Raw genomic sequence first — 70,687 nt, 5'->3', positions numbered from 1 at the left:
TTTCAAGGAAAAAACACTTATTTTATTGTAAAAAGAAACAAGCACTTACTTACATGGTGAAAACCTTATCCTCATCCATTTATTTTTCATAACACTATTTTTTACCAAAATTAAGTATCTAGTTACCAAATGGTTTAACGCTTAAATACTATTTTGGTCCTTTAATTCATTTTATTTTAAAAGTTCAGTTTGGTCTCTTGACTTTAAAATTGGTTAATTTGGTCTCTCAGTTTATTTTAAAAGTTCAATTGGTCCCTTAACTTTAAATCAGTCAATTTGATCCTTTAATTTATGTAAATTAACACAACTTGGTAACTTAACTTTGTATTAGATAAGGCAACTTGGTCCTTTAACTTATGTAAGTTAATGCAATTTTGTCCCTCAATATATGAATATAATAGTATATTTTCATAATTTAAGGGATTAAGTTGCATTAAACTTTCTAAATTAACGGATCAAATTAATCGATTTTAAAGTTAAGAGTGAAAGTTGTACTTTCAAAATAAGTGAAAGGACAAAGAGATATTTAAGGTTTTTTTTTTTTTTACAAATTTAAGCCTTGTTTCAATGTATGGTTCAACTTATTAAGTAAAATCTGAAATAAAGTAAATATTATGAAATTAAAGGTGTTTAATATTCCCATTTCCTTTGTAAAAAAAATAAAATAATTCCCATTTCCATCAAAAGGAAAATAATATTTCTATTGAATTTTTGTAAGCTTAATTATACTATTGATCTGTTTGTCCTCGTGCCGTGAGCTTAGCTCAGTTGGTATGGACAAATGATGAGTCATAAATTAGTCTATTTTAATGCTTTATTTAGTTTAGTTTTATTTAGATTTGATTTTATTTTATTGCATATTTATTTCCTTTTTGAATATTTTACTTTAAATTGCTTTTTATTTTATTTTAGGAACGAATATATGGTGAAAGGTGTCTTGGAGCAAAAGAAAGAGGACTGGAGCAAATACAGTACAAGAATACGAAGATACGAGACAAAAATATGTCTCTACCAAGTCAGAAGCTTGGCACGGCCCGTGCCAACATATGGCACGGCCGTGCCACCCTCCAGGATACTCTTTTGCTGCTTTTCTTCAAGCCCAAGTTACTCTGTTGTAGTTTTACTGCTTTGCCCTTATAGTTGCTTAGATTTTAAGTCAATTGTAAAGCTATAAATAGAGTAGCACTCCATCATAAACATTCATCTTTTGTTCTTGGAATAAAAGTTCACTTTTATATTATTGTTCTTTTACTTTATTGCTTTCTCTCTTCTTCCCCCATGTCTACAATAAACGTTAGTGAGTAGACTCTTATTTGTCTTGGGATTGTTGGATAAGTCTAATGACGTAATCCTAAACAAACCAAGCTTAAACCCTAATTTTATGTAACCCTAATTTCTAATCTAGATTCACCGTATTAACGTGGATTAACAATTATCAAACTGTGGAAGCGAAAGCGGAGGGTTTGATAATCGTTAATCCATCATCCCAAACATCAATTCATAAAGCGAGAGCGGAGTTTTGATGTTGGAACAAGTGAATCTAGACAATAATTGCAAAACAGTGAAATAGTCTTTGCAATTATTGAGACAAGAGTAGTTTTAATCCTCTATGCATCCTCTAGTAATCAAGTCAGCGAAATAGGCTTGGTTGCTAGAAGTAAACTCTCACCGGACTTTCATCGGAAAGGTGAGGGGCTAAGGGAAACCGGTCTTTAGAAATTAAGGTGTAAACCATGAAATTAGATGTTTAAGTCTTGTCTAGTGAAGGGTTTGTTGTTATGATGGACCAATGATCCCAAGGCTCTTTTATATTATTGTTATTTACTTTCAGCAATTAAACCCCCTTTTTATAAACTTTTCTCTCTTCTAATCATTCTCTAAAAGTTAATTGAATTCACAACTCCCTAGCGGAACGATACTCTTCTTACTACCATTACTTCGATAGGTCGTGCACTTGCGGTTTGGCCCTATCAACAATGCATTAAAATATACAAGGTCTGGGGTTCGAACACCGGCCACCACAAAAAAAATACTATTGATCCGTTTATTTATCACGCTCATGAAATAATCTCACTATTGATCCGTTTATTTATCACGCTCATGAAATAATCTCATTTTTTAAAATTTAACTCTTTGATTTAAAATTTAACTCTTTGATCTCTCAAGTATCACAATTGTTGCAATCTTTATCCAAACTCATATTTTTGTCACCAAAGCGGTGGTGTGTAATGATTTTTGGTCAAATACCAGCTTTATCGACTTCTACTAGACCATTGACCCTTTGCTTCACACAGGTCTTATTGAATAAAAGGACACCAATTCGTCTGTCTATAATACTTGTCAAGAAAAATGTATCATTCCAAACTAAAAGATAGTTCACATATAAGTTGTACCATTTTTTTAAGTTTAAAAATCTAAAAGAACGACTAAAACTGAGTGTTTTTGAAATGGGGGATCAATTACGCGTTTGAGTAAACATAGAGGGACAAAACGCCTATACTGATTAACCTTGACTCTCATTGAGAGTCATTACTCATTACAAATGAAACAACTAAGCATTCATACCATTATAGCTTTTAGAAATATCCATTTCAACAAATAAATAAAATAACTAACATTGTTACCGAAACAAAATAGAATTCATCTTAAATGCTTGTTAGCTTTTAATTTTTTTTATTGGTGCTACATAAGTGTGATGAAATCAAACATAGTTTTTTTTTGACACAGAAATCAAACATTTTGTTTAAATTAAATAGAGTTAATATAGTAAAATTAAACAGAGAAATTAAGGTAAATCTAGGGCAAAATATTGCTTACGGGTTAACTTTAAGTAACAAGAGATGCTTTGCATAACAATAGGAGATTTCCATAACAATTAACATTTTGTTTAAATTAAATAGGGTTAATATAGTAAAATTAAGCAGAGAAATTAGGGTAATTCTAGAGCAAAATATTGCTTACGGGTTAACTTTAAGTAATAAGAGAAGAGATGATTTGCATAACAATAGGAGATTTCCATAACAATTAACATTTTGTTTAAATTAAATAGGGTTAATATAGTAAAATTAAGCAGAGAAATTAGGATAAATCTAGGGCCAAATATTGCTTAACTTTAAGTAATAAGAGAAGAGATAGGGTAATTCTAGGGCAAAATATTGCTTACGGGTTAACTTTAAGTAATAAGAGAAGAGATGCTTTGCATAACAATAAGAGATTTCCATAACAATTAACATTTTGTTTAAATTAAATAGGGTTAATATAGTAAAATTAAGGAGAGAAATTAGGGTAAATATAAGGCAAAATATTGTTTACCGGGTTAACTTTAAGTAATAAGAGATGTTTTGCATAACAATAGGAGATTTCCATAACAATTAACATTTTGTTTAAATTAAATAAGGTTAATATAGTAAAATTAAGCAGAGAAATTAGGGTAAATCTAGGGCAAAATATTGCTTACGGGTTAACTTTAAGTAATAAGAGATGCTTTGCATAACTATAGGAGATTTCCATAACAATTAACATTTTGTTTAAATTAAATAGGGTTAATATAGTAAAATTAAACAGACAAATTAGGGTAAATCTAGAGCAAAATATTGCTTACGGGTTAACTTTAAGTAATAAGAGATTTGCAAATTTTCAAAGCACTCTATTTGTCCCCGATTCTTCTTCTTCTTTGTTTATGTTTAGAGGCCCTTAGGATTTTCATGTTCAAGAGATTCGGAAATAGTGTTCATAACTTGTAGTGTTCATAACTTCTTTTTCTCTTTTCTTTATTCCACGTGTTTAATTTCATGCCATTTGATAATGTATCACATAACCACCTTTGGGTAAAAAAAAAATGAGATCAAAATTTTAACAATGTGATATTTTTTAGAAATCGTGGTTAGGTCTAACCCAACCCCACAAAACCGGCTAGTAAGGTGAGGATTGCCCTCACTTATAAACATTGTCAGACCATTTCCTATCCGATGTAGGACTCTTAACACACCCCTCACGATCAATACTATTGGGCTTCGTTCGTGGTCATAAATGGCGGGTGGTCTGATAGCGGAATCCTGATAACAGGTGGCCAAAATGGATCTTGAAGAGGCTCTGATGCTATCTTAAAAATTATGGTTAGGCCTAACACAACCTCACAAACCGGCTTATAAGGTGAGAATTGCCCCGACTTATAAACACATTGTCAGACCATCTCATATCCAATGTGAGACTCTTAACAATATTTGAGAAATGAAAAAGGTGATATCATGAAATGACTTAATTGAATGCATGTGTAAAAATGTTTTAAAGTATCTATGATACTAGGTAAACACTAACAAACACCTCAAAAACGTTTGTTAAAACGTCTAAAAAGTTATGAATGTGTATTCAATACATTAAATTAAAACTTTCAAAGTTATATTTTTATATAAAACCTATTAATTATTTCATGTTTTGAATTCTTAATAAATGTGTTTTAAGACAACTGTTAGCACGTCCAAAGTAAACAAATCTTTGTGACCTTAGCCGGACATTCTATAATCTATGTAAAAGCCGAATTTCAAACCGAACACCTAGCTTATTCTCCTTATAAAAGAGAATTTAAAATAAAATAAATAAAAAAAAAAGAAGAGAGAAACGGGTCCCGTGAAGCTAACAAGGAAAGAAGAAAGACGTCGGGCGTAAAAGGACGGGTGTGCAAAGTCAAGCCATACACAAGGATACCTTTACACGAGTTCTTTCCCCCAAAGTAAAAAAATCATTTCAAAAAGTTATAATCCAAAACATTTGTTACTTTTTTAATGCTAAAAGATAGCTACTATCATTTTAAAAGGAATAATTTAGTCGATACATGTAGAATTATCAATTAATGACTATCAACAATGTATTAGTCTGATTGTTAATATTCGATCTCAATTCTTGACCCTTGCATATAGGAAAAAATTGATTGGGAGGGGAGAATTTATCGACCGATTTTTCGACGGTAAAAATTAAATTTTTTTTGAAGGAGTAAAAATTAATTATTATTAAAAGACGGTAAAAACTTCGTATTTGTAACATAATAACTAAAAAAAAAAAAATACTATTGAGCTTATATATTTAAAAGATAAATTATCTCGTTCGTTACCAAATATTTGGTCTAAGTTGATACTACCTATTAATAATTTGATATGTAAAAATAAGAGAACCGACTATATTTTAGATGTTGTACCAACCGAACGAACATCTAACCACTTCGCCATATGGCCAAAAAACATAAAAACCATGACAATAACTCTTTTGCTATCCAAAAAATGGTATAAGTGCTACTTATACATGACCAAAAAAAAAAAGTAGCACTTATACTCTTCACTCCTTAACTATATTATACTTATACCGACTTTGACATCGAAGCACCTTTGCACGTACTCCCCTCAAATAACCACGATCATATAAAACATCTACCACCTTCAACTGCACCACCTTCAACCTCCCCAAGGTTGATATACAAGTTTGAATAAAATGGTCCCAAATAATAATCATCCACATATCGTAAATTTAAATTGAAGTTGTCAACCACACCTTTGGAATCTAACTAAAAAATTATAAGATTAATCAAACTTTAAGATCCAAAGAATAACATGTCAAAGTCTCAAAAAGCTTATCCTTCCCTAATAGAAACTTACAACCTACATCTAAATAGCTTTTGCCTACACCTAAATAGTTTTTGCCAAAAAAAGATGACAAAGCCCAAGACCCATAAACTTATATAAAATCCAAAATATCATAATCATAATTAATAATAAATTTCAGTCAAAATCACAATAATACCAAAAATAACAATAACAAATTACCAAATTAATTTAATAAAGTAAAATAAAATTGCAACAATTAACACGGCTTATTATCTTTGTAGTAGAAGATAGATTGAAAATCGAAGACTGCGAAGAAAATGGGTAAACACAAAGAAGAAGCTTAGTACTCATCATTAAGTGCTTTTTTTCTTTAGTTGTTCGAATAATCGATTTTGAAAATTGAGTTTTGTGCTTGTTATATATAAAATTGACTTGAGTCAACAAACAGAAACCAAACACATCACTAAATGGGTTCAGGAAGCAGAAGCTACTCAGCGAATCCTCAAGATTACAAGCTTCTAGAAGAAGTTGGTTACGGTGCAAGCGCAACGGTTTATCATGCAGTTTATCTTCCATACAACGAAGAAGTAGCGGTGAAATCTCTCGATCTAGATCGATGCAATTCAAATTTCGATGATATTCGTAAAGAAGCACAGATCATGAGCTTAATCGATCATCGAAACGTTGTGAAATCGTATTGTTCCTTCGTTGTGGATCGTAAACTTTGGGTGATTATGCCTTTTATGGCGCAAGGTTCTTGTTTGCATTTGATGAAATCAGCTTATCCTGATGGATTTGAAGAAGATGCTATTGGATCCATTTTGAAAGAGACGTTGAAAGCTTTGGATTATCTTCATCAACATGGACACATTCATCGTGATGTTAAAGCTGGTAATATTTTACTTGATTCTAATGGTGAAGTCAAACTTTCGGATTTTGGTGTTTCTGCTTCTATGTTTGATACTGGTGATCGTCAGCGTTCTAGAAATACTTTCGTCGGTACTCCTTGCTGGTAATTTTTAGTTTTATACTTTGTTTTCGTGCTTAATTTTTTATTCGTTATGCATGTTTTATGAAGCACTGACACAAACACGAATATATAGGTGGTGTAATAATTTTAGAAAATGGAATGATTGAATGTAAATATCAGTGTTGTGTTTGTGTCAGATTAATATGTATTTTCAGTGCTGGATAGTGTATATGAAGTGAAATGAAGCGCTGACACAACACTGATACATTGATATTGTAATGATTTGAGAAACTGGAATGATTGCATGTAAGTATTACGTGTTGTGTCCGTATCAGACTCAATGATTTGAATGTTGTTTTTGTGGTTTTGAAGGATGGCGCCGGAGGTGTTGCAACCTGGTACTGGTTATAATTTCAAGGCTGATATTTGGTCTTTTGGAATTACGGCGCTTGAGTTGGCTCATGGTCATGCGCCTTTTTCGAAGTATCCTCCAATGAAGGTATTTGTCTATCTATGAAGGGATAAATGTGGTTGTTGTTCTATTCGGCTTTTTGTCGTTATGAGTTAATTTAAAGAACAGAGAATGTTATTGGTGAGGTGAGGGTGATAGTGATTTGCTACTATAAATTGTTTGTTTTGTATATATATAGGTTTTACTCATGACCATACAGAATGCACCTCCTGGCCTTGATTACGATCGTGATAGAAAGTTCTCGAAGGTATGCCTTTTCTTTCTGCCTACACGTTGCATTGTTAGTTGATACTTACCTGAGACACTTCTTTATTAATATATGTGGTTTTATTCTGCTTTTTCATTAATTATGGCTAATAAATGACGGGAGTGAAAAAGTATTTGGATTTCGACAACATTTTGTAAAATATTATGTGGCCGCGGTTGGGGGATGCATCTGTCATATTCGATTGCGATTTTCTCGCAATATTAAAGATGATGATGCAATCTCTATTGAGACCGCAATTGGGGTTGCTTACACTCATACTATTATTTAGCAAATATTAACGATAAAAATGTAATCTCTACTGTGACTGCGGTTGGGGACTTACCATTCATATTTGATTTGTGATTATCTACTAATTAAGGATAATGATGCAATCTCTAATACGAGTGCGATCGGGGACACATCAGTCATATTTGATTCTGATCATTTGCAGTATCTACAATATTAAGGATAATGATACAATCTCTCACACAACTGCGATTAGGGACGCATCAGTCATATTTGATTGTGATTATCTGCATTATCAAGGATAACAATGCAATCTCTAACACAATTATGCCTGCATCGGTCATATTTGATTGGGACCATCTGTAGTATTAAGGATAAAGATGCAATCTCTATTGCGGCCGCGGTTGGGGTTGCATCTGTCATATTTGATTGTGATTATCTATAATATTAAGGACTGATGCAATCTCTACTGCAACTGCGATTGGGGTTGCATCACTCATATTTGATTGTGATTATCTGCAATATTAACGACTCTGAAGCACGGGTACTCCAATTTGCAAAACGTACCCGTACCGGGTACTCGTACAGTACGCACCCATGATGTACCAAATTTTTTTTTTTGTTCTTAAACCTTGGTACGGTTACGGTACAGCGGTGGTACTCTCAGGGTACGCATAACTCTTTTTTTCTTGAGAAATGAGGCTTTTCATGAGAATTAATAGCAATTATAGTTTGTTTTTTTATGAACTCAAACGGTTCAAGAGCCACAACAACATTTACTAAACAAGAATGTGGGATATTGGTGGAGATGAATGGAATCTATCTGACAGATTGAAGTTGCTAGTCTTTCTCTGGATGAACCTGCCACGGAAGCTAGTCTTTTTACTGAAGATGAGGAAGGAAATAGTGATATTGACACTGTTGGAGTGTGATTTTTCCTATTGATGCATAGACATTAAGTTTTATCCCGTACTTTAGTTTTTCAATTTGGATGTTTTAGCGTCGTAATTTTTTTTGGTTGAATTTTTGTCGTCATTTGAGCAATATAATTTCCTCATGCTATGTTATTTTGAATTAAAAAAAAAAATATCCTAACGTACCCGTACCTTTGTTTTTTGAGAAATCCCGTATCCCGTACCCGTACTGGGTGCCGTACCCGTGCAACACAGATTAACGATAATGATGCAGTCTCTACTGCAGCCACAATTGGGGACTTATCATTCATATTTGATTTGTGATTATCTGCAATATTAACAATAATGATGCAATCTCTACTGCAACTGCAATTTAACATGTTGGATATTGTTTGTATATTGAAATTACGATGTGCTGAACTAATAATTATAGTAAATTAATAAGTATTAGTACTTTAAAAGTATTCCTCAAAAACAAAAGGAGTACTTTAATAGTGGTAGTCTAATTAACGTACTTCCAGTTGTGATCAGTCTTTTAAGGAAATGGTTGCTATGTGCCTGGTAAAAGATCAAACGAAGAGGCCGTCTGTGGACAAGTTACTGAAACACTCATTCTTCAAACAAGCTAAGCCTCCGGAGCTTTCTGTGAAGAAATTATTTGCAGATTTACCGCCTCTTTGGACTCGTGTAAAAGCCCTCCAGGTTTGATTTCATGCATTCTTCAGTGCCTGTTCTGTAATTTCTCTTGTTATGTTACATTTGCATGACTTTAGTACAATCTTGCAGCTTAAAGATGCAGCTCAACTAGCGCTGAAGAGAATGCCTTCTGCAGAACAAGAAGCAATATCTCAGGTAAAAAGCTGATATCCAATTTTTATTTGTCATAAACTGTGGTGCATTGTTTTCAGGATCCAGTGGATCCTGCTAGCATTTTTATATATGGGTCAATACAGGCTAAGTTTGTCATTTTACTTTTCTTTCTCTTGATACTAGTTTTTTTCATTACTTGAAAACTTTATTGTATAGCTTATTGCAGTCTTGTTGTTAGATACAGTGCATTACTTGGAATGGTAGACCTTTGGTTGATTTTCGTAGAATTAATTGTAAAAGGAAAGAACTGGCAATTTCTGGACTTCTTTTTTTAATTTATAAATCATAGTAATAACCAAGATTGCACACTTATTTGACCTTGCTATGAAAGTTTGCTAGTTTGTTAAATGCTTTCGCAAAGAGCATTTCTACAAAATGCTATGTTATAAAGAAAAAGATATGTGAAAAACTTATTTTTCTTGCTTCTTTGTTTCCTTGGAGAATGTCCTTGTTTTTGCTTATCTTGAATACAAGTTTTTTTTTCTCTCTCTACTTTCACTTAAAAGCCCTATAATGGTTTGGCCAAATGCCTCAAAAAGAATTAACAAACAAATAAATGAAGTACTTTCCATAGTCTATAGTCTATATATACAAAGGGGAGGTCTTTTTGGTTATTGGTCCCAATTCTAAGAATGTTTTTGGTTTTCAAGTGAGATAATGAGATAACCTATCTTTTGAAAGCTTGACATTTTAAAGGTTCAGTTAACATCTATTGAAGCGTATGTTTTCTTCCAGAAAAGAGAAAACAACATTGTTGATTTTACAACCATTGAAGTCTAATCCATCTATATATTTCCCTTTCTAGAGTGAATATAAGCGAGGAGTTAGTGCGTGGAACTTCGACGTTGATGATTTGAAAGCTCAAGCTTCATTGGTATGAATTATCGTGTTTTCAGATTATACTTGGCCAGTGTTTTTCTCTGTTTAGTCAGAACTAATATTTTATGATCTTACTAGGTACAAGAGGAGGAGGATGATATTGCAGAGATAAAGGAAGAAGATGAAAACAAGTTCTTCAACTCTAATAAGGTTGGTTGAACTGTTCTGAACTATTTTTATCATAAGAATGCAACCGTTATACCTTTTCCCACTAGGTGGAGTCCCCAAGTTAGCTACATAGGTGCCACAATATCTTATAACAAATCACGTCTTTTGATTTCTTACTGTAAAAATAATCTATGAAATTCTCTGTTAATTGAAATGACAGGATACAAGTGATTCCCAGTTTGGTGTGGACAAGAGGAATTCGGATAATTCACAGCAAGATGAGTTCACATTACAAGTTGGTGGTAATGATGTGCCCGTGTTACATGTTGGTGGTAATGACGTACTGCAGAGTGATCAAAGAAATGGATCAATTGCTGAGGCAACAACATCTACTTCAGAGAAGGACATGGGAACAAGCAAGATTAAAACTCAGGCAGTGAAAGTTGGCAAAACCCAAAGTGGGCCGCTGGTGCCTGGAACAGTGCTTGGTCATTATTTACCCGAAAGAGGGCGTCTATTTGAAAGGTATGTTGCATATTTCATATTATATCATTGTTTTTTGCTCTTATATTGGGTTATAATTGGAAGTTTTAGAGATTGGAATGAAAAGAAAAGGGACAGAATAAAATGGAAGGATGAAAAGTAAAAAACCGTCTTCCCCATGTTTGAACGGTAAATGAGGAAAAAAACAGTAAGATTATGTTAGGAATCTAGGGAAGAGAATAGAAAATCGGTATAAACAAAAATAAGTACAATTTTTTGGATGATTTAAAATAAACTAAAAAAAAATTTCTCCTCTAAGGGTTTCCTCTCCCGGCAAAGCCTTTTCTCAATTCACTCATTGCGACCAAATCTGACTGATACTGATACCTGAACCCTTGTACCTTCTTTCCATTTATTTATCGAATTCGTTGCTGATTGCACTAACTGTCTCTAACTGATTTTCCGTTCTGTTATGTCCTAACAATGCTACCCCTTAAAATTCAACCTTGCCCACGGAGTTGCAATTTGGAAACTGGAAATCTAGGAACTATACCCATTCTTGTCTGTCCATTTTGATCTACATTGGTCCAGGAACAGTAAGAGGCTATTTTATTCTATCAGCTTGCGCTTGGCCCTTGCATTAATGTCCAAATATCAGCGTGGTTGGCAGATGCATTAGCTCACCTTAACAAGTTTCATTACTAAAACCAATTTGGACTTGGTCAAGAATCAAACCCTCTCTGCAGAATGTCAATTCTGTCTCTACTCCTTTCTTTTCCTCCATGTTTCTTTTCCTCCTCCTCCAGAGCCCACTTCTTTGCACCAGCGTGATGGATCTCTTAGGTGCACACACCTGGCCATGTAGGCTGACGTCTGTCAGCTTCAGTTGTGCTGGCCAGTGGGGGCATAGCCGAACTCCTAAAATTTTCTTGCCACGAAGCGGTACTTCCACCCGTGCTTCACCACAGTAAACATACCTATCTCCTTCTTGACCCTTATCTTTACACCAAGACACAACTGTGACTGGTGATTTCCTTTTTATCGTAACAAACTTACGATGGATTTCGTCCGTCACCATCTCTATGAAATCCGTTAGTGTGTACTATAAACACTTTAGCCATGTCGGTATCTCCTCCTTTAACTTTTGCCTTGACCACATCAGCCACTGGTTCATCATTTGTTTCTGTTACCTTGTCAGGTTCTGGTTTTGTTTCTTGATTTTCCTGTTTCTTCTCCAATGACCGAGCTTGTTCTGGTCTTGCGTCTTCTTTTCTCATATCCAACCAAATGAGTCACTATCATTAAACTAAGAACTGTTGACATCATTTCCCGAGAATGAGATCCGACATTGCAAAATTCTAAACTACTCCATCCATGTTTTCTATGTGCTAAATGTTTGATTGTGGAGGACCCAGCCCTTGCTGCCACTTTTGCACCATTTACTTCTTCATTTCTTCCCTGACAAGAAATCCTATCCTACAGGTTGCACTATCGTTTTAGGAACCCAGAGTTGAGAAGTGAAAAATTGATCAAAACAGGCAAAAATAAGGAACATTTTTCTTAAATGTTTTAGAACAGGGAAAAGGATTCTCCTCCAAGGGGTTTCCCCTTACAACAAAGCCTTTGCCTTGTTTAGTCAATTCTAACACATCTGAACGATACCTCGACCTGTACTCCCCCTATTATCTTACTACTCCATCCATGTTTTCTATGTGCTATGCATTTGATTGTGGAGAAGCCAGCCCTTACCTCCACATTTGCTACATTCTCCTTTTGGACTTGCAGCTGACAATGTGGAACCGGAAAATAATTAAGTTTTAAGTTATTGTATAATTTATTTTAATGATGATTATTGCAGACATTAAGTTAGAAAATACATTTAATAACCCATAGGCAATCAATTTCTTACTTTATTTTGTATGGAATTCTAGAAAAGTTTTCAGTCCATCTTTCTAGAGGATGTGTTTTCGGTAGAATCCTCTTATTCACTTTTATCTTTATTGAGGGGCTTATAACTATACTATGTAACTAGTTTAATTTGAATTTAAAATAAATAGAGCCAGCGTTTATTGTACGCAGCTTTCCAATTTGTCACTTTATGCTTATAGGTGATTGAGGTGTCCTTTTCCAATTTAATTTGCAATGCTTTGCTGCTTGTAGGTTTGAGAATGAAAATCAGTTACCTGGTGAGAAAAGTAATCGTGATATGCGAAGAGCTCCAAGCTTTAGTGGTCCATTGATGCTTCCTAATCGAGCTTCGGCAAATAGTTTATCAGCCCCAATAAAATCCTCTGGAGGTATTTCAATTATCATTTGTATTGTAAGCTATTTTGCAAGTTCTGGTACTTTTTGAACCAATCCTGTTGAGCACTTGGTTTTGATTTTTGTTCCATCAACTCTTGTTAGGATTCAGAGATTCCCCAGATGATAAATCAAAGGCTAATCTAGTGCAAATTAAAGGGCGGTTCTCAGTGACATCAGAAAATTTAGATCTAGTGAAGGTATAAGTTTATTCCAAAAATTGATTTGTTCCTGTCTACAACTTCAACTGACTTCATTTGTTGCTCAGGATATTCCTGCAAGTTCAGTTTCACGTCGATCTTCACAGGTTGGTTGATGGTCTAATTGATTATTGTCAATTATTTATGTTCTTTACCTGTCTTATTTGATATTCTCTCCCTGTTACATTTACATATAGGATTCTTCACCACTGAGGAAATCTGCCAGTGTTGGTGATTGGATGTTGGATTTCAAACAACAAATGGTTTGTAACTTACCATTTATTCTAAAGCCAGCTTTCTTATTTATCATAGTTTTTGTGATATTGACATCTTTGGTTGGTTAAAGAGTATCTATGATGTTTCATTGATTATTGCAATTGTTTGATATATAATGTTTTTCTGTCTTTGTTGGATGTATTTCTCTTTAGCCAATTGGACAGTCTTCCAATGATTCTGCCAATTTGAATGTTCCCGCATCAGTTATCGTGCCTCACCTTCACAATCTTTACCAGCAGACGTCTATTCAACAGGTGAGAAACTGAAGTTTTAGAAATGACATATAATTTGCTTGTGTTTCCGTTGGAAAACTGATAATGTAACTTTAGCAACTTATAATCTTATTGGTGAGTTCTGTTTCATTCCAGGATCTTATAATGAGTCTGTTGAGTAGCTTGCAAACTGCTGAGCCAAATGATGGTGAGTGGAAGATTTTCCAATTATGTTTGAGGACATTCTTTTTCCTGTATAGCGTTGGTTACATGACAAGTGCATTTAATATTTTCAGCTTCTCAGAATGGAAAGTTGCCACCAATGCCTCGCAGTTTAGAGAATAATGGCAGTGTAAGCAAATTTTCATTCCATTTATCCCGTCACTTGGATGCTTAATTATTTGTAACTATTGCGTATTTCAATATCTGGCTAAGCATTTGTCAACTCTGTTGTGGTGACATAATTCACACATAGTAAAACATGATTTTTCACGAGCTTGGTTTTTCTCTCGAACGTTTTATAGGTTGATACAGCAACTTCAGAAAGAGAACAACTTCTACTGGCCAGAATTTCAGAACTTCAGTCTCGGTTAGTTACTATAAGTTGTAAAATACTTTTTGACTAACCCTTTCTCTTTGACTTCAAAAATCTCACCTGGTCCTTCTATCTTATGTTATCAGGATGGTCAGTTTGACAGATGAACTTACTTCTGAGAAGTTAAAACACATGCATGTAAGTTATTGTACTTTCATTGTCATGCTTGGTTGTTCTTTAGCCTTTTTTGGTTTTTGCTTACACTACATATATGCGACGTCCAACTTGGAGAATTTAGGTTGAAACCTTAAGGGCTCATCTTGAAGATATGATAGGATAAACTATTATTATATACAATATTATAAACCATTGTTTGGTATACTAATATACTAATGTGACAAGTCAAGTAATTCCATTACCTTATTAGCTAAAACTTTTCCTCAAGGCTAAGGCTGAGTTAAAAACTAACAATAATATACTAATGTGACAAGTCAATTAATTCCATTACCTTATTGGCTAAAACTTTTCTTCAAGGCTAAGGCTGAGTTAAAAACTAACAAATAGGATAAGGTTATATGAAAATGTAGTTTTATAATTCAATACATCTTTATTACATTTATATATTTTAGTGTTGAATACTTTATTAAAAACTATATAAAGTTACGATTATTATACAATTTATGATAATTTTCATGTTAATATCATAAAAAAAAATTAAATGTTGATTTTTGAAAAAGAATTATAGAAAATTATGTTACATATAATTTATCATTTTTGTCATTTTTTTTATATATCATTTAATGTGATTTATATTATAACACTATTTTGCATCTCTCAAATATATATATTAAGATAGTGCAATAGTTAGTATAGTTTGTCATCAAACACAAGACATGAAAAAAGGTATACTCTTATTTATCATATATACTCTTAGTAAAGTTTCAGCCATACTAATGAATAATTTGGTTATCCCTTTTAACAGTTGCAACAACAGGTAGCAGCTTTCTACAGCCAGCAACAAAACGGGGAAAGAGAGGAAGGTGCATGAATGCGGATAATAACTATTAAGTGTTTAGTGAAGTAAGCGTACACCCAGCAAATGATGATAAATTATAAGTTGCACTCCATTCTCTCCCCCCCTCTCTCTCTCTCCCTATCTCTCTGCCAAAGAGGTTCAGCTTTTTGCATGTCGATGGTCGATAAGAGTCATGTATCTTCTCCTGTCCAGCTTGCCTTGTTTTCGACAAACCTTTGTAACGATCTGAAAGCCAGGCAAGTGAAAATGAGCAAAATGATCTCATTATTTATTTCATTCAAGATTCAGATGTACATAAGCTTTTCTGTTGTTGTATCATACTGCAATCTGCTATGCTTGCAGATTAATTAGGAGTTTAAGTTATGGGGACAAAACCCCGTTGGGATAGTAATATCCCTACATATTATGTTGTTTATAATCATAAATTATTATTCCTATATCGGATTTGAGCTTGTATAGGTTTATTATATTCTACATGCTGAATAAGAATAGATTTTTGTACCAAATGAATCAACACAGTTAACTGTTTTTCAACTATTCAAACTTAGTGCGTTTGGCTTCATGTTGATTTGTATTAGAATTGATTTTGCTCGTTAAACGTGATTTTTTATTTGCGACAAGGATAACTGATTTTGCTTTCCAACATCGGTTTGAATATCTTGTGTTGGATCAAAAAGTTTAGAGCAAAAATATACCACTGTAAATCACCTCAGTCAGCCATAGTCAAATTAACTTTTTTTTTTTACAAAATAAAATAATTTAATTATTGTTTTCCAGCATCAATAAATAAAATGCATTATGCACGTCTGCTCCCTTTATTTTTTTTAAATGGTTTTTTCCCTAAAATAAATGAAGTTTTTTGTCCCCTATTTTAAAAATTGACTTTTTTTTATTCATCTAATTTACTTTACTTTTTGAAATTTTGGTCTCATCTCATTTTTGAGTATTTTTGTGATGTGGCCTATTCATTATGATAAGGTAGTGTTAATAGATACTCCCTCCGTCCCGGAATATCTGATCCATTTTCTAAAAAAAAGTGTTCCAAAATAACTGAGTCATTTCAATTTTCAATACAACTTTCATCATTCCCAATACAATATAACTCTAATTAATACTACTTTCATCATTCTCAATATAATATATTCCACTTTCCCCTTTATTTATACATTTTTCTTAATCTGTATGAAAAACTAAACTGCTCAGATAAAACGGGACGGAGGGAGTATGCTTTTGCTAACATGAATATTCAAAATGAGTTGTATCTTTGTCCATCCCTCTCTCTCCCCCTCTCAGACACATACAGAAACGCTCTGGTGAAACTCCTTTTGCCAACAAAAACACTGCTTACCCACAATCGAAATAGAGATGCATCATGAAACTTACATTTAGGTTCCTTGTGATGTGGCTTCAAAATGGACAAGTCTAGGTGTCACTTAACGACACACATCATCAACTATTTGACCGAATAAGTATTATGACTAATGTTACAATTTAGGGGAGCAATTTGATTTCATATATTTGTGATCCCAAATTTCAAGACCAAAAATGTAGGTGATTTACTCGGAATTTATCATACTTCAACAGTTAAACTAATCCAATGAGGTAATGACAGCACCTTGGCCAAGTCTGTAACCAACACAATTCTAGAAGACTGGTGTAAACCCTTCCTTGTGATTGTGAGTACTATTGGAAGGTTGTTTGCTATGAGTTGAGATTCTCTCCATTGAGGATCCTAACTCGTTTGTTAAAGGCATGTATGTCAATGTCATCAGTGAGATTGAGTTCTTGTTCCACAATTGTAAATAAATCACGTGATTCCATTTTGTTGAATGTTAACCATGTGATGTGCCTTCGCTGTTGGTATTAATTTTGGCCGCACCGCACATGAGAGATGACAAGAACAGACCATTCCCACTTCATATTCCAAACTATTATATAAACTGCCAACTGGCCATGTGCAAATTATTAACCATATACATGAACTTGTCTCCTTTACCCTCTTTTTCCTATCTTATAATCTTTGATTTGATTAGTCTTACCTTTATTATATTGTGTTGTGTGTCAACATAACATTCTATTAAAAAACAAATGTAAAATTTATCAACATGTACAATCATAAAATTTACAACAAAATCTAAAGTTATGCTAAACATTACCTTTAAAACAACAACAACACTAGGATCAAAATGTTCCCTCTTGACATTATTATATGACAAAAAGATAGATCGGATAGTCAAGTAAATTGACACAAGTGCCCCTTTCAATTTCAAGTACTATATCAATGTTCCAATTCCAGCCAATCGCCAGATTTGCAAGCCAATAAAAAGTCCTCGTTGAGGGGGGTCCTAAATCTAAGAAAATAATAGAAACCAAAATGGCCAGTCATAACAACTGGTTCTTGGTTTCTTCTCTCTTGCTTACATTTCTCCAAATCCAAACCAAAGTGTTTTGCTACCAATTCAAAGTTGGAGATCTAAATGCTTGGGGTATACCCACCTCAGCAAATCCACAAGTCTATGCTAAATGGTCCAAATTTCACAACTTCACCCTTGGAGACTCACTTTGTAAGTCCATATATACAATATATTCCAACTTCCTTAATTTCATTTTAGTGTTACAAAACTCAAAAAGGGTGTGCATTATTAATTTCTAAGTTTATTATATTTTTGTGTATTCATATATGTAGTGTTTCTATATCCACCAAGTCAAGATTCATTGATTCAAGTAACACAAGAATCTTACAAGAGCTGCAACACTAAAGATCCAATATTGTTTATGAACAATGGTAACTCTTTGTTTAACATAACATCACATGGTGATTTCTATTTCACAAGTGGAGAAAATGGTCATTGCCAAAAGAATCAAAAGATTCATATATCTGTTGGAGGAATTGGAAATGTTGATGCTGAAGCTAATGGTCCAAGTTCTTCATTGCCTGCATCTGCACCCTCTTCACAAACAGTGTTTGGAAACATTCCAGTAGCTCCTTCTTCATCAAATTCACCTCACCTAATTTCAAATTTTCATGTGTTCATTATTGGATCTCTCATATATGCACTGTTTTTGGCTTTAATGTAAAAGCAAAGGAGTATGTTGAGAGTCATAAATTATATTGTAATATATATTATTTTTTCTTTAATTTAGATTCTTTTTGTCAATGATCTCAATCTGTAATTCTTTATGTGGTTTCATTTTTTTAAAGTTACTTGTTCCTTGATTATGCAATACTTTGTTTTTATATAAGAATTGAAATGTACTTCCCCTACTGTTTTTATTTTGTTTTTTACCCCAAAAATTTGAAATGAAATACTACTTTGTATTGGAGAATTTTGGATGTGCATATCTTAGACGCCTGTTTAATTTGTGAAAATATTTACTATTTTTATTTTTTAAAATATGTGTTAGTTTTTTTTTTTTGAGGGTAAACAAGAGCTTAACATTTCATAAAATAGAGAATATTACAATCAGCTAATGTTAACATTGATGGGGTATTCCCCAACAATTTTGGAGAAGCAATACAAGAGAAATAGTCTACTGGAACATGTTTTGCAATACACAGAAACTTTGCAGTCAAATTTGAGGAATTAAACCACATTTCACAACCTAACAATCCATCCATCAACAACTTCCATCTTCTAATACTGACAAAGGAAATGTGAGAAGCCAGAGTCTTTCTTTCTATCCAGTTACGGATCATTTCTTCAACCACATCACGCCCATTTCGACTACACATGGTCTCGGATTTGTTCACTTTATCAAGTTGGACAAAGATCCATTGACGACGGACAGAGGTAGTGATACTGGTTTCACCCTCATAAAGGGCAACAAAGCTTAAGTTATACCTACAATCCAAGCTCAGTTGAGGCGCAAGATGAAATCCAACAAAACTTAAAACCAAAATACAGAACACATAACAATACATAAAACATCCTGAACAAACAACAGACCCACAAAAAATAAAACAGAAATCAATTGGAGATAAACAAACCAAACCAAGAATCACCCATGGTGGTTTTGGCAACGGACGACACAAAGCAAGATCTGGAAGAAGGCTACCCTTCACAGATGTTCGAACACCATCTGGTGGCTTTCGCGGAGGCCTTTCCGGGTCGAGATCGAGAGGTGAGAGGCTAACCAGAGATTTTTGCAAGGCGCAGGGGAGTTGAGGCTGTAATCGTCCCTTTCGAATGATCACAAAAGCTTGAGGGGGTGGCTCCGGCGGTGGCCGCTCCGCCAAGGTAGAGGAGGCCGCAGTGAAGGTTGGTGAAGGCATCAGAATCAAGCCAGGAACACAACTCCCAACCTTCTCCTTTGATAGTTCAGACCTTTTCCAAACCTCCATAAACAGCCAGATCTGGATCTAGCTCCAAACATAAAGGTAATGGACAACTGGGAAGACGGGAACCAGGAGGTACTGGGGGAAATCCAGGAGGTGCTGGGGAGATCCAGGAGGTGCTGGGGAGATCCACCACTTAGATGAATAGAGAAAATCTAAACAGAGCTCGGGAGGAGAGGTAGAGAGAAGTCAGAGCTTCTCTCTCTAAAACCCTGTGTTAGTTTTACTTCTTAACAAGAAGAAAATATAATTTTTTTTTGGGTAAAATATGCTTTTCGTCCCTGTAATTATAGGGCATTTGAATTTTCGTCCCTGAGCTTACTAATCCTCCCATCTTGTCCCTGTAATTATTAATCATTTGAGATTTCATCCTAATTAACTTTTTTAGCATATGTGGCATCTGATTACTTACGTGGCGCATACTTGGCACCAGCTGATTGGGAAACCACCTCGCTGACTCAGCTTTTCAGACCTGAAGGTTCAATTTTGCCCTTAATGAAATATGAGATGTGCAAAATGACAATATTGCACCTGGGTTTCCACTTCTTTCTTCCCAATCTTCTTCCCTCTTCTTTCTCGACATTTTCTCTTATTCTTCTTCTTTCTTCCTTCTTCCTCCCTTTTTACAAGCTTGTCGCACAGGGGTAAAAGCTTGTCGCTGGATCCATAGGCTGGTGGTTGGTTGTTTTCGTCGACGGCGGCGAAGGGGCGATGGTTATTCCCGTTAATAGGCCGAAAGCTTCGCGTGCGTCGGTCTGTTCGATTGGAAGCAGGAGACTGTGGCCCTGATCGGTGGTGAACGTTACACAAACTAGTGCCAGTGCCACTTCGGTAACGGAGACGGAGTTAGTTAATTCGTCGAATTCTTCTCCGGTGGCGGTGGTTTCAGATTCGGGTTGGATGGATCAGAATCCGAGGGTGGTGTTTGAAGTTTAGTGGCGTGAGTGGTGAAGAGAAAGAAGGGCTTGCAAAGAAGATATTTGGAAGAAGAAGAACGTGGGAATGGGTTTAAGATTTCCATTGAGGTTGTTGTTAAGTACACCATTTTTTTCTTCTCCATTCTCACTCACATCTCTGTTTTGGATAACACATTTTTTCTTTATTTTGTGTTGTACTTCTTTCTCCCTCTCACGTCTCTGTTTTGCGAATTGGATGGGTGGGAATTTCGATTGGAATGGGGAAGTAGAAGTAGGGTTCATGTGATTGAGAATGGGGGAGAAGAACAAGTTTATGAAGAGAGAAAAAGAGATGGAAGTGGAAGCTTGTCTCGCACAGAAAAAGCCATTCCAAAGTGGTTTTTGGAGATGGGGGAGAAGGAAGAAGAAAGGGGCATTGTTGTCTTTTCACACAAAGTTGAAGTCAATGAGGGCAACATGGTCTTTTTAGTGTGGCTTTTGCTAATGACTCTCCACGTCAGCAAAAAAACGTGATTAGGATGAAATCTCAAATGATTAATAATTACAGGGACAAGATGGGAGGATTAGTAAGCTCAGGGACGAAAATTCAAATGCCCTATAATTACAGGGACGAAAAGCATATTTTACCCTTTTTTTTTAAGGAAGAAGAAAATATACTTTTAAAATGAGTCATTGTGATGAAGAAAAGATAAATGTTATTTAGATATATAATTAGGGGTGTTCACGGATTGGTTTGGTTCGGTTTTGAAAGGAAAAATCATCCGATCAAATTTCTTTGGTTTTGTTATTTGTTCATCCAATTAATTTGATTTTAAAATCAAATCCAATACAATCTGATCCAAAGTTTTTGGGTTGGAATGGTTTTCGGTTTTCATTGTTGTATAGTTTTGTATTTTCTTTTAAGAAAATATATTATTTTATGACATTTCATAAAAAGGTATGATTACGAAAAAGATGAATTAGTAGAAAATAAAAGCAAATAAACTAGTAGGTTAAAGAAAATAGTTACATAATCGTAAATTAATAATATTTCTTAAGGAAAAAAAGTCAACATTATTGAAAAGTATAGAAAATAAATACAAGATAGCAAATTAAGGAAACATTTATAAAAAATTCATGTAATAATATATATACAAGTATAAATATTTCGTGTTGGATTGGATTGGGTCGGTTTATATTAAGGGAGCCGAAAACTAATCCAATCCATTTAAAATTGCGATTAATTTAGGTTTTGATTTTCGATTTTGTTTGGTTTTTGGTTTTTCGGTTCAGTTATTGCAGTTTGCATTGGATTGGATTGGACATGAACACCCCTGTATATAATGCATTTCAAGAAATGATGAAAATAACTCTTGATATTTTTATTGCTTTTAAATATGAAAAATAATTGTTCATTTGAGGAGTTTTTTTCTTTCTTTTTCTTGTTAACAAATAAAGCTACTACAAATTTTAGAAAATGACGATAAAAAACATTTTCATAAAATAAACGAGACTTTATTTAACATAGCATCACACGGGGATTTTTTAATAATTGATGAAAGTATATATATATATGAATGATTTTTTTTTGAGGGAATATATATATGAATGATTACCACTCTTATCAAATATTATATATTATAAAATTAAAATTTTAAAAAAGTCTATCATAAATTATTAATTAATAAATTTAAAATAGTTTACATTTTATTATATTTTATTTTAATTAATTAATTAAATTTAATAAATTCATAAAATATTATTATAAAATATGACAAGAAAATACGTAGATTATATTATTATATCTTTAAAAATAAATTATTTAACATAATATATTTACATGATTTAACTCAATTTTATAATTACTATATTTTATTTATTTTAATATATTTAATTTCTAATAATTTATTATATTTTCTGTAACATCCCGTCTCACCCCAATCCATTTATTTATTTTACAGATCATCAGGTTGCTCGTGGCAAGAGGAGACAGATATGCTGTTGGATGAGTTATCATCATGTGCTCGCTTCGTACCAATTGTAGATATTTTTCATGTATTCAAATACTTATCTTATATATGTATTTGACAGTCGATATTTTAGCAGATGTACGAGCTTGTAACGATGTTATATTCATTTGGTTGAAATTCTGTTCTTATTTTAATGTATTTAGTAATAAGTTAATGCACATGTTAAATATTCTAGATAAATTTAGTATGAATTTTAAGTTTTCTTAAATTAATTCATAAATTTTCGGTCAAAATAAATTTAATTCATAACCTTGTTTTTAAATATATAAATAAAAAAATTCAACATATGAATATCTTCGCCAGTTATAGTTTTACAAGTTTACCCATCGGGAGAGAGAATTAGATTATGTTTGACTAAGAATATTTATTACATAGAAACATTAAGGACCACCTTATTCAGATTGGTGGGTTAGGTGGGTTCTCTAAAAATTTCCGCTTGACTTTTAATATTATATGAGTTTCAGTACTTTCTATCATTTGGAAGGAAAGAAACAGAAGAATTTTTAAGTGAAAGTGAAAAGAATAAGATCGTATTTCATTTTATTCGATTTCGATTATGTATTTTAGAGGCAATTTTTTAATTTCCTTTTTCGTTTTTTTTGAAGGATTAATTTCCTTTTTCTGTTGTCGTGGCTTCTGGCTATTGTAATGTGGACTGCTTGGATTTTTGCACATCTACTACTGGAGGAACTTTGTTTGATTTTTCAGTATAATTTCTTTAGCTTCTTAAAAAAAAATATTATCCCCACTTAAATTTATTGAATATTGTATTTGTGAAATATTAACTATACAATCGTGTGAATATAAAATAATGAGTCCCGGTTTGGTCATACAAATAAAGACGTATTTTTTTATTGTAGCAAAAATATAAATAAACTTTAATTAAAATATGAACAGAGATAAAATATGATTTATAAAAATTAAATTATCTTCAATTTTTTAGGATACATAATGGTATAATTTTCAATATCTAAATTTTAACTTATTAATAATGATGATAAAGTCATCATATACAGCTAAAATAAAAAACTAACAATGAAAGTTATTGACGGTCTTTAAAAAAGTATAGTTATTGACGGAAAAAAAAATCCTCTCTAACCCCCTCATCACTAAATTTAGCAAAACATTTTTTTTACGAGTTTCAAGTGAGAAGGGAGAGGAGGGGTTTGAAAAAAAAAAGAGGAAGAAGCAAGTGGAAGAAATAGATGATATCGAGATTAGAATGTTGTGGAAGTTTATTTTTCTTTATGATATAAAATCTTCCTCATTTGGGGAACTAAAAAATTGTATTGCTGGAGGGTTTTGAATGATTTACATTAATTCTTCAAATTTAATTTATGTAGTTATAATATTTTAAAATTAAAAATAAATCAATCAAAAGTATTAATTTATCATTCTCTAAAAAATTACTCTTTCAAAAAATGTGAAAGGTTTTACCATTTCCCCCTATATTTCAAACCAGTCAAAGCTCTCTCTTCTCCTCCCTTCCAAACTCTCTCTTCCTCCTATATTTGTTTGAGAGTTGGGAAGGGCGGAGAAGAGAGAGCTTTGACACGTGAAAAATATATGGGAAAATGGAGAAATCTTTCAAATTTTTTGAAAAAGTATTTCATTAGAGAATGAACCCTCCAAAACTTCCTAAAACCCTCCTCCTATTTTTTAGTTTCCCAAATGAGGAGGTTTTTGTATTATGAAGAAAAATGAAAACCTCAAAGTTCTCACCTTCCAATGTCCTCTATTTCTTCCAATTACTCATTCCTTTATTCCAAAGCGCTTCCCTCCCTTTTTTTTTTCTTTCCAAACTCAAAAAAAAAGCCTTAGAGAGAGGTTTTATAATTTTACTCTCTAAATTTATCTCGCTAATTAATTTTTTTAGTAGTTATATTTTATCGTTTATTCTATTTTTATATAAATAATAATTTATAATGCATAGTTTGACCTTGAAAGTCAACTTTTTGGATCGGTTACTTACCATAACCTCAAATGACAATTCAAATATATAAAGGGAATAGTGAGTTGTCTTATCAAAGGATAACTACAAATTTATTGTGTAAGATGGAACCAAGCGAAAATGAAGAACTAGGTGGTGATGAAATTGAAGTTGATCGAAAAATTGTTGAACCTGGCCCCAAAAGGAGGTAGGTTTTATTGTAAATGCAAATATGTTTGTCGTGGATAATCATTTTCTTTTATGTAATCTTGCTATTGTTGTGATTTTGCAGAAATGCAGAGATCGCGATCTTAAATCAAATAGGTTCTTCATATAGGTCTCTCAGAGAGCCTAGAATACATATAATAACAACCAGCAAGATTGATCTCTTAGACGATGGATATAATTGGAGAAAATACGGGCAACGAGTTTGCATAGGAAACCCTAATCCTAGGTGATATTGCTTCTCCTTCACACTTTAATTTTATCTATTGAGTTATCCATGAATGTTATGGTTGTCTTTATCGTATAAGATTTGTTAATATTCATATTCACTAGTAGGATTATACTATTGTAAGCAATATATTTTACTAGTGCCTTGACATGAGATCCATACAGTTTACCAACAAGTGGACATGTCTCTTAAGCTGACAATGGGGTGCAGGGGGATTTTCCACCTATAGTATAATTCATGGATAATCTTATAAATTGACTTGTAATATTAAAAAAACCAGTAGAATTTGTAACTCTAAGCTGAAAAATATGTAAAAGGTACTTCATGTGCTTTATAACCTGTTGAACTTTGTGATCAAATTTTATGTATTATGTTTTTTGTTTTTTTTTTTGTTTTTGTGTTAACCCTCTAGATTTCAAGAGAAGGGGACCCAATAATTTGAGTCTGCCGTGTGGGAAGTATAGCATGGCAAAGAATTGATCCACACAAGAATCGAAATCGGGTTCCCCTGAATAGGGGTGTACACGAGTTGGGTTGGATCAGGTTTGACCAAACTAGTTACCCAACCCGTTCAACTTTTAACGGGTTGGGTTCATCACCCAACCCACATTTTCACTATCAAACCCGAACCTAATCAACCCATTTGTGAACGGTTTGGGTTCGCGGATTTTGCGTCTAAAATAAAAAAATATAATTTCGATAGAAAAAAATATGTGGTTTGGAATAAGAATCTATTGTAAATGAAATTAGGGTTAGGTTTGACACATATACCTGAAACCAAACTTTGTGGGTCGAGTCGGGTTAGACCCGTAAACAATATATGCTCATGTAATTAGTGGACCTGGTTGGTTTCAATCACCAGGTTCGTGGGTCAACCCACACCCATGAACACTCCGACCCCCTGAATTTCACGTATTATTTGTTTTAATTATTTTTCATCTTTGTTTTCTTCTAAAAAAAGTTGATGTTCAAACATTGATGCTTGCCTGTATAATGTTTAGGAGCTACTACAAATGTACGGTACCAGGTTGTAGCATTCGAAAGCGTGTAGAGAGAGCTTGGGTGGATCCTAAAGATGTCATCACAACGTATGTAGGAAGACATAATCATGACGTTCCAACATCTATGGCTAATAGCCACACTATTTCCAACACCATTTCTGAGGAGCCTAGTTTTGACAATATTGGTAATGATGGCGACAATATTTAACAACAACAACCTGTAGTGAAGAACAAATAATCTTAAGCTGCTAGTTTAAGGTTTGAAGAACTGTAACTTATTTCACATAAATGTATGTGGTGCATCCTCATCCATAATAATCTGGCCCTTCTAATTGACATTGCTGAACTGAAATAGCTCATCTTTGAGTTGAAAACAAATAATAAAGAATCTTATGATGAACTATTGCAATATTTTCGTGCTAAAATGCTACTCATTTTGGAATTCTTTAAATGTTTGAATATTTTTTTTTTTGAATGTTTCGTGTTCAAAATCACGACGAGTTAAACAAAATCATAATATCATCATGATTTTGTTGAACAGAAGTGCTATATGGTGCGAAGGCTTTTTCGCACCATATAACACGAACGCGTGCAAACCATTTGCTAAGGCTAACGAGTTAGACAAAATCATAATATCATCATGATTTTGTTGAACAGAAGTGCTATATGGTGCGAAGGCTTTTTCGCACCATATAACACGAACGCGTGCAAACCATTTGCTAAGGCTACTTCTTGTTTATAATAAATAAATTAAAATAGGCAAAGTACTCCAAACCGCCATTATCACCACCGCTGTTAGTTGTTGCAATATTTTCCATCTGTACGGTGCAAAGATGATCAATACCTCAGCCATATTTAGTGTGACTATGCAGCAGTGTATTCAATGGCATGCAACTCTGCAGTATGGCTGCCACTCTACAATGGTGTTCCCAATTAGGAGAGAGACGTCTGTCGGTCGACATCGACATGCCGAAACTACGAGACTAATGGTGATTGAGGAAGAGGTATATCAGACTCGTTGAGAAGGAGGGATCACCTTTTCTCCATGGTTGGTGGGCGGTGGCAACAACAGCATAGCAGGAGGGTTAAATTTGTCATTTGGCTGAATTAAAGTGATCGTGAGAGAAGGATATTTTGCATATTTTGTTATATTGTAAAACTAATTGTAAAAAGTTATACCAAATAGAAAAACATACAATATATCAAAGTCTTACAATAATGACAATATTTTGCATATTTTGCTCAACGTTATTAAACAACTTACGAACATGGGGAATAAAGCTATTTTTATGAACGTTTTCACTCTCAGGCCGATCCAGCTTTCAGTAGCGGATCTTGAGTAAAATTGTTGGGGGTACCAAAATTGTATATAATATAAATTAAACAGTTTCACAAAGAAACAATTAATAACCAACAGTCTGGTGGTTGCTCACTCTTAATTAAATTAAATCAAAGTCTGAGGGAGCTGGTTCGAAAAAATATAAAAATTACAATAGAAATATTAAAATAGAATATTAAAAACTAGACGAAGAAGGTCTCAAACCGGAGCAATTTCGCTGGAAGTTTGGCACCCCCACCACTGCAACCAAGGAAAATTTGTGATTTATTCATGCCTAATATCATATATATATAGCAATCTTGGGGGATGCCATGGCACCTGGGGGTCTCCAAAGAGATCCGCCCTTGCCAGCTTTTATTAGTCTCAAGATGTCTAAAGATGTGGACCTTAATAATAAAGAGGTTTTACCGATTAGTAGAGATCGCACTTAGTTATCTTAAGTTTTTATCGACATATTTTCTGAACAAATAATTTATAAAGTGTTTTGGTGGTTTAAATCAAAGTAATCTAAATAAATATAGATAGAGTTGTGCTGGGGTTGAATTTCAATAACTATTCCTCATATGTTTTCTCTTAGTCGAATGTATACTTTGTATGCCTAAGTTATAACTCTACTCTTTCCTCAACGTACGTCTCCAAACTAAGGTTAACGACGCTAAATAACATAGAAACAACTGACTTCCGATACTTGGTGGCAAAATAGTCGATTGTTTCTATGACCTAAGCTTGAAAAGTTATACATGAATATAGACTTACCTGCGATCTCTCGATTGATAACACATATATATAATCTAAACCATGTCCCTTAGATAGTCAGCCTTACTAGGGTCTGACTAAATCAAAAGATCAATTGCGGCACACTTCATCAACGACAAAGCATTACAAAAAGATTTAGACTGAAATTATATTGAAAACATAAATCATATACAACCAACCAGACTAAGAATATTACATAGATTCCTAACTATTTTACATCCAATCAACAAAAGAGAGACTTTAGTTACCCGCTTGTTGCATGACTAACAAAAGAGAGTTGTTGAATCTTGGAGAAACATCAACAAACTTGTTTCCAAGCTTCCTTGTCCCTCCAATGGCTCCAACCACTCTCTACCTTCGTTCTATCTCTCTCTCTCTCTCTCTCTCTCTCTCTCTATGTATATATGTATATGTATATGTATATGTGTGTGTGTGTGTGTGTGTGTGTGTGTGTGTGTGTGTGTGTGTATATATATATATTCTATTATGGGTTTACAATTGATTACATATACAAATGACTTGCACTTCTATTTATAGTATTTCTGAAGTTGTAGATTCACTGAGCGCATAATGCTTGCTTAGCGAATCGAGTTTTCTTCAAGGGAGGAAAAGCCAATTGTTCTTCAGATATTTTTCTTTACCCCAACCTTTCTCGCTAAACAATACTTTTGTGCTTAACGAACCGCCTCTGCCTCACCTTCCAGAATCTTCAACTGCCTTTGCTCGCTAAGCAAGATTTGCATGCTTAGAGAATCGACTTTGGCTCAGATCTTCTTGAATCCTATGTTTAAGCTCGCTTTAACTTCCCCGTGCATGTTTAGCTAATCATGGTTATCTCCAGATGTCTTTATTATGCTCTAGCATAACTTTGACGTGTGTGCTTGCTTTCGATTATTCCGCATTGGTGCAGTCATTGTCTTAAACTTATAAAATTGTATAGAAACTGGACGTAATAGCTTTCTGGCATACTATACTAATATAAACGAATTATATCAAATTGGGGATTTTTATGATTGATTTCTTGCAAAACAAGTCAACAAGTGTTATGGAAAATAACAATATTTTAGAACTTATCAAATACTCGCCCCCATTTTATTTTTCGGGAGCTTTGTGACACCATTTTCACTAGCTGGAATAGATCTCGAGAGAGGTGGACTAAGCTAAAATATGATGGAAATTATAAAGAGTCTTTGAATCTTGTTGGATGAGGTGGTCTCTATAGAATTCTGATGACAAATGATTCCAAAACTTTATTGGCATGGTAGCAATGAGTGTTAAAATGAATGATAGCTTATCCATCTTAGCGTGGCGGATCCAAAAGCTTATCGTTTTGAATGGACATGTCCTTTTTAATCAAACTTGACATTGGAAAATTGGAGTGTGGATTGGCTTGCCACATGGTCATATCTGAGGTAGGATGAAGAGGGTGATCGTCCTAAGCCTAAAAAAGTAAGTATGAAATTTGGAACCCAGCCAAAAAAAATTAGGGGTCCATGGCCTTAAAAAATTACTTACATTCCAAAGGGAAATGTAATTGTTAGTAATGAGATTACTGTGATGATGTTTTTTTGGTAGAAGTTAAACTAACCTACCAAAATTAACACCAGAGAGAATTAAATCTGAGACCTTGAAGGGGTCACACTTCAAGATCCTAAGTCAGTATCACCAGACCAACCCAAGTGAATTATTGTAATGATGTTATAATGAATTTAGTAGTCTTAGTTTTTGTAGTGCCACTTTTACTAACTTACAAAGACAAATAAGTCAGGGAAAAAGCAAAAAATAAATAAAAAATAAATCTCACTTCCACCTTGAAGACATCATACAACAAAAGGAAAAGCATAGATCAATGAACAATTTCGCTATACATGTTAGATTAAGCAAATCCAAAACATGTGCACTCATTAATCGGTTCAAAATACATCGTTGTCTGTAAAATTGAATAGATAGAACACAATTTTTTTTTACTCTCATGGTACTTATTGATGAATTATAAGAAAAGAAAACCTTTCTTACATAAATAAAAAAAAGGTTGAGATTAAGCATACAATTGATGGTGGATCAATTGGAAAAATATCACAGGAATAAGAATTGTACGTATAATGTTGATGGAGGGACCAAATTGTCAGATTATCAAATTGGCGAATCACTTCTACAAAATGGTAAAAATAGGGCACCAAAACTACAATCATGCCTAAGTTAAATACTCCAAAACTAATCGAAATTTAGAAAGAAAAAAAAAGCTTAGTGCAACAATTAGCTTATGATGGTAGACCTCCACCATTAATGATGAGCATAAAGCTATTCAAGACCAAATTCTACAACTTTTGATCTCTTGCCATGTAGAAAGAAGAAAAGAAATGAAGAACTTAATTACTAATAGTCTAACAATATCCTATATTTAAGTAAAGTAGAACATTAATATCACTGTGTGAAGCACTCTTCCCATGTCACTCTATCAGGGTCGGCTCTAAGATTTTTGGTGCTCTGAACGAAACAATAAAATTGTGCTCTTTTAATTATTCCAATAGTTTTCTTCTTACATTTTTTGTTGCAAAATATTCATTTATAATCAATCAAACCGAATTAAAAAATAGTACTAACTACTAAGTAAAAATAATAATTTTGATGCCCCTAAAATATTGGTGTCCTGGGCTGCCACTCCTCCTGTCCACCCTCAGAGCCACCCCTGCACTCTATAAAAGTCCCTAAACACTTTAATGCCTCGTAAATCTGTAACATGGAAAATGCCATAGAAATAAAGAAAGCATTATTATGTACTTGAGATTTTGCAACTTGTCCTTCATAACATATATTGGAAAGTAATTAGGATCACAATTCCATTTAGGAACTAAATTTGCTTCAATATATTCAACAAAAAATTGTCAAAAAATTACACTGCACGTCATATTGAAGAAAATGCGGTTCTGAAGCTTGTTTGCATGGTAATGAGCAAAGAACTCTGAATAAGTGAATGTTTACTTAAAGTTACTAATCTGTAAGTTACTAATCTATCCTTTTTTTAAAAGTTAATCTCCTTGCCTAAATCTTTCATTAGTGCCCTTTATTGTAATTAACTAAATAGTGGAAGTTTCCTCAATCAAAGTCACATTCTCTCTATTTTCCACTTGACATACGCACGGTTACACAATAGAAAGGTTTGTTTTCACAACTTCAACTGCAGTTCTGCAAAGTTTCCAACAATCCGACGAACAGAAGGTTTTTTCCTTTCTTTTCTATCCTTTTTCCCATTTTTTTCTCCTCATTAGGGTTTTCAATGGATAAAGTTTTCATTCTTTCTCCCCCTTTTTTCTATTGATTTACATGGATAAATATCAATTTTTTGGTGATTTTATTAGTTAATTCTTTGTTTCTATTAGATTCATCTATTTTTTCTTGCTACACTGTTAGATTCATCAATTTCTTCAATTCTTACATACTTTGTTTTTATATGACCATGTTCTCAATATCTATTATATTCATTAATTTCATGTTTCTTTGTGCTTATATTTGGCTATTTTGAATTGTGATTTCCAAGCATCATAGTTTTTATCTCTATGGTAGACAAAACTATTCCAAATTCCAATTAGTAACAGGCCACTGTTTTCCTCTGTAATAATTGTTGTACAATACTTTATTTAATTGCCAACTAGGGCTAAAATGTGGTTTTTATTAGGGTTGAACCATGTAAGGGAATTTGAGTTCATTGAGATCCGAAAAAGGACAAAAATATATGGAAAATTGCTATAAGAATTATCTAGTCTAGCCTTAATTTGTATTTTGAGTCACAAAAAATATCAAATTGAAGTCACCATTCTCTCCATTGCAACAAACACATACATAAAACGATACATGAATAAAGCAATATTCTTTGCAATTTTTGGCTATTACAATATCCATTTTTTCCTTTCTACAAGTTTTGAATGAACAAAAGTTCTATTTTCTGTTTATTTCTTATTTTTAGTCTTATTTATGTGATAGTTGGTCTATGTTGGTTGTAAATGTGTTTTCCAGACTGACATAAATATATTGCATTGTTCTTTAATAGTTAGTTAGTAGACAGGGCCGGCCCAACACATCTTGAGGACTCAAGCGAACTATAATATGAGGCTTTTTTAAATGAGAGAGGTTAATATAAACTTCATAGGTTTTATAAGAAAAAACATTACAATTAAAAAAAAAATTGCATTATATACGTGGAAGTGATGTAAGTGCAGTACTCCAGCGGACAAATAATGCGCATTGTAAAGCTGTATGGCTTAGTGTTGAGCCCATGTTGTAAGCATCATAAATCCTCACGTCTACCATCTTTGTTTCATGACAAAGTTGTATATTTAATTTGTTGTGTGGCCTTTATGCGTTTGTATATACACACATAAATTTGTCTATTATGAGGTCTTTATTTATTCTAAGTCCAAAATTCGGGGGCTTAAAGCGAGGGCGACCAACCCTGTTAGTAGATTCAAATTTGGGATATCAACAAAAAGAAAAGGAAAAAAAAAAGAGAATAGCTTGTAAATTATAATTGGCCTCAGTATTTTTTCTTAATGAATTTCTTTTTCCAAATCATCTTTCTATTCATCTCGTATATAATTTCTCACTTTTCTATTTTTGTGGTGTTTAATCTTCTAATCTTTGTTGAAGTTAGTGACTGTTTGTTTTAATTTGTATTATCATTCTGCTTAATAAATCATTGTCATACCTCAATTTTTGACCTAAGGTCCTACGTTCATACACCATTTGACCCTGATTTAGTCACTGACTTCAGTAAAAATTTCGACAGAGATGTATTTTAAAATACATCATTTTTGTTCCGAGTCGGACCATTTTCTCTCTCTATTTTTTTTTTAAGTTTTATTTACTTTTTATCTTTTGTTTTATTATCTTTTAATGTCCATCTTTTATTAACTTTTTTTAAATTTTTAATACTGGTTTTTTATTCTAGTCATTATTTTTTTTCTTTTCTTTATTTTGTAATGTTCAAAATGTCCAAAAAAATAATAGTGTCAAAGTTCAATGAGTCCAAAATTAAAATGTCAGGGTCCAACAAATTTCTTTCTTTCCACGCCATTTTCCTTGCCACAATTTTAGGGTCAACACATTTCTTTCTCCCTAAGGCTTTTCCTTTTCCGCCAAAACCCTAATGCTATAAAACTAAACCTAAACACAGTTTCAGACCGATTCACTTTCTTTCCAATCAAAAGGTCCAAGCCAAAACACAACACACTCATATTGTCTTGCATCTCTCTCTCTCTCTTATCCTTTGGGTTCTTTTTTTTGTTTTATTTTTTAATCTTATCAATTGTCTTTTCTTATGTTTAATTTATGTCAAAACCACGGTTCAAATCAATTATATATACTTGCGAATATCAATTTCTTTGCAGGCTCACTCGTCTGATTTTGATTCTTTCATGATATTTCAGCCTTTTAATACTGCAACAACTCTTCTATACTTAATTTTCATACTTTTTTTTTGTTTTTTTGAGCAAACAAACTCTATACCTTAACCGTGTGTGTTTATATGTTTTGAGGCAATTTTTGTTTGTTTGTGACACTAAATTAGTTTTTGTTTGAGGCAATGTTTACCATGATACTACTTTTAACCGTGTATAAACTATTTTGGATTCCATTTATGTTTTTTTTGGTCAATTCATATTGTTTCTATACTATTATTTTGGTTGCTTTTGTATGTCGTATAATTTAATTTAATCTTTGATTAAACGATAAACAAAGGTAAATAATAATGCCTTGTTTAATTTGTTTAGTGTTTTATTATCATGCATTTCTATTTTTGTTATTTATTTATCTCTTTAGTTTATCAATTGTTAATTTTATCTCATGCATTTTTATAAGTTTTGATTTATTATTCTGCATTTGTATTATTTATTCATGCATATATTTCCCCTTTTCTTAAAAAAAATTAGATGTTTTGTTTTGTTGTTGGCAGGTTTTATAGCCACATAATCACTTTTCTGAAGGGTTGAGTTGAGAAAGGCTTTGAAATGCAGAATTTGATTGAACCCATATTGTACACTTGCTTTAATTGTAGAAACTATGTTGCCACTCATGATGATTTGATTTCGAAATTCTTTCAGGTGATCACTCTCACTTTTATCTATTGAGATTTGAGACTACCCTTCCATAATAGATCAAATTATATAAACATAATATACTATCATATGATTATTAGATTTGGAAGAATTTTAGTGCATCTTTGGATTTTCTTTTGAGGAGGCAAAATTGATTTGGTGTAGAATTTTGTGATATGTTGGGATATTTTTAAGTTAAATTGATTTTAATTTTAAGTTTTTGTCTTTAGAATTAACTTTTAGACTTAAATTTATTGTTTAACTCATTTTTATATAAACTTATACAAAGATAGATTAATTTACTTTTAACTTACTTTTAACCAGAAGCAATTCTCGTTCAAATTCAAATTTTGTCATTGTAGAATTAAACAGACTAATTTTTATAAGTTTGGAGGATGTTCTTGATTAGAATGGCTTGTAACATTAAATTAGTTTTTGTCTCCAAGCATACATTTTACAATCACATTTATTGTTCAACTCACCTTAATGTTTCTTAAAAAAAAAACTCACTTTCATGTGAACATTTCCAAATATGAAATAAAAGGAGTGCCACAAACACTCTTTTTTCAACAGTTACTCTCTTATTGTATGAAATCAATACATGTCTCACATTTAAGAAATATGTTTCATATGGAGTGGTGGAAGATTCACATGAATTTCTTCCAATAATAAAAGAGTAAATTTTGAAAATAGAGTGTTTCTAGCACATCATCACAAAATCAATTTTTCCCAACTGTAGAACGTAACACGCACTTAATTTACTTGTTTACATTAAGACTAGACTATTTTCACATGGATATGTGCAAATTACTTTTACAAGCACGTTAGCATATCTTTAAAATTAGAATGAGTTTGACAAAATAACAATAACACATCATGATTCTGGCAAACTCAGCATAAATCCAAATATCCACTAAGATCTTATGGATTTGAATTGATTTTTTTACAATATGTTCATGCAATGAATTGGTGATACTAAGTTTATTAATAATTTCAGGCAAGAAATGGAAGAGCTTTTCTGTTTTCAAATGCAATGAATATTAAAGTAGGGCAAAAAGAGGACAGGCAACTCATGACAGGTCTTTATACAGTTGCTGATGTCTACTGTTGTGAGTGCAATGAAGTGCTTGGTTTCAAGTATGAAAGAGCCTATGTGGAAACTCAGAAATACAAGGAACGCAAATACTTTATTGAGGAGAAAAAAATTGTCAAGGAAAATTTGTAGTCTCTTGTCTTAATGTCTTTATGTGCATGTATCCTACATGTTCAATTTCAATTTGATCATTTATCTTGTTCAACAGATCAACGTTGTTGCCACTATCGGGCCATTTACAAAGGTTTTATTTTGTGTCTGCTATAACAAAGAAGTCATTTCTAGGATTTTAGCTCTCAACAGAGATGATATTACAATTCAATCAGCTCTCATAGAGAGGAGATAAAATCAAGCACTTGATTGATTTACAGGAAGATCTAATACTCATTCCATCAAGTCAATGATTCTAACTCTCACTCAAAGAGGATTTACATTTGAGTGCTCATTCTTATTGGATTTTTCTGATTATGCCAAATGGTCCAAATTTCACAACTTCACCCTTGGAGACTCACTTTGTAAATCCATATATACAATATATTCCAATTTCCTTAATTTCATTTTATTGTAACAAAAGGTTGTGCATTATTAATTTCTAAGTTTATTATATTTTTGTAGTGTTTCTATATCCACCAAGTCAAGATTCATTGATTCAAGTAACACAAGAATCCTACAAGAGCTACAACACTAAAGATCCAATATTGTTTATGAACATTGGTAACTCTTTGTTTAACACAGCAACACATGGTGATTTTTACTTCACAAGTGGAGAGAATTGGAAATGCTATTAGTCCAAGTTCTTCATTGCCTGCAGCTGCACCGTCTTATAAGAAAGTGTTTGGAAACGTTCCAGTATCAAATTCACCTCACCTAACTTCAACTCTTCATTTGTCCATTATTGGATCTCATATATGCACTGTTTTTGACTTTAATGTCATATATTATATTGGAGAATTTTGGATATGCATATATCTTAGACACCTGTTTAATTCAAAAAATAAATAAATATATAATTACTACTCTTATACATATTATATATTGTAAAATCACAATTTAAAAAAAAAGTCTATCATAAATTATTCATTATTAAATTTAAAATAGTTTAGCTTTTATTATATTGTATTTTTATTAATTAATTAAACTTAATAAATGATAAAACAGTATTATAAACTATGAGAAGAAAATACGTAGATTATAATTTATTTATTTTTTTGGTCTAGTGGCTAGAAATTCACCTCTTAAAGGTCAATAAGTGGGGTGTCCGGGGTTCGAACCTCGGCCCCTGCATATAATATGCAATGTCCCTGCCAATTGAGCTATGCTCACACGGACAATTATATTATATTATGTAATATAGAGTTTAATGGTGGTGGGTTGACGGTCAAAAACAATTTTGCACATACAACCAATCAAACATTTAGAATTGTCACGTAAGTTAAAAACATTAATTGATGTGACAATTCTAAATGTTTTGATTAGTTGTATGTGCAAAATTGTTTTGGACCGTCAACCCACCACCATTAAACTCTTTATCATCATATAAATATATTATTTGACTACAATTTATAATTACTATATTTATTTTAATATACTTAATTTCTAATAATTTATCATACTTTCTAAATTAATTCATAAAATTTTGGTCAATATAAATTTAATTCATAAACTAGTTTTTAAATAAATATAAATAAAAAATTTCAACACATGAATATCATTGCTAATTATAGTTTTACAAGATTACCCATGAAGAGAGAAAATTAAATTATGTTTGCCTAATATATTTATCACATTAGACATAAAGATATGTAACATAATTAGGGGTATGTTGGTAAAAAAAATATTAGCATACTTAATTTTTTTTTAGGTAAGTCAGGAGAAAGGACATGCATCAGGTGAAACAATGACATCCCAACTAGGTTGACACCCCGCGAAACCTCCATCCTATGCCGCCAAACTCAAAAAAGATTTTATTAAAAAAAAGGGGAAAATATAGGGTTACTAACGGTCTTCAAAAAAATATTGTTATTGACTAAAACAAATATCCTTATTATCTAATCCTAAACTACAATGTAAACAACTTATGCAAAACCCTAATCCTAGATTATGGGCGGGAAATGTACATTTAATGTTGAAATTTGAATTTCAAATCTAACACTAAACTCTACACCTTATTAACTCCATAAGTGTCCTTCCAACGATTTCCAATGTCCTGTGCACTACTCAAGGAAAGGTTTGTTGGATACCAAGGAGTATTGATGATTTTTGTCTCCCATGTTTAATTACCAAAAGAGCAAAACAACTTCCCACCACCTTTTATCCTCTTTCCTCATTAACAAAAATCTCCCAAACCCACCCTCCTCATCATCATCGGTATCTATTCTCCCTCTTTTCCTCTTCCAAAAATTCTCACCCCAAAAACCCCAACAGCCTACCTCATCCTCCCTGAACTCTCGCTCTATCTCACCTTAACTAACACCCTCGACATCCACTCTCTCCTGCAACGTCCCACTCGCCGCAACTCAAAACCCTACCCCCCATTAACGTGCTTACTTGGCAGCAGAAGTTATTCTCCGCCGTATCACTATCATTAACCATGGCGGCACCAGCTCCGGCTATTTCATCTCCGCCGACTCTGTCTTCGATTCTGACCCAACACGTTCTTCTTACTCAAATCAGAACCTCTTCTCTTCTCTCTTCTCTCTCATTTTCGCACTTACAGCTTACATTGAAAGTAGTGCACACCCTCCATCTCTTTTCCAACTACGACGATGATATGAGCGGGTTCGACGGCCGCGTAGAAACGAAAACCGGATATTGATGAGATAAGTTATCTCAAAACGTGCTTGAGGTATGCAGATGAGCACATAAATTTGATGAGAAGCTATATGATTTCGTACTTATGCTTCGTGATTGTCCTAACTCCTAAGAATCATTGGTCTTTGTATGATATTTTTAAATTTTTTTGTAGGGCTTGAATATCTTCTGATGAGTTCAAAGCATCAAGTGAATTGGAAAAACCTGAAGAAAACAAAAATCATTTTTTTTATTTCGTTTTGTATTTTTTTGATGCTTTATTCTTTTGGGTATATTGTTATTTGTGTGTTTTGGTTGCAGAGAATGGTCAATTTTGAGTTCTTATAATAGGTTAGTCTATGAGGATTATGATGATGATGAAATACATATTGGTGATTTTAATCGCATTCCTTTTTGCATTGTGACTATATATTCTTCAAATTGTTAAATTCTTTATAACTAATTATTTTTCATTTTGGAACTAGAGTATGGTTATGCAATTTCTAGCATCAAATTGTTATAAAATAATCATTACTTCAACTTTTGAAGCTTCAAACATGTCATTACCGGTTACTTTTTGTTTTAACGATCAAAGCAATAAAAACATGCATCAGTAGCAAGGCCTAATCCTTTGCACGCTTTTAAGTCCTTCAATATGCATTGAACTTAATATTCTTATGCTACAAAATTTCAAAGACTTCATTTTCAGCCTTTGACATGATTCTGAACACAAATTCTAATAATGTTGTATGGTTTCATTATGCTTTTAGGAAGGCGCTTGCTGACAGTCAACCAAGAATCCGAGGAAGATTTGCGAAAACGGAGGAATTAGATGTGAAGAGGCAATAAACCTTTAAATTGAAGAAAAAACAAGAAAGTAGAAATCAAGTTGATGCATCAGATCAAAAAAGATGGAAAAGCTTGGTAATGCTATGTGATTGGAAAATTATAGACTTGATGGAATTCTATAACTTGAGCAGGTATCATGGAATAAGATAAACCTCAAAACTCCTAAAGTTTTCCTTATGTCTGCTGTATTAGCCTTTTCTTTGTAGATGGATATGACCTTCTAGATATGTATATAGGTTTGATGAATAATAAAAGAAGGAAAAAAAGAGAGGTAAGGCTGTACCTGTGCATGTGAACTTTTAATTTAATTGTATTATGTGAAATAATGTTGAGAATTTAGAATTATTTCTAACAATGATTAGTGAAAGTACTAACTTTTGTCCATATTGATTCATACAAATTGCCATTAGTACTAACTTTGGTGTACATATCTTTTCATTTATTATATTGAACCACCAATATTTATTATGTACTAGACAATTCTTATACTATCATGTTCAAGTATACCATGGCACCAAATGTGTATTGATATGAGTGTCACGTTACAATTCAGAAGGAAAATTGCAACACTAGATGTACATTTGAAGAGTAGGAGAGTTAGGGAGGAACTAAAGTTAATGCTGGATTGTATTTAAGTTTGTGTGTAAAGATGATTGAATTTCGATTATGATTGTTTAGACATTGATGAGGTTTATAGATTATGTAGTAAGGAGAGTAGTTATGATAGAGGTAAGTCATATCAAATTTTTGGAATAATTGTGATTGACAGTACTACAATTTTCAACAGACTTATGTTGGCAGAAGTGTTCAGGATTTAATTGATGCACAAGTATTTATAAGATTCAGTACTTTTTAATGATTCACTGATACATCATCGCTTATGTTTATCTGATATTCTAATTTTTATATTTTCCTGAATGTGAAAATGACAATGTTGAAATGTTTTATATGAATGCATTCCATTTGATTGCTATGAATGTAATTTATGAATATCTCAATTTCAGTTATGAATAAGCTTAACATAATGTGATATCGCATTATTCAATTATCGATTAAAACCATATTCTATTTTGCGACATCGTTGATTTCAACCTTGATTACAATATGATATGACTAAAAATCGTTTACATTTGGAGATTGAAAATATATGATAAGCTTTGTAAACACCGCAATTTAGGAGATGCACTTTATGACAGGTATTGATCACGGTTAAATAACCGCTATTTAGATTGAAGTGCTACTAAATAGCGGTGATAATAATAAGCGCAATGAATAATAAACTTCGTAGAAATTGCGGTGCGGCTATGCGATCGCTATCTGATACCATATGTGTAACATTATTCCTGTGTATATGCCAGAATAACAATGTTGCTGATTTTCCTTCTGAGCTTGATATTTTCTATGTGAAACATATGCTGTTCAAAGTTGAGGTAGCCGATGGAAATCTTATACATAATTGGCGTAGCTACGCTGTTAAACGAATCACTGATGATGGGGATATGATAAAAAGGTTCATGGTTCTACATAATATCAAGTTGCTATGTTCATACAATATCCATATTGTAATCAACCTATTATATGAGGACTGTTTATAATCAAAGCTTTTATTTTGTGCAGGCAATTACTGACGATGATAATGGTGTGTATGATGACAATGTCGTGACTTTGAGTGATTCTGTTCCAACTCAGGTATATTAATTGTATTAAAAGTAATGAACATATACATGAAATGATAACAAAATAGACGCAGCTGTTTAGGAATTGTATTAAAAGTAATCAACATATTCTTGCTTCTGTTGGATTTTCTCAGATGTGTTTGGATACAAGCAGTGATGTTCTAAACTTGGTTGATGAGCGTGGAAATAGATGGACTTGCACTCTGCTATATGTTCCCGGAAATGATGCACACTTTAATATAGGCGGTGGCTGGAGCATAATGGTGAAGGGTAGAGGCCTTAAAGCTGGTGCACGTGTGGTGATTGGAGCCCCTGGAGTTGGCATGAATGCTACTGTTTTTTTTTTGTTGTAATGCGTCGTTGATGTGTCGGTTTAGCGTAACACCGAACTTTTACAGTCTTTAATTTGTTTGCTTTTTTTTTTATGGATCGAACTGAACAATGTTATTCGTTCCAAGTTTATTTATGCATTCATTTTATTTTGGACTCTGCTGGATTTGCATTTTAAGTGCTGTCAGCAAGCTTGCATTATTTGTATGGGTTGTGTGGAACAGACTACAGTTTAATTCATTGTGTTTTATTTCCTTAATGAACTTCTGTTGCGTTTAATTCTATTCAACTGATATACAATGCTTCATATTTCATTTAATTGAGTTCATGTTATTTATATCTGAATCTCAAAAATATACAGATAGATACTGTACAGAGTTTCTATGTCAAACGGAAAAAATTGCTTACTCATAAGTTGTAAACGAATCTTACATGTTTTATTCAAACAAATTGTGGGAATGAATAAATTGCGCCATTTGCGGTCAATTATTATATTTTGTTTAGCTCACTATAAGCAATCACCGCAATTTATAAAGCAATTTGAACACAAAAGTTACAATTTTTTAGTGACAACACAGATGTAACATTTGATAAGGATATGGCTTCAATTTAAAAAATTGTTGCTTGGTCCTTACAATTATTTATCAAAAACAAAAGTTCATCTTCATACAATTATTTAGTGACAATAAGAGAGCATTTCATTAACCATTAATTGAATCACTACAATATTATTGAAAGGACACCAATAGGCAAACTCTTAATCTTTTATTTCCACCTTTGGATATGGCTCTTTGTTTGCAGTGCATTTATGTCACTCAAACAAGTAGCTATGTATCTTCCTCAACCCGTATTCTCTTATGGACAACTTTATGTCGCAATATCCAGAGTGACCTCCAGGAGTAGTTTGAAGATTTTAATGACTGGTGAGAATGGTGCGCATGGATATCACTTTGAATGTGGTTTACAAGGAGATTTTCCGTAATCTACCAAACTAAGGTCTTTTTTTATTGTAATTTTATCATAAACATTTTATGATGTACTGCAAGCACATTTTAATTTTAATATATTTGCACGTTTTATTTCCAATCGATATGACCCGTGCGGCAGCACGGGTGGATGGTCTAGTCCTCTTTAATCCCCTAATCACTAAATTTAACAAAACATTTAGGCTTTATTTGAGAGTTTGGAAGGAAGGAGAAGAGAGAGCTTTGATGGATGGAAAATATAGGGGAAAATAGAGAATTCTTTCAAATTTTTAGAAAGAGTATTTTGTTAGAGAATGATAAATTAATGTTTATGATTAATATATTTTTAATTTAAGAATATCACAACAACATAGATTAAATTTGAAGAATTCATATAAACTCTCCAAAACTCCCTTAAATCCTCCTCCAATCAAACTTCCGAGTTCCCTTAAATGAAGAGGATTTTGTATTATGAAGAAAAATGAACCCCCAAAGCCTTTACCTTCTAATGTCCTATAAATTTCTCTCACCAATTACTTTTTTTAGTAGTGATATTTTATCATTTATGCTATTTTTATATAAATATTAATTTATAATATATAATTTTGACCTCGATAGTCAACTGTTTTGGATCAGTTACTTACCATAACCTCAAATGACAATTCAAATATATAAAGGGAATGGTGGTTTATCATATCAAAGGATAACTACAAACATTTTGTGTAAGATGGAACCAAGTGACAATGCAGAACTAGGTTGTGATGAAATTGGAGTTGAACCTGGCCCCAAAAGGAGGTAGGTTTTTATTGTAGACACAGATATGTTTATATAGTGGATAATCATTTTCTTTTATGTAATCTTGCTATTGTTGTGATTTTGCAGAAATACAGAGATCGCGGTCTTAAATCAAATAGTTTCTTTATATAGGTCTTCCAGAGAGCCTAGAAATAATAACAACCAGTGAGATTGATGTCTTAGATGATGGATATAATTGGAGAAAATACGGGCAACGAGTTGGCAAAGGAAACCCTAATCCTAGGTGATATTTCTTCACCTTCACACTTTAATTTTATCTATTGAATTATCCATGAATGTTATGGTTGTCTTTATCGTCTAAGATTTGTTCCAAAAAATGAATTCAATTATTCACATTTATTAGTAGGATTATACTATTGTAAGAAATATGTTTTACTAGTGCACTGACATGAGATCCATATAGTTTATTAATAAGTGGACAGGTCTCGTAAGTTGACAAGGGGGTGCAGGGGGATTTTCCCCTATAGTATAATTCTTGGATTATCTTTTAAATTGACATGTAATATTTAAACACTAGTAGTAATTTGTAACCTTAAGTTGAACATATGTAAAAGGTATTGCATGCGCTTTATACTTTGTCAAAATTTGGGATCAAATTCCATGTATTATTTTTTTTGGGTGTTAACCCTCTAGATTCCAAGGGAGGGGGACCCGATAATTTGAGTTGGCTGTGAGGGAAGTATCGCATGGTCAAGAATTGGTTCATCCAAGAATTGAAATCGGGTTCCCCTAAATAAGGGTGTACACGGGTTGGGTTGGATCGGGTTTGACCAAACTAATTACGCAACCCGTTTAATTTTCAATGGGTCGGGTTCATCAGCAGAACCACATTTTCACTATCAAACCCGAACCATATCAACTTAATTATGAATGGGTTGGGTTCGTGGATTGTGCATCTAAAATAAAAATATATATATATAATTTTGATAGAAAAAATTATTAGTTTTGAAATTATAAGTAAATACGTAGTTTGGAATGAAAATCTATTGTAAATGAAATTAGAGTTAGGTTGAACTCATAATTGTTTTTGGTATGAATTGAGCTCAGATAAAAAATAGGCATATATTTTTCTTAAATTTTTGACTTAAAATGATATAGTAATATAATAAATCAATACCGACGAGTTAGGTCCAACCAAAAAATAATATGGGCAAGTTGGCTCCACGAGTTCAAAAACTTAAGAAAATTGTTGTTGACACATTAGCTTTGGCTAGGATATACATGTAAAAGACGTTTTTACCCCTTCGGTAGTTAACTGCCGAATTATAAAACCGGTTGCAGTTAACTACCGAGGAAAACTTCGGCAGTAAACTAGCGAGGAAAATTGAAAACTTCGGCAGTTAACTGCCGAGGAAACCTCAAACCTGTTTTTTTTTTTTTTTGACAAAAACCATTAATTCTTTAAACCTAAATTTTCCTTAATTAAATTTAATTCTTTAATTATTTTATGGAATTAAACATAATTCTTTTTATGATTTCATTAATGTGATTTTGTTGCCATAATGAAGAAATATGGATTTTGTTGCCATTAAATACACGATTCTTTTTATAAAGTTGTTGATTTCATTCATATAATTTTGTTGCCATAAATAAAAAAATATGAGATCCTATAATTACTACATATTCAATCACGTTTCTTAATTAAAAAGAGGGTTTTTTTTTTTTAAGAATAGAAGAGTGGTTTTATTTGTACAAAAAAAAAAGGTATTATTGATAGAATAATTACAAATATAATTATTTGAAAGAGAGATGAATAATATTTGAAATATTATAATTTGTCTACAGCAAAAAAAATCTGAAATATTATAATTAATTACTAATAATTACAAATATAATTATTCTATCATTTGTAACGTTTTTGTTGTTGCATTTTTTTTTATTGAATCATCATTTTAGGTCCATTAACTACTGATTGCAGATATTATTCATCTCTCGTATTTCTTCATTTATGGCAACAAAATCACATGAATGAAATCATAAAAAGAATTATGTTTAATTCCTTAAAAGGATTAAAGAATTAAATTTAATTAAGGAAAATTTAGGTTTAAAGAATAAAAAGAATTAATGGTTTTTGTCAAAAAAAAAACAGGTTTGAGGTTTCCTCGGCAGTTAACTGCCGAAGTTTTCAGATTTCCTCAGTAGTTTACTACCGAAGTTTTCCTCGGTAGTTAACTGCAGCCGGTTTCATAATTCGGCAGTTAACTACCGAAGGGGTAAAAACGTCTTTTACATGTGTGCCCTAGCCAAAGCTAATGTGTCAACAACAATTTTCAAAACTTAAACATTAAACATAATACCTGAAACTAAACTTTGTGGGTTGGATCGGGTTAAACCCGTAATTGATAAGTTCATGTAATTAGTGAATTTGGTTAGTTTGAGTCACCAGGTCCGTGGGTCGACCCACACCCATGAACACTCCTATCCCCGAATTTCATGTATTATTTGTTTTAATTAGTTTTTGATAATTGTTTTCTTCTAAAAAAAGGTTGTTGTTCAAACATTGATGCTTGCCTGTATCATGTTTAGGAGCTATTACAAATGTACGACACCGGGTTGTAGCATTCGAAAGTGTGTAGAGAGAGCTTGGGTGGATCCTAAAGATGTCATCACAACGTATGTAGGAAGCCATAATCATGACGTTCCAACATCTATGGCTAATAGCCACACTATTTCCAACACCAGTTATGAGGAGCCTTGTTTTGACGGTATTGGTAATGGTGGCGACAATATTTAACAGCAACGACCTGTAGTGAAGAACAAATAATCTAAGCTACTAGTTTATGGTTTGAAGAACTGTAACTTATTTTACAAAAATGCATGTGGTGCATCCTTAAACATAGTTATGTGGCCCTTAGAATTGACTTTACTGAACTGAAATAGCTCATCTTTGAGTTGAAAAAAATAAATAAAGAATCTTATGATGAATTATTGCAATATTTTCATGGTAAAACACTACTCATTGTGGAATTCTTTTAATGTTTGAATCTTATATTTGAATGTTTCATGTTAAAAATCACGACGAGTTAGATAAAATCATAATAACATCATGATTTTGTTGAAATTCCGATTTTTTTGCCAAACTTATCATAATCTCAAACATGCAATAATGTTCTTTACAACAAATTCAATCAATCAACCAAGTTAGAAACATTGCGTCCCTAATTCTTTTTTTTTAAACTTATTATTACAATCTAAATAATAAAACTAATTATAAAAAGTTATACCAAATATAAAAAATACAATATATCAAGGTCTTAATAATGACAATATTTTGTTCATAGTTATTAAACATGGGAATACAACTATTTTTATGAACATTTTTATCGTCGGATCGATCCAACTTTTATTATTCTCAAGATTTCTAAAGATGTGGACCTTAATACTCACCCCCATTTTATTTTTTGGGGGCTTTGTGACACCATTTTCTTTAGCTGAAAAATATCTCAAGAGGGGTGGACTAAGCTGAACTATGATGGAACTTATAAAGAGTCTTTTAATCTTGTTGGATGAGGTGGTCTCCATAGAATTCCGATGGCAAGTGATTCCAAAACTTTAATAGGCATGGTGGCATGAAGTGTTAAAATGAATGATAGCTCATCCATCTTAATTTGAATTGACATGTCCTTTTCAATCATACTTAACAATGGACAATAGAATTGTGGATTGGTTCGCCACATGGCCGTATCTGAGGTAGGATGAAGAGGGCGACTATCCTAAACCTCAAAAAGTAAGTACAAAATCTATATCTCAATAAAAAAAAATTGGGGTCCATTAGACGGTACAAAATTATAAAATTGGGGTCCTTTAACATTCAACTTAATCAGGTTTATTTTCATGAGAGATTGAAAGTTGAATTTTTTTTGGAAACTAATTTTGGGTTTCATGTTTTATGTGAGACTATAAAATCTGGAGATATTGTAATATGGGAACACCTTCATAAATAATTCACCATGGACTTATACTTAAAATATGTTTAAAACTTCAAAGACGACAAACATCGTCTATTGATAGTAGATGTTAATGGTACCGCTCATTTTTTAAATTGAAATAATGATTTAAATTATACCAGTTTGACTAAAAAATGAGGAAAAAACTTGTATTGAATTGACATCAATTAAGTCATTCTTAGTGTAAATATGAGAAGGATCATAAGTTTTATTAATGAATAGTATTATCGATCGTCGTAGAAATTTATGATGAATTTAAGTATTGATTTGCGTAGGACTGTTTATGAAGATGTTCCATCGAAGAATTCATCCTAAAATTAGACTTAAAAAAATATTACTGACATTTTTAGTCCTTATAAAATATCGATTTTTATTTTTGGCCATTTAAAATTTCACATTTTTTCTTGAAGGAAATTTTCCCAAATTTTTTTTAAGAAAATTTTCTTAATTTTTAGTCTTTACCTTTTATGAAAACAAATGTTTTTATGTCCGCATTGTTATAATAGATACGGACTAAACTAAAGTTGTTAGAAAAGATATTTTTTTTATAAAAGTTAGAGGAGGCTAAACTTTTTTTTTTTTTGAGAGAAGGAAGCTAAACTTAAAAGATGCAAGTTTTATAGGAAATACAAATATATCAAGTTTTATAGGAAATACAAATATATTTATCCCAAAATATAAAAAATATAAAAAAATTGACATTCGTGACTTTTAGTTTTGAGTACAACACATTCATGACTTTAGCCTTTAAGAAAATAATTAAGAGCGATTCATAGATCACACCCACGACTTAAAAAAATAAAGTATAAAGAAAACCCACGATTTAATAAAATAAACAAGAGGTGGAGTATTTTTTTTTTATTTTTTTTGAAGAAGAGGTGGTGGAGTATCTTGTGAACAAACTACTTAAACTTACGGGATCATGTTAACCATTGCCCCTGGAGCACTAGTTAAACATTTAAAAATGAAAAGTAAAAACAAAGTCAGCATTAAAAGCAACACTTTTTCAAATTTTAAAAAGTAAAATACACAATTTGCGAGAAAACATTTCCTTTTATAATCCCTTGACTAGTGCTCTGGGGGCACTGGTTAACATTTTCCTAAACTTAATACGTCATTTCTTAATATAATCACAACAACTAATGTAAATTGTAAAACAAAAATGTCATCCATGCGTAGAAAACTCTAATAATTTATATGAATTTAATTGATGGGTCATGTTAACCGGTGCCCCAGGGGCACTGGTTAAGGAAGCCAAAGAAGAAATTGTTAGTCAAAAAAGACATTTTTTAAGCTTTTAATGCATTGATTACGCAGCTTTCAATGCAAAAATTACTATATTTGCTTCCTTAACCAGTGTCTCGGGGGCACCGGTTAACATTTCCCTTAATTTATATATTATGTGTCACTGTATAATTATTTTATGTATTGTCGTGTCAATTAATAAATATGAAAACACACGAGTTATTATTGGTATTAGTAAAGTAATTCAACACAATATTAGATGTATTCAATAATTAAAAAAAAAAAAGATGTATTCAATAATTAAACTCATAATTCATTTCCCAACTCATCATTTTATTTAGCTGGTATCTAATTTCTCATTTATTAATATTGCAATTCAAATATTAGTAACTTTACTAATCAGATGATCTGACAAGTAATAATCTCTTTTAACTTGTAAAGTGAGAGAAAAGTGAGGAAAAAAATCTCATTTTGTGGGTGACAAGCACAACTCAGTTCCGTACACAACAAGCAAATATCCTCAAAACAGAAACTTGCATAATTGAAGACAATCAATCATCAACGGCTACAAGAACAAGCAGGTACCAATAATTCAATTTCAAATTTACAATTTATTTATTTTTTATTTTTTATATTTTCATATTCATGTATGATGAAGATGATGATTATCTGCGTTTGGTGTGTATGTTGTTGCCAGTTTTATAGCCACTTTGTGAAGGGTTGAGCTCATAAAAGCTTTGAAATGGAGAGTTTGATTGGAACAAGATTGTACTTTTGCTTTAATTGTAGAAACCATGTTGCCCTTCATGATGATATTATTTCTAAAACCTTTCAGGTGAACACTCTCTCACCTTTCTCTATTAAGATTTGGAAAAATGTTCGATCAACACAGTATAAACATGTGGTTCTCCTTCATTTGATTTGTATTCTTTTCTATCGTTATTTTTAAGAAATGATATTTGTATAACCATTTTAAAGAATTTTTGATACAATCCATTTTCATACTTTCATTGTATTATTAATTTCTTCTTTTTTATCTCTATTATTTTTATCTAATAAAAATAAAGATTATCACAAAAGTTGTCTAAAAATGGTTGTATAAATGTCATTTCTCTCATACACATTTAAATATTACATTAGTGACCCAAAAATTCTAACACATGTGCACTTACTTTTATAAGAACGTTATATATTTTGGATTTGAACTTGATCAATTTATAATAACATGTTTAGGCAACAAATTAGTGATTCCAAGTTCATTTATATATAATTTCAGGGAAGAAATGGAAGAGGTTTTCTGTTTTCACATGCAATGAATGTCACAATAGGGCCAAAAGTAGACATGGAATTCATGACAGGTCTCCATACAATTGCTGATGTTTACTGTTGTGACTGCAATCAAGTGCTTGGTTGGAAGTTTGAGAGAGTCTATGAGGAAACTCAAAAGTACAAGGAAGGCAAATACATTCTTGAGAAGTCTAAAATTGTTAGGGAAAGCTTGTAAATGTTCAATTCAAATTGATCATGACAATTTAATTATTGTTCTTTCTGTGTATTCTTGTGTGATATTTGTTTTTATTCTTTGGTCACTAATATTGATTTTGAATGAATTGATTATTTAAAATTAATTATAGTTAAAATTAAATTAAATTTAAAGTGATTTATGTTTGAATGTAAAAAAAGCTTTAATTTCTAGCTTTAAAATAGAATCAATTAAGAAGGTAACCAAACATGTAAAAATAAATTTTACATTTCTATAATCAGCAAAAATGGAACCTAGCTTACGTTAGACAGCACTCTGGAAAATCCAATTAGAAGAAAATTAAAGTTTTGGAATATAATTCAATAAATTCACATATATTGAGAAGATTAACGTGTTGATTTGCCAGTTGAAGGATACATTAGAGACTATTATTGCACCTTAGGACACCGGAAAATCTAGGCTTATTTGATCTATTGGTCCCCTAATTAATTTCCATTTTTCATTTTGGTCCCATAAGTAATAAAACGTACCTTTTGGTCCCTTAGTTTTGTCACCGTTTACCAAAAAAATCCCATCCGTCAAAAAAATTGCTCTCCCGTTAGTATGAGCCACGTGGCGCGTCCTACGTGGCTAGTATAAAAGCGGCCAAAAAAAATTTCCAGCCAGAATTAGGGTTTTTCGAAATTGTTCTCCTTCTACCCCAAAATCTCTTCTCTCCTCTTCCAAAATCCATAACCCTTAATTTATTTTTTTCTCTTCATCATCTTCTCCCCGTTCTGCAATAATCTCACCATTCCTTTAAAAATCGAAAAACATGTCGAAGCAAAGCGGGCAATCCTACGGATCTGTTGGTTCGAGTATGAGAAGAAGAGAAGTGACTGAATGTAGGTGTGGTGAAGAAACAGTGATTCGTACTGTTACTGATAACACAAATCCAAACTGTGGGAAAAGATTTTGGGGATGCAAAAATTACAAGAATCACTTTGATAAAGGTTGTAGTTTTTTTAAGTTATTGGATGAAGAGGTTAGTGATGAGAGGGATTTGTTGATTGCAAAGCTGCAGAAGAAAAATTCGAAATTGAAGCATGAATTGGAGAAAACAAGGTTATGGTTGAAGAAGGCATTGATTTTTGGATTAACATGTTTTGCTGTTTGCCTGGTCTTAGGGACAATACTGATCTGCAAAATGAGTGTTTCATTGAGTCATATGTATTTGAAATAGTTTGATTGTAATAGAGTAGATGTTGTGTAATGAAGTAATTTATGGTTGTAATTGGTCATTGATATGAATGAAATTGTAATGGTTGTTTTGAGATGAATGAAATTTGAATGGTTATTTTGAATCAATGAATGTTAATGTCTATTCTTGAAAAAATCTGTATTGTAATTGTTCATCTGCAAAAAAACAAGATGTATTATGTTTATTTGAATGAGAAGGATTTATTTGAATTCTGTTTATAACAACTCTGATGCAAAAAACCAGAAGTATTTTTCTTTTTGGCAGAAGTATATTAGCAAAAGTATGTATCCACTATTGTGTAACATAAGAAGTATTTGTAATTGAACATAAACACACTCATGGTCATTAAACATTAACCAGAAGTTGCAAAAAAGCAGAAGTTGCAAATTGTAGCTTGCTTGCACTTAGGCATTACATAACCATTACAGACATACCATTCAAAAAACCAGAAGTTGCAAATTGTAGCTTGCTTGCACTTAGGCATTACATAACCATTACAGACATACCATTCAAAAAACCAGAAGTTGCACTTAGGCATTACTAACATATAAGCAATAAACTAGTTTCATCATTACATCACATAACAGTTACTACTGCTGGGTTGAAACAGAACCCTCAACTCTAGCAGAAGTTTTTTTTCTCTATGCATTTGAACCTTCAGGTTGTGTTGCAGACATCAGTTTTTCCTTCCTTTTCCTTTTTGGTCTACCATCAATTTGTGCACCTTGAGTTCTTTGAGTACTAGCATTCCTTTGAGTAGTGGCAGTTCTTTGAGAAGTGGCAGGTCTTTCAGAAGGTTGAGTAGCAGCATTCCTTTGAGTGTGAGCACCTTCAGCTGCAGCACCTTGAGCAGGTTGTGTAGCAGCATTCCTTTGAGTGTGAGCACCTTCAGTTGCAGCACCTTGAGCAGGTTGAGTAGCAGCATTCCTTTCTGTTGTTGGATGTGTTGTATCAGTCACTTGAGCAGTTTGCTGTGATGACCCTTCGCCTGATACAGGGTTTGATGAGCCTTCAGTTGTAGGAGGTGGTGGCAGCTTGCAAGTGGGCTTATTATGTCCACTTTGCTTGCATCTGCTACATTTCATTCCCCACCTAGCCCTTCTCATCTGTGTATCATCTTTCACAAGTTCATGGGCCTCTTTGTTCCTTTTCTTCTTAGGTCTTCCAGGTTGCTTCCTTATTGGTGGTTGCTGAAGATCATTGTATTCAGTTCTTTCCCACAAGCTTTGTCCATTAGCAGGGTAGATGACACTGCTATAGCAAGCAGCATATTTCTCCTTTTGGTACATGTCTGGAACATAGTCATACACATTCAAGTCTTGGTTCCTCATGCATGAAATGGCATGACAGCAGGGCAAAGCTGTCAATAACCATTTCCTACAGTCACACACCCACCTTTGCAAGTTAACATGGTACTTGTAGCCTGTACCAGACACATGCTTCACCTCATAATCAAACTCTGTGCTACGCCTATACACATAAAATCACGGAAAATATCATGATTTGCTCACATCCAGTACTCACAAAACATCAAGAAAATTGAATAAAAGAGATACAAAGTGACATACCTAACCAACCAGTTACTAGTGTAGGCAGATTCTCTTGCAATCCTCTTCTTGATGTTGGGAAGCACATCATCCTCATAACTTGCAATTTTTGTCCTGTTGGCATCCCACTTTTCCATCAAATACACCCTGATATCTTCACACATTGTCACAATTGGCTTTTGTCTAGGAATGACAATGGTTGAGTTGAATGCTTCTGACATATTGTTCACTAGAGTGTCACAATGTGAATTACCTGAAAATAATCAAAAATCATTACAGTGTTTAGCAGGTATTAATTTGAGTTTTTTAAAGAATGATAACTTAATGCATATGAGTTTTTTAAAGAATGATAACTTAAAGAGATGTCTCCAATGCTTAGCAGGTATAACATAATAGTAGTTTTAGGGAAACAAGAGGCATACCTGAAAACTGGGACTTACTCCAATGCTTAGCAGGTATTAATTTGAGGTAATCATATGCCCCCGGACTTATATCTTTTATCTCTTTCATTGCATCATCAAATGCATTTTGATAAGTTGCTTTAGCTGCCCTCCACATTAACTCTTTCAATTTCTTCCCAGGAAACTTCTTTCTGAAGTTATTATAGAGATGTCTGACACAAAATTTGTGCTCTACATCTGGAAGTAGTTCATCAATAGCAGGAAAAAGACCCTAGAAATAGAGTTTACAACAGAATATCAGTTTTAGAGAAACAATAAAAGTTATAATCATCAGACATTTCACAACACAAAATTACCTTTTGTTGATCACTAATAAAAGTGTATGTCTTGCACAGTTTGGTTCCACCTAAGTCAGCAATTAGAAGCTCCAAAAACCATTTCCATGAATCCTTTGTTTCACCTTCTACCACAGCAAATGCAATTGGTAGCATCTGATCATTTGGATCTCTCCCAATTGCAGCTAGCAATTGCCCACCATAATAACCCTTCAAGAAGCATCCATCCAGTCCAATCACATGCCTACACTGAAAAAAACTATCTTTGCAAGCTTTGAAACAAATATACATCCTCTGAAAATGAGGACATAACACTGCTCCAGGCCTCTCAACATCTTCCTCATTACCTTGAAAAGGCATAGTACTAACTCTCACAGTAGACCCCACATTTGACCTCATAAGCTCATGAGTGTAATCATATATCCTGGTATACTGCTCCCTGAAAGATCCATCAATCTTATCTATTGCCTTACCTTTAGCTCTATAAGCTTTGTTCAAATTGATTTCCAAACCCCATTTCTCAACTGTTCTGTTCATGATATCTGTCAGTTTCAAATTTTGATTTTCCCTAACTCTGCTATGAAGTTTACTTCCCAACCAATCAGAATTCAACATCTTTAACTTAAACTCTCTGCTGCATTTGTGGAGCCTTTGAATCTTCCTCAGTTGCCAAGTCTCTTCATTTGGAATCTTAGTACAACAAGCCTCAAACAAGCAATTACCTTTAGCTCCCTTACAGATTACTCTCACCCTTCTCTTATCATTTTTCCTAAACTTTAGATCCCTTCCAGAATGAACTGCATATGTTCTTATTGCATCCCGAAATGATTTCTTAGACACAAAGTATGTACCTAACTCCCAATGGTAATCTCTCATGTTATCAAGCATCTTGAAGGTTGGAAATTTAACACCAGGACCCCCATCTTCATCTTCAGTATCACACCCACTATCTAAATCTTCACTGTCATAATCCTCATCCTCACTCAACCCCCTATCTCTAACTACACCAGATGGTCCACCCTGCTCAGTGTTGTTAACTCCCTCAGCAATCAGATCTTCTTCAAACACGGTTTCACTAACTCTTTGTTGTTGTAGTTGCTTTGGTGGTCTACCCCTTTTCTTCTTAGGCTTACTTCCACTTGCTTCTTTCCCCTTCTCTTTTGACTGTCCTGCTTCTGCTTCTTTGTTTGTCACTCTTTCTGTTTCAGCTACAGCTTCAGTACCTCCTTCTGGAACTGCTTCATTTACCACCTCTTCATTCCTAATATTCTCAAAAGGTTCATTGATCCAGTCAGCAAATAAGTCATCTTCTTGTTGTGTTTCTGTACCTACAACATCACCATCACCAAAACCATCTTCCCCACAAAGCTCTTCTTCTTCTGGGTCTCCAAATTGTACACCTAGTGCACTATCTTCACTTTCATTCCCATCCCCTTTTGACCCATTCTCATCCACATACTCATCCACTACACCAGAAGGCCCACTTTCATTAACTCCCATATTTAAATCAGTTGGGACATTATTTATTCCCTCTTCCAAAATAGTAGGGCCCACATTGACACTTTCCTCCACAACAGTAGGCCCCACATTAACACTTTCCTCCACCACAGTAGGACCCACAGTCTCTCTATCATCCACCACATATGTGGGACCCTCATCAGTCACTACAGTCTCCATATTCCCATCATCTCCCTCATTTTCCATCTCCACAGCAACTCCTTCATTCTCATTATCCACAGCTTCTCCTTCATTCTCCATCTCCACACCTAGTCCTACATTTTCTCCCTCATTATCCATCTCCACAGCAACTCCATCATTGTCCACCTCCTCAACTATTTCTTCCAAATGAACACCTACATTTTCTCCCTCGTTGTGCACAGGATATTGAATAGGATACTCTATCAAAGGGTTCAACTCCCCCCATTTGTGGTTGATCTCCTACTGTATGTTCTACATACAAATGTACTCTCTCAAACATCTGTCCTATATTCATCATCCTCCTACAGTCATTGTCATTCCTTAACCTAATTAAGTCAACCTCTAAGGTTGGGTCATGGTACCAAAGTGAGCTAACCATTGGGTACCCCATACGTTTTACAGTTGATAAAATGGAGAAGTAACTCCAATAGTCTGGTTCACACTCTAGTACAGTCTCAATCCCATTGTAACTAGCATGGTGAAACTCATCAAAAACCCCCCCATGGTGAAGAACCAGCAAAAACATACCTTCTAACTGTTACAATTCAAAACGACATAACAACATAAGTTTTTGCACACAGCTTTACATACAAACAGTAAACCCTAGCATGAATATGAAAAATTTTCAAACAGTGAATGATTTTTTCGTTTAAAAAGGGGTTTTTTAATTAAAACCCTAACCCTAAACCAGAAACCATAACCAAAAACCATTCACGTTTAACAAAACATAAACCCTAAATTCGAAATGGAGAAGAAACACGAAAACTAACCTCTTCGTTCGAATCGAACTCTTCATCGGAGCCAGCCATGGAACGATTTTGCTTCAGTTTCCCCTTCGTCTTCTTCCTTCAGTTCAACAGATTTTATCAGCTTCTTACCTCTTCAACTTCTTCACTCTCTCGCTTTCTCTTTCTATTTCTGAAAAACACTACTGATTCTCTCTCTAGACTAAAACATAACCTTATATACTAGCCACGTAGGATGCGCCACGTGGCTCATACTAACGGGAGAGCAATTTTTTTGACGGATGGGATTTTTTTGGTAAACGGTGACAAAACTAAGGGACCAAAAGGTACGTTTTATTACTTATGGGACCAAAATGAAAAATGGAAATTAATTAGGGGACCAATGGATCAAATAAGCCGAAAATCTAATTGGAATAAAGAATTAGAAATTTAGAATTATAGAATAGCATTCTATATTTAGATAAGACAAGTATATTGATTTTTGCCATTTGAAGAAAACTTTGAGTATTATGACATCTTTGGCCAATTGCTAGGGAATATAGTTGGAAGGAACAATTCAATGAATTACTATTATTTTGCGCATCTAAAGTTGGAACTTGGTGAATGGTGATGCAATCATGCAATGATTACTTGTGCCATAAAGAAACTAGTACTAACTAAAGTAAACTATTTCGAATTTAAATTGATTACTAAAAAACAAATGTGTATGAGAAATAAATAATTTGTAGGTAAACTTTTAGTGTATGACATGTAGGAGTAGTATACACCCTCCACTCATAATTATAAGCAAAAATCAATATGTTAGATAAATAAGACATGTATTTATTATAGACCACATATATCATTTAATGAATAAATCTAAAATATTTTTTTAATGACCACATATATTTTTGTTATAATAGTGACCGGAAGGTATAAGATAATGGAAATATGGAATATTCGAATGAGTAGAAGTAATGTCATGGTGGAATTGGTCACTAGTGGTTACCAATACCATGTCGGCTGTCGCTAAAATTGAACAATGATCATTCATTTCAGTTAATTACCATGAATTCCCTGTCTTTGGGGCCACTTGATACAACCCACTAGGGCCAAGAAAGAACCTTATAAATTCGGAAGGAACCTTTTTAATTTTAGGGTTAATAGTGTTTTACCCATGTAATATAGGTCATTTCCGAGTTTACCTCCTGTAAAATATTTTTTTTGGTTTACCCTCTGTAAAAAAAAAATTCCAGAATACCCCCCTAATAGGCCATACAAAAATGAATTTATTTTTTTCTTCAGAAATTTTGGTTTTTGTATGACCTATTAGGGGGGTATTCTGGAAAAAATATATTTTACAGGGGTAAACAAAAAAAAAGTATTTTACAGGGGGTAAATCTGGAAATGACATATATTACAGGGGGTAAAGCACCATTAACCCTTAATTTTATATACCACTTTTCTAAAAATATACTAAATTTTTGTTTCAGTCTCTCTAAAATTTTCTTTCAATTTTTAGTTTCTATAAAATTTTCAATCACTACTTTTGATCCCTATTTTTAAGTAAATTTTTTATATTTTTTAATGAAATTGTACATAAATGTATAGAATATAGTAAAAATCACTCAAAAAAAAAATTAGAATTTTTTAACAAAACATAAATTAAATATGAATTTTTTACCAACAAAAATATAAAAATTTATATTTAATTCATGTTTTGGTAAAAAAATTCTAATATTTTTTTAGAGATCCTTATAATATTATAAATTTTTCTGCAAAATTTTATTCAAAAATACGAATTCTACATGAATTTACATTAAATAAGGGACCAAAAGTATTGAAAATTTTTTAGAGGACTAAAAGTTGAAGAAATTTTTTAGAGGGACTAAAACGAAAAGTTAACATATTTATAGGGATCAAAAACATATTTAACCCAAAAATAAAAATCTCACATGTTTTCGACCAATAAGTTCTCTTAACAGATACTATCGTTTGAAAATAGATAGGATCATTGAATATAATAATATTATATTCAATAAATATTTTTTTTTAAATGACAATTTTCATCAAATGGAAAGGATCCAAATTCATTTTCGTCAGTGTAATTTTAGAGAATGCACATTTCTTTCTTTTCAAACCTTAAATCCTTGATCTAAGGAAGGTATAATGCAAAGTTCCAAGCTTCTTCAATGATTTGCAGGTTTCTTCAATGATTTTGGTGTTGTGCGGAAATTTTGCCGAGAGAAATTATGGATTTTTTGGGTTTCGCAGCAAGAGGAAGATGAGTTATGTTTGATTTCGGTTCGGTTTAAAGTAAGAATTGGTTAATAAAACGATTACACAAGTCTAGTTCAGGCCGAACCACAAACAGTTTAGTTCGGTTTTCCCAAACTGCAGATACATTAAACCGAATAGCTACCTACTTCTTGCTGAACTAAGACCATGAACAGGCCTAATAGCTACCTACTTTTGGATGTGAAAATTATGGAACTCTTGCGTTATTAATTGAGTAAGACCCGTTTGTTCCTTTTGAACTCATAATTAAATTAAAAAATAAAAATGGTTATAGGCTTATAGCTCACAAGGAATATCTCTCAAAAAAAAGCTCACAAGGTATAAACTAAGATCTGAAACATCTACAACAGCTTCACCTTATAGCACGTTGTAGAGCTATTAGATCTAAAGATAGAGAGAGAAATCTCAAACTTTTCTATCTCTAAGATCCAACGGCTCTGAGGCATCTGCAATAACCAAGCCAGCCATTCTGGTATAACTAAAAAAAATCAAGACAATAGCCACCATCCTCACAAGAAAAAAGCAGGGTGGGTAAAAAATACAAATACAGCACTGGACAATGTTCGACAATTTTTTTGCCTGTCGACCACCACAACCGTCAACACCCACGTCGATATCGTCCCCAATAACCAAAACCATACTCTAAAGATCTGGAACACATTTTTAACCGGAAACAGAGTATAATATATGTCATTATACTAAATCATCTCCATGTAAAGCTATATGCTTGATTCAATAGAAAATAAATAAAAGAAAAAAAAACTACAATAACCACAGCAATCTATTATCTATAAATATCTAACGATATAAGTTCATCAAGTCAATATTTTTAAAACAGAGAAGTGAAACACCATTGTCCCCCCTATCTGCAGGTCACATCTTTATGTATTCATAAGATTATTTGGCAAGTTCTATCCTCATGAACCGAGCTCCACAAACAGACTGGCCTGAGGATGCAATCCAGCTTCCTTTAGTGAGAGTGCCAATTTTTCTTGTCCATAAACAACCCGAGGGAAGTTAGAGACTAGGCTGTAATTCTCGACTTCTAAACAACCCAATGAATCAACATAGTCATACAAAGATTGAATTGTCACTGTGCTGTTGAACCTCCTTTCTTTGCGCACACCATTGGGAAACCGTACCAACACCTACAATTTTGATTGGAAGTGGAAAAAATAAAACAGATGTCATCCAAGTTAATACATAATGAAACAAAAACTAAGCCGAAAAAATGAGAAACTAAAAAGGGAGTGAAGGTAAACCACATATGAATTGAGGTTAAGATCTCACATAAAAGGGAGTTAAGATCTCATCATATACTTTACCTGTGTAACATTAGGTCCTTTTTCAGGTTCTTCACCAAGAGATTGAGCTTTCTCTTCACGTAATTTAGCTAATGCTGCTTGTTTCTCTGCAGCTTCCTGCGCTGCTCTTTCACGAGCCTCCTCTTCTTCCTTGAGCTTTCTCTCAGCTTCAGCAGCTTCCCTTGCAAGACGTTCTTCCTCTTCTCTTCTCTGCCGTTCCCTAGCCTGAACATATACACAGCATTAATACACTACAACAATAACAGTGCCAAGATTTCCCAAATAAAAGCCTAAGCAAGGGAACAAGTTGAGAACAGGGAAAAACACAAATCATGGAGTAGAGACCACAGAAAAATGATATACAATTAACCATACACTACAAAAAAAAAAAAAAAAAAAAAAAGAAAGAAACATACTTGATCAGCTTCTAGTGCAGCCCTATATGCAGCATCTTGCTCTTCCCTTAAGCGTGCATTAGTTCGTCTTTCTTCTGCATCAAGCCTTGCTGCAACAAGAACTGGGGAACTTTCTTCAAGCACTCTCTGAAGTGTCACTAACATCTCCTCGGGGGATTTTGGACCTTCAACCTGGATTCAGTAAAATGAATGTTAAAAAACATCACAATCAGACTGCTTTATAAACTACAATACTTAATAATTGGCACATCAATTTATTAAGACAATTAAAAATATGACTTAATATCAATACAATATGAAAATAGTACAGTCTAGGGGGATTTTGGACCTTCAACCTGGATTGAGTAAAATGAATGTTAAAAAACATCACAATAAGACTGCTTTATAAACTACAATACTTAATAATTGGCACATCAATTTATTAAGACAATTAAAAATATGACTTAATATCAATACAATATGAAAATAGTAGTCTCAAATCTCAGGTTAAAGTACTGTTGATATTGAACCTATACATGGTTACCATGAAGTTATTTGTGGCACAATCATTTGGAACAATCGATTAAAATATTCATAATCCTAGATATTTCATAACCGAGAGTGAGGAAAATATTTTAAAGTGATAAAGGACCATGCTGATCAACAAAAAAGATAACAACAATGTTGGAGCTTTATACTGCTACATGAGATTGACCACATGAATCAAACTGTTCATTTCAGGCTACTGAATGGAAAGAACTTATTCCATACATCAAGTAAATCTCCATGTTGTAAGTAGGAAACACCAGTTGCTGCTATATGATAACGGAGAAGATAATTGCTCTCAAGAGAGTTTTCTCATGGTGATCAATTTGATTATTGCTCTATCCCTAGAAAGCAGGTTCTAGATGAAAAAATGGAAATCAAGGAAATCATACAGATCATTTTATTCAGCTTCACTACAACCTCAAAGCTATGGAGATGGACTTCTTACGAGTCCTAATGTCGGAAAGTGGTAATCCAAACAACAAAACTAATAAAATTTTGCAAATGATGTTTCTTTCCCTGTAATCATTTACCCGTCATTAGAGAGAGACACTTAACGCATTGGGCTTTATTATAAGCAGTTAACCTCGCTGTTTTTTTTTTCTTTTTTTAATACATCAAGCCTACTTAGTCCCCATGGCTTTTTCCATCCACGTTTTTTAACAGAATCTGAATATCTGAATATAGTTGTCCCACAAGCTCTGAAGCACGGACACTGCTTGTGGTGAGCGTGTCCTAGTGTCGGACACGTGTTAGTGTCAGACACGCATCAGACACCGATATGACGCTTGTCAGATGCTGGTAGCAGTGCCCTGAAAGAAAAAAAAAAAAAAAATAGAATGACACGGCAGCAACACTGCAAGAACGGGTTTGGAGAGACACGGCGGAGGAACCAAACCGATACACCCCAAAGAAAAGTAGAACAATGGGCTTCTTTCAAAACGATTGCTATGTAGGATCTGAAACTTAAGAAAACCCTAAAGAACAGCAATTCATCATTTGCATTCTGCCCTACATAGAGCTTCTTTCTTTCCTGTCATGTGGATCTGAACAGCAACATTCAGTCACTCACTCACCTCTGAAATTCTCTCTTTGCCCAGTTTGATATGAATCAACCTTCTGTAACCTTTCTACTTTGACTTTTCATTGTTTTGTTTTCCATTCATAATATCATCTCTCATCTCTCGCAATATAATAGGCTAAGTAATGTATACAGCTTTATTTGTTTTTTTGTTGTTGTACTATTGTTTTTATGATAATATTATTATATGTATTCCTAGTTTCTCACGGCATGTGACTACTTACTAGTACTAAGCTACTAGCATTATAATATTCAAACTTGGTGAGTAGAGATAGTACAAGTAAGCAACTTTAAGAGTTGGAGTTTGGATTCTAGTGATTAGTAGTTTTTTTTAATAGCTAATTAATAGTATTTTGATATATTTTGTTTTATTTAATTATAATTAAATTATAATAATAAATATATCTAGCGGTGTCGGTGTCCTGTGTTTTTCAAATTAGCGGTGTTGCTGTGTCCGTGTCGGAGTCCGTGCTTCATAGCCTACAAATGCCATGAGACTAAGGCTAAAACTATATGTTTGAATTTGATCTCTCATAACTTATAAACCGTAACCATATTATGTGTAATAAACCATGTATATCTATCTTACAACAAATACACAACTTTTTGACAATAAGGGCTACTTCAACCACTCAACTATTAGCACTCAACTGCATCAACGAGCTTCCTGAGCTAAGAAAGGAAATACAGACGCGCATATGTGCGGCAGCCGACAACCAACATACAGTCTTGATCAATCATAATGGCAAAGATCAACACACTCACAAATGCAAACACGCATATTGGGGGATACCCTTACTTCAAGAGTAAGGCGTGTTTAAATTTTTCAGCTTAATAATAACTTGCTGTGAGTTGGATTTTATTAATGCACCGATTGAATTCAAATTTCTACGATACTTACCTCATAATTTTTATGTTAATGTATAATACATTTTTGAACTCTGACTACATATCAACAATAGACTGCATACATGTGAATGCAATTCATCTAAAACTTAAGTGTGCAAAATTTGCATGTTAATACTTTATTATTCAATATTCAGATTCGTTAAATGTGTTCTACAAAAGATCACCAACAAAATTAGTTAATAAGACATCCCTGTGGAGTAAATAGATTCCCACTTGTGCGTGTGTGAAACCCAAATGCTTGATGTATGATATGACCCGGCTATGAGAATACAAGAATTTCTTAAAAACTAAAGATATGGCACGGCCTAAACTTATTAACAAAATTTTAAAAGATATATATACATGGGTGTGTGTATTATGTTATACATAAATAGATATATATTAAATATTTGTGAAGATAAATTGACATTTCTAATTAATGTATAACTGTATCAGTAGAAGATGGTCAACATGTAGATACAGGATACTTCAGTTCAACTTTGCTCAGTATTCAGATTAATACTACAATTCACAGATTTTAGTCTCTCTGACTTTCCTTCACTTTTTATCTGTTCGTAACAAATGGGCAGATATAATGAATTCTGTTTGCATGAGGACTGAGGAGAACCGGGGAAGTATGACTTGGTCAAAGAGAAAGGTGCGTGACAGAGAGGGAGGCATAGAAGATACAGAAAGTTAAGGAAAATCATTCCTCTTGTGCCTAGGATCTTGATGTCAGGAGGTAAAATCCCCTGCTAGTCAAGAGCTCTCTCCATTTGTTGTCTCTAATACCAATGAATAGTCAACTTGGTATTAGAGACCCGGTCGGTGATACGTGAATAGTGCAAACAAGAGTGAAGGTAGGTAGGAAGAAAGGCAAAGAGAGTTCAAGGTGTCATAGGGAGTCAATGGAGAGACGCAAATGATGGACGGCATGTGAAAGAACTAATTTGCCTAAAGTGGGACAATCAATCAGCAAATACAAACTTCAAAACAGAGACAGAAGAAAGCTGTGGGGAATTGTGGTTAGGAGGCTGGAAGGGGAGAATGATATTTCCATAACAATCAAATTACAGAAGTGGAGAAGGAGGCTGCATCAGCTTTCTGTATAACGCGAAGGTAATTTAAAAGTTAACATATTAAAACTCTTACCAGAGAAACAGTCACTTTCTAAATCACGCAGGGGCACAGTAAATACAGGGGAGAATGAACATTGACAAAATATTAACTTATTCAAAAACTGAGACTGACATTGAGTCAAAATCTTTTTCGATATTTTGCTTAACCAAATTTGAATCTTAATTATCTTTACACGTATTGATAAATTGGCCAGGTGTATCCAATATGCCAAGGAGAAAAATTCACAGGAATTAAACCCATCAGATTAATTTCCTGTGTTATCCACCGCAAACATATAATGCAAAAGAAATTGATACCTACGAAACACCAAAGGGACACATACAGCAGACACAACACCAACACGTAGACATGGTAATAATTTAAGAAAATGGAGGTGCTTTAATGTAACCAGATGTGTTGGTGTTAGGGCAGTGTCAGGTGTAGGACACGACACTCATTCAATTTGAAGTGTCGATACAACATAAATTAACAACTAAAACTTGTTATAGTTAGGAATTGAAGGTACTATCATCTATTACTCGCAATCATTATCATCTTAACTGAAGAAAAGTGCATGAACTAGTTAATCCAAATCGCATTTTGGACACGTGTTTCTTTACAACACCAAATACATACACATAAAATAAATCATCACAAGCATAATCCAAACACAAAAACATAACACCCCATTAACCCATTTGCATCCATTTCAACCAAAAAATCCAACATCAAAAAAGCCTAAAGAACCATACCTGTTGAAGAAGCGCGATTCTCTGATTAGTAGCAGCCATGACAAGAGCACAAAACGGAAACCTCGACGCCTTCAAACTATTACTCATCTTAAACCCTTCACTAGCACGAATATTCCCACCCCAACACACAAAATTCTGATTCACAAACTCCACAAAAACCTCCGAACAAAGCGTCCTTCTACAAAACTCCGGTGTATCAGGATGATCAGGAGAATGCAAGTAAACAAACAACAGCTTAAACGAATTCCTCGACCGCTGTAACGCATCCATGAAACCCTCACTCACAAAATTCGGCTTAAAGGCACCACCGCCATAATCCCTCTCAAAAGCAGCTACAAATTGCATCGCTTCTGTTGTCGCAGCAGATACAGAAACCAACGGCGTGCCAGCAGAGGAAGCAGCAGCAGACGATGAGTTTGGACCGAGGCCGACGAAGCCAAGCGAATATGAAAGAACACCACCAGCAGCCCATAATCCAAAACCGATTGCTCCTGAGATTAACCCTAGACTACCGGAAATAACGGAGACGGGTAATTTGATAAGCTTCCAGGCTAATCCGGGTGGTGGTGGAGGGAGTGGTGGTTCTGATTGGGATGACGATTGGGATTGAAGATGATTGTTGTTGTTGTTGTTATTGGAATCATCGCCGCCGTGAGGAGTGTCGGTGGCGGTTGTTGTAGTGGTGGTGAAAGATGAGATGGCGAGTTCGAGGTCCCAATTATGAGCGGCGAGGATCTCGTTGCAGAGGTCGGGATCTTGTAAACCGGTGATTGCTTGGAAGTAAGCGAGTTTATCTGCTACATCAGACATTTTTGGTGAAATCTGAAGTGAAAATCCTTAGCACCGACAATTCAGAATTCAGAAGATGATGATAGTAACGAATAAACAGTGATTGAATTGAATTGAATTGAATTGGAATTTGGAGGAAGAAGAAGGGTTTGTGTGAAGTGAATAAATTCGTGGAATTGAATTGTGAATTGTGAATTGGTTTGTTTATCGACCACATCCACTCACTGGTTTGTTAATTGTAACCTGCTGACCCAATATCTTAGAATTTTAGTTACTCTATTTTCCCTATAAAAAGAAACAAACTCACTCTGATTTGATTCTATTTTACTAACTCTTTCTTTCAAAAAAAAATTCTATTTTACTAACTTTTTATTTAGGCTTAATTACACTTTTGGTCCTCGTGTTTTGGCCTACTCGTGAAATTGTTACTACCCTTTTAAAATAGAACAAAATTGTCCTTGAGTTATCATTTTTGTTGCACTTTTCGTCCTACCCCCCATTTTTTCCTCCAAAAACGCAGATGTGGCAAATGAAGACCTACGTGGCATTGCCAATCAGGAAAATACTATTTACATGTCATTAAAACAAGGATTTTTAATTTTAAAAAAAAAAAAAAAGAAAGAGGATTTTTAATTTCAAAAAACAATTTTATCATTTCAAATATTAAAAAAAAACAAAAATTAAAAGAAAGATGAAATCGATTTCATCTCCTTCATAAAATTCAGAAACCCTAATTCCCAATTTGGGTTTCAATCTTTTCAGAAATCATCTCCTTCATTGTCATCGTTGTCTCCTTCCTTGTTTTCGCAACTTTCTCTCTTCTTCCTCCTCGTTTTCTTCTTCAATTTTTCGCAAGTTTCTGACCTGTTTTTGAAATTCGAAAATGTCACAATATACTGTGTCCAGTAATAGTTGTGCTTCACGTAGGAGAGATGTGTGTTGCTGGTGTGATCTTGATTCACCTCTTACTACTGCTTGGACAACTAAGAATCTTGGGCACAGGTTTAATGGATATGGGTTATACAAGGTAAATCTCAAATTATGTCAAATGATTTTGTGAGCATAAGTTGAAACCCAGAATTAACAATTTGTTTTGTCTGGGCAATCAGTTGCATGGACGAAAGGGATGCAGTTTCTTCAATTGGTATGATGAAGAGATGTCTGGGCGTGCAAAGGAGGTGATTTTGTCATTAATGAAGAGAGTTGATGAACTTAAGAAGAAGGATAACATGAAGCTGAAAGAAGATGAGGATTTGAAAAAGAAGCTAAAATTTTGTCAAGGGTTGCTTATTCTAGCTGTTGTAGTCATTATGGGATTGGTCTGTGTTGTTATGTTGAAGGCTTGAAGAGGAAGGAAATTAGGAACTAGTGGTCTGTGTTGTTATGTTAAGCCATTAGGTTTTGTTGTTTATGTTGTCTTGTTCAAGTTAAATCTTGAGTTGTTTTTTGTAATTTGAGTTGTTTGTTGTAATTTGAACTGGTTATGAATGAAATGAAGTGTTTGCCCTATCATTTGATGTTAAACTTGATTTTGATTCACTGAAAAACAGCATAACCGAGCACTAATAAGGCATGACATAAGTCTGCTATGCAAAAGAGGCATAACAGAGGACATATAAGGTTGTGTTTGCACCTTTAGTCCTTATATTTTAGTGAGGATGCAAAAATGGTCCTCTTATTTTTATAAACAACTTGTCAGTATTTGCTTACAGAAATGGAATCATCATACACAATTAAGTAAAATTTGAATTTGATTTTCATCATACAAATAAGTAGATAATTTTGCAACAATTAGAAATTAGATAAATATCAAACCATAATTGTCATTACATCATGAAATTAGTACCATACTGCTAGCAAAAAAAAAAACCATCTGTTTGTGGAGCATACATTGACATGACCACACAATAAGCCAAAAAATTACATCCACCTTAACCAAAAAACTAACATAAGCTTAATCTAATCTTGAGATGGTTGTGTCTGTGGAGCTGGTGATCCCTGAGACACAACAACCTCAACATCCTTAGCCTTTGTCCTCTGTTTCTTCCTTTTCTGCCTAACACCATCAACCTTCACAGATGGGCCTGAATCATTCACTTGTGGTCCAGTTGGGCCTGCAGCTTGCACAGATGGTCCAGTTAGGCCTGCAGCTTGCACAGTTGGTCCACTTAATCTACCCTTCCCTTTTGTCTTTTTCTGCTTGTTTGCACCTTTTGGAAGTTGCCTGTCAGCAACACTCTTGCCTTTACATGTCCTACTGTTGTGACCATACTTGTTGCATTTCATGCATTTGACTGTTTTAAGCTGTCTTGGAAGCACACCACCATTGCCTGCAACATCTCCACTGTGTACAAATTCATCATTGGCCTTCTTCCTTAGCTTTTTGGGCCTTCCTGCCGACCTTCTCATGCCTGGTGGATTGATGTGTTCAGTGTTTGTAACTGGTCAAAGTTTAGGTCCATTTGAAGGTAGCACAATGTGAGAGTAAGTAGTTAAACATTGTGATTTCCTGCAACAAGATATTAACACCATATTAGCATGTGATTAAAGGAATAAATATTAGAGACATATAAATATAGTAGAGATAGAACAATACCTATAGTAAGATTGCACAAAATTTTCAACAACCAAACCATTGTGCCAAATGCAAGGAATAACATGTGCACATGGTATACCAGTTAGGTCCCACTTACGACAAGCACAAGTCTTTTGAGCCAGATTCACAATATATGTATCAGCCTTATTTGATACACTAAAGTGAATCGTTTCCATACCACCATGCCAAGTTGCCTTCCACCCCCTGCAGCTCTTTTGTTTTTTTCAATCAGAAATTGAATCTTTGGACATATCTCACCATTGCACCTTTCAAGCATCTGCCTTTGCTTGACAATCCTCACAGTTATATAATGCTTGATACCCTCAAGTAAGGTGATGATTGGTTTCTCCCTTAGACCAAGAATAGCTCTATTAAAAGCTTCACGCATGTTGTTTACCTGCAAATCACTCTGTGTTCTTGTGCTAAATGCAGATCTTGACCATTGTGCAGGTGGAATCTTAGCCATTTCATTGTAAGCATCTGGATTTATATCCTTAATTTTCTGCATTGCTTGGTTAAATTCTGGAACAGTTGTAGCTCTAGCAGCTTTCCACAATAACTCTTTCATATGTGCTCTTGGGAATCTCTTCTTCCAATTCCCATAAAGATGCTTAACACAGAACATGTGTTCCACATTTTGACCTAGTCCCTTAATAACCTCCACAAGTCCCTGTATTATCACATACATACCAGCATTTAAATATAGGCAGTTATGAGTATATGTAGATATGATTATAACATATGCAGTAAATAATAGAAAAGTGAGTAAGATACCTTTTGCTGGTCAGAAATAAAAGCATATTGTTTAGGCAGTATTTGATTCAGATCCTCCAACAATAATTCAACAAACCACTTCCAAGAATCTTTTGTTTCAGATTCAACCACAGCATATGCAATAGGTATCATCTGGTTGTTTCCATCCCTTCCTACAGCTTCTATTAGCTGACCACCATGCTCACCTTTCAAGAAACATGCATCCAAACCAATTAATGGTCTACATGTGGTAGCAAATGCAGCCTTACAAGCTTCCAAACAAATATAAATCCTCTCAAAAATAGGTCCTCCATCTGATTCACTACATTTGATTATCACTGTGCTATTAGGATTTGACCTTCTAATCTCTTCAGCACAATTCCTTAAATGTGCATATTGTTCACTTCCAGCACCATCAAGCAACTCCAGTGCTCTCCTCTTTACCCTATATGCTTTAAAATGGTTGAGGGTAACTCCCCATCTGATAAATGCCTCATCAGCCACACCACTTGGTTTGATATTAGGAGTGTGCCTTATCAATGGAATCAACTTCTTTGCTAGCCATTCAGTTTTTGCTTGTGTATTCCCAGGAGTCAAAACATAGTTATGAAGTGGTTTCAAGCTTGTTACTTGCCAATACTGACTTCCATCCCTCTTAACAATTAACATGTGATATGGGCATGTAGGAAGACACTTGAGAACCAACCGAGTGAGATCATTTCTTCTGAACTTAAGATTTATCCTTGTTTCCATAGCATGTTCCTTCACAGCCTCCTTAGCAAGCTCATTTAAAGCAAACTGCATCCCTAACTCAAACCTAACAGGATCACCCCTATCAGAAAATTTGAATGTAGGGAATTTTCTTTGGTGAACCAGTTCATCATCACTTTCAACTGGAGTGTGTAAATCACTATCATCTTGGGAAGACCGTTCATATCCAGCTTATGTCTCATTCCCTTCATTGTTCACACCTCCTTGATTGCTGCCAGCAAATGTCTCCTCAGGTAACTCATGTGTCCAATCCCATTGTTCTTCTCCATCATCACCAATGTCAAAGTCAGTGTCAAATTCACTTTCACCCCCACTTGCAACATAGTCTTCATCTTCTTCACTAACATAACCATCTTCTTCAGCATCTTGATTCACCCCATTTCTGACATCAAGTTCCTCCATAACTTCTTCATTGTTCACACCTTGTTCACACCTTCATTGTTCACTTCATTGAAGGTCTCACCATCTTCAGGGCCTTCACCAATACCTCCTCCTTTCCCAGCACTTTCATCTCTGACCTCAGTAGTCCCTACATTTCTAACCTCCTCCACAACAACTTATTCAACATCAGAACAACCTCCATCTTCAGCACCTTCACCAATACCTCCTCCTTTCCCACCACTTTCATCTCTGACCTCAGTAGTTGTCCCTGCATTTCTAACCTCCTCCATAACAACTTCTTCAACATCAGAAGAACCATCATCTTCATCCCTAAGCTCTTCAACCAAAGGACCTTCATCACAAAAATCCACAACTTCAGGAATATCCACTTCATGTTCAACAAATACACCAACCACATTACACCCTCTAGCATCAACAACAAGCTCCAACAAGTCACCATCATTGTTTAAAGGCTTAAGTCCACGCTGAAATGAGAATTTTGGATGTTGGTACCACAAACACTTGAACTTCAAATATCCAAAACTGAGGACCAGCTTTTTAATGTCTTCAAAGCACAACTTATCAGTATCAAAAGTGCCTTCCACCTCATCTACACAGCCATCCACATAAAGCCTTACAGGGAAAGTTACAAATCTACCCCTATGGTTAAACCATAACTTCAAGAGTTGGTCCTCAATTGGCCTATGCAAACAGTAGCAACCACATATAGTCAGCAATAAAATAACAACCAGCACATGTGGACCACTTTCAATAAACAACTCTAAACATAGACATCAACATAACACAACAAAACACAGCATTTCACACATGGTGCAAGTGGGTCAAGGAATCTCATAAAGAACCTCATAAATATTCTCAACCATGACACAAGCAAATATTAAAGTATATGGGTACATCATTAATATGCTCAAACAAGAAATAAACAATGGCTAAAGCATGTATGTACAAGGAATATTCTTTATTGAACACAACAACCCAAAAAACCCTAATTTCTGAGATTCCTTTCATACCTGAAACAGTACTTTGGGTCGATTTGTGGGTCCCACCATGATGGTCCATCTCCAACTTTTGCTTTACCCTTATATGCCATGGTCGAATCGAGCTGATGGAAGCAAGGAAGAAGAAGACGAAATTTTCGTTTCTAGGAAGCAAGGAGAAGAGAAATCGATTTGGGGATTTTGAGAAACTAGGGTTTCTATTTTCGTTTCCCCCTTATATATCTTTAATTTTTATTTTGTTCTTATTTATGAAAATGTTAAAAAAAAATTCCATAATAATATAATTACTTTGTTCCATTTTAAAAATGATATTATCCACATATGTCGTGCCACATAGGTGTTTTATTTGCCACATCAGTTAAAAATCAGCCACATCTGCGTTTTTGGAGGAAAAAATGGGGGGTAGGACGAAAAGTGCAACAAAAATGATAACTCGAGGACAATTTTGTTCTGTTTTAAAAGGGCAGGACCAATTTCGCGAGTAGGCCAAAACACGATGACCAAAAGTGTAATTAAGCATTTTTTTAACCAGCGAAAAGACGGGCACTCACGTGTCGAATGTCCGTCTTTCCGTTCTTTTTATTGCGGTAACATTTGAAAATTATGAACGGTATTTTTTGTATGAAATTTTAATTTTGATTAAAAGTAAAAATATATAAGTTTTTTGTTTTCAAATTATAA

The 70,687-nt window shown here is 33.5% G+C and overlaps 9 protein-coding genes across 10 annotated transcripts; 6 read left to right on the top strand and 3 right to left on the bottom strand.

Annotated features, from left to right (window-relative positions):
• Positions 1 to 5,865: 5,865 nt before the first annotated feature.
• On the top strand, positions 5,866 to 15,849 carry LOC146956914 (uncharacterized). The gene is made up of 18 exons (XM_085732564.1): positions 5,866 to 6,606; positions 6,937 to 7,063; positions 7,215 to 7,283; positions 8,975 to 9,145; positions 9,230 to 9,295; positions 10,119 to 10,187; positions 10,271 to 10,342; positions 10,521 to 10,825; positions 12,944 to 13,080; positions 13,190 to 13,284; positions 13,353 to 13,391; positions 13,482 to 13,547; positions 13,713 to 13,814; positions 13,929 to 13,980; positions 14,069 to 14,124; positions 14,297 to 14,361; positions 14,454 to 14,505; positions 15,290 to 15,849. Exons 1-18 carry the CDS (start codon positions 6,062 to 6,064, stop codon positions 15,353 to 15,355), a joined length of 2,154 nt encoding a protein of 717 aa, XP_085588690.1. The 5' UTR covers positions 5,866 to 6,061; the 3' UTR covers positions 15,356 to 15,849.
• Positions 15,850 to 17,631: 1,782 nt separating this feature from the next.
• Positions 17,632 to 18,608, top strand: ENODL8 (early nodulin-like protein 8). The gene is made up of 2 exons (XM_085732552.1): positions 17,632 to 17,907; positions 18,030 to 18,608. Exons 1-2 carry the CDS (start codon positions 17,718 to 17,720, stop codon positions 18,419 to 18,421), a joined length of 582 nt encoding a protein of 193 aa, XP_085588678.1. The 5' UTR covers positions 17,632 to 17,717; the 3' UTR covers positions 18,422 to 18,608.
• Positions 18,609 to 24,615: 6,007 nt separating this feature from the next.
• LOC146956912 (putative WRKY transcription factor 3) lies at positions 24,616 to 26,390 on the top strand. The gene is made up of 3 exons (XM_085732541.1): positions 24,616 to 24,743; positions 24,828 to 24,989; positions 25,991 to 26,390. The coding sequence occupies exons 1-3, from the start codon at positions 24,661 to 24,663 to the stop codon at positions 26,196 to 26,198; spliced, it is 453 nt and encodes a 150-aa protein (XP_085588667.1). The 5' UTR covers positions 24,616 to 24,660; the 3' UTR covers positions 26,199 to 26,390.
• Positions 26,391 to 31,209: 4,819 nt separating this feature from the next.
• Positions 31,210 to 35,548, top strand: LOC146956911 (protein yippee-like At4g27745). 2 transcript variants are annotated; one of them, XM_085732528.1, is made up of 3 exons: positions 31,210 to 31,304; positions 34,033 to 34,180; positions 35,172 to 35,548. In XM_085732528.1, exons 2-3 carry the CDS (start codon positions 34,088 to 34,090, stop codon positions 35,397 to 35,399), a joined length of 321 nt encoding a protein of 106 aa, XP_085588654.1. In that variant the 5' UTR covers positions 31,210 to 31,304; positions 34,033 to 34,087; the 3' UTR covers positions 35,400 to 35,548. The 2 variants fall into 2 exon arrangements, with proteins under 2 accessions (XP_085588654.1, XP_085588660.1); XM_085732534.1 differs by lacking the exon at positions 31,210 to 31,304 and adding an exon at positions 33,262 to 33,289.
• A 12,761-nt stretch (positions 35,549 to 48,309) lies between these two features.
• On the top strand, positions 48,310 to 49,513 carry LOC146956910 (protein yippee-like At4g27745). The gene is made up of 3 exons (XM_085721965.1): positions 48,310 to 48,466; positions 48,583 to 48,720; positions 49,162 to 49,513. Exons 2-3 carry the CDS (start codon positions 48,628 to 48,630, stop codon positions 49,387 to 49,389), a joined length of 321 nt encoding a protein of 106 aa, XP_085578091.1. The 5' UTR covers positions 48,310 to 48,466; positions 48,583 to 48,627; the 3' UTR covers positions 49,390 to 49,513.
• A 669-nt stretch (positions 49,514 to 50,182) lies between these two features.
• LOC146956909 (uncharacterized) lies at positions 50,183 to 50,590 on the top strand. Its single transcript, XM_085749860.1, has one exon. The coding sequence runs from the start codon at positions 50,183 to 50,185 to the stop codon at positions 50,588 to 50,590; it is 408 nt and encodes a 135-aa protein (XP_085605986.1).
• A 659-nt stretch (positions 50,591 to 51,249) lies between these two features.
• On the bottom strand, positions 51,250 to 55,727 carry LOC146956908 (uncharacterized). The gene is made up of 4 exons (XM_085749854.1): positions 52,913 to 55,727; positions 52,578 to 52,827; positions 52,177 to 52,408; positions 51,250 to 52,078 (listed from the first exon to the last, which is right to left on the bottom strand). Exons 1-4 carry the CDS (start codon positions 54,686 to 54,688, stop codon positions 51,250 to 51,252), a joined length of 3,087 nt encoding a protein of 1,028 aa, XP_085605980.1. The 5' UTR covers positions 54,689 to 55,727.
• Positions 55,728 to 58,272: 2,545 nt separating this feature from the next.
• Positions 58,273 to 64,747, bottom strand: LOC146956907 (UBX domain-containing protein). The gene is made up of 4 exons (XM_085732520.1): positions 63,698 to 64,747; positions 59,333 to 59,503; positions 58,938 to 59,141; positions 58,273 to 58,760 (listed from the first exon to the last, which is right to left on the bottom strand). The coding sequence occupies exons 1-4, from the start codon at positions 64,505 to 64,507 to the stop codon at positions 58,530 to 58,532; spliced, it is 1,416 nt and encodes a 471-aa protein (XP_085588646.1). The 5' UTR covers positions 64,508 to 64,747; the 3' UTR covers positions 58,273 to 58,529.
• A 2,191-nt stretch (positions 64,748 to 66,938) lies between these two features.
• On the bottom strand, positions 66,939 to 69,008 carry LOC146956906 (uncharacterized). The gene is made up of 4 exons (XM_085749849.1): positions 68,807 to 69,008; positions 67,857 to 68,728; positions 67,261 to 67,752; positions 66,939 to 66,995 (listed from the first exon to the last, which is right to left on the bottom strand). The coding sequence occupies exons 1-4, from the start codon at positions 69,006 to 69,008 to the stop codon at positions 66,939 to 66,941; spliced, it is 1,623 nt and encodes a 540-aa protein (XP_085605975.1).
• Between the last annotated feature and the right edge of the window lie 1,679 nt (positions 69,009 to 70,687).

Source organism: Medicago sativa, chromosome 1 (assembly GCF_051527215.1).
Source record: "Medicago sativa cultivar Bolivia chromosome 1, Bolivia_mono, whole genome shotgun sequence".
Lineage (NCBI taxonomy): Eukaryota > Viridiplantae > Streptophyta > Magnoliopsida > Fabales > Fabaceae > Medicago > Medicago sativa.
This window is presented reverse-complemented; position numbering and strand designations above follow the sequence as displayed.

Bases quoted from the DNA above. Each gene is read 5' to 3' on its own strand.
- LOC146956914 (XM_085732564.1), top strand. From the start codon at position 6,062: ATGGGTTCAGGAAGCAGAAGCTACTCAGCGAATCCTCAAGATTACAAG. The intron at 9,146-9,229 runs GTTTGATTTCAT...ACAATCTTGCAG, and splicing joins CTCGTGTAAAAGCCCTCCAG to CTTAAAGATGCAGCTCAACT. The intron at 14,362-14,453 runs GTTAGTTACTAT...TTATGTTATCAG, and splicing joins ATTTCAGAACTTCAGTCTCG to GATGGTCAGTTTGACAGATG.
- ENODL8 (XM_085732552.1), top strand. From the start codon at position 17,718: ATGGCCAGTCATAACAACTGGTTCTTGGTTTCTTCTCTCTTGCTTACA. The intron at 17,908-18,029 runs GTAAGTCCATAT...TCATATATGTAG, and splicing joins CACCCTTGGAGACTCACTTT to TGTTTCTATATCCACCAAGT.
- LOC146956912 (XM_085732541.1), top strand. From the start codon at position 24,661: ATGGAACCAAGCGAAAATGAAGAACTAGGTGGTGATGAAATTGAAGTT. The intron at 24,744-24,827 runs GTAGGTTTTATT...GTGATTTTGCAG, and splicing joins GAACCTGGCCCCAAAAGGAG to AAATGCAGAGATCGCGATCT. The intron at 24,990-25,990 runs GTGATATTGCTT...TATAATGTTTAG, and splicing joins ATAGGAAACCCTAATCCTAG to GAGCTACTACAAATGTACGG.
- LOC146956911 (XM_085732528.1), top strand. From the start codon at position 34,088: ATGCAGAATTTGATTGAACCCATATTGTACACTTGCTTTAATTGTAGA. The intron at 34,181-35,171 runs GTGATCACTCTC...TAATAATTTCAG, and splicing joins TGATTTCGAAATTCTTTCAG to GCAAGAAATGGAAGAGCTTT.
- LOC146956910 (XM_085721965.1), top strand. From the start codon at position 48,628: ATGGAGAGTTTGATTGGAACAAGATTGTACTTTTGCTTTAATTGTAGA. The intron at 48,721-49,161 runs GTGAACACTCTC...ATATAATTTCAG, and splicing joins TTATTTCTAAAACCTTTCAG to GGAAGAAATGGAAGAGGTTT.
- LOC146956909 (XM_085749860.1), top strand. From the start codon at position 50,183: ATGTCGAAGCAAAGCGGGCAATCCTACGGATCTGTTGGTTCGAGTATG.
- LOC146956908 (XM_085749854.1), bottom strand. From the start codon at position 54,688: ATGGATAATGAGGGAGAAAATGTAGGACTAGGTGTGGAGATGGAGAAT. The intron at 52,409-52,577 runs GTATGCCTCTTG...GATTATTTTCAG, and splicing joins GAGTAAGTCCCAGTTTTCAG to GTAATTCACATTGTGACACT. The intron at 52,079-52,176 runs GTATGTCACTTT...TTATGTGTATAG, and splicing joins ACTAGTAACTGGTTGGTTAG to GCGTAGCACAGAGTTTGATT.
- LOC146956907 (XM_085732520.1), bottom strand. From the start codon at position 64,507: ATGTCTGATGTAGCAGATAAACTCGCTTACTTCCAAGCAATCACCGGT. The intron at 59,504-63,697 runs GTATGGTTCTTT...TACTGAATCCAG, and splicing joins GAATCGCGCTTCTTCAACAG to GTTGAAGGTCCAAAATCCCC. The intron at 58,761-58,937 runs GTAAAGTATATG...TCAAAATTGTAG, and splicing joins AAGGACCTAATGTTACACAG to GTGTTGGTACGGTTTCCCAA.
- LOC146956906 (XM_085749849.1), bottom strand. From the start codon at position 69,008: ATGGAGGAACTTGATGTCAGAAATGGGGTGAATCAAGATGCTGAAGAA. The intron at 67,753-67,856 runs GTATCTTACTCA...GTGATAATACAG, and splicing joins TTATTTCTGACCAGCAAAAG to GGACTTGTGGAGGTTATTAA. The intron at 66,996-67,260 runs GTATGGAAACGA...ATCTTGTTGCAG, and splicing joins GAAGGCAACTTGGCATGGTG to GAAATCACAATGTTTAACTA.